Below are 71,786 nucleotides of genomic sequence, written 5' to 3'. Positions count from 1 at the left end.
TAGATATGCAGAGACATTTAGTATGCAATGTTGAATAATAATTTTAGTGATTTGTTACAGTAGAAAATGATAAGGTTTTTGCATTGGTTTATACTAACTTATCTCACGAGTTCTTGTTGAGTTTGGTGTGGATGAAGCTTTCGAGATTTAGGAAACCGTGATATAAAAGGAATTAAGGAGATGCAAAAGTTCAAGCTTGGGGATGCCCAAGGCACCCCAAGATAATATTTCAAGAAGTCTCAAGCATCTAAGCTTGGGGATGCCCCGGTAGGCATCCCACCTTTCTTCTTCAACAATTATCGGTTAGTATCGATTGAGCCTAAAGTTTTTGCTTCTTCACATGATGAGTGCTATCCTTGAAATGTCGTTTTCTTTTGTTTTGCTTGTTTTATGAATAAAATACCAAGATCTGAAATTCCTAAATGAGAGAGAGTCTTCACAAAGCTACATAATTATTTAACTACTCATTGATCCTCACTTATATCTTTTTGGAGTAGTTTGTCATTTACTTGTGTGCTTCACTTATATCCTATGAGTAAATGGTTGAATGATTTGAATGTCATAAATCTGAAATTATATATGTTTCATATGCCTTTCCCATGGGGAGTAATGCCTTCACATATAAGAAGTAGAGGTGGTGAATTTTTTGAAGGTTAGCAAACATTGTATTGGTCACTTGAACAATTCATGATTGTGAGCCCCATTAATTATTTTCAAACCTGAGCAAATTAGTTGAAGTTATACAAGGAAGACAACATAATGAGTTATGCTTGGGTATATTTGTATAAGTTATATTGTTATGGATCCTCTAACATGTGGTGCTTGCTATTTAGAATCCTTTGCTAGCCAAAATATTTGTACTAAGCGGGAATACTGCTTGTGCATCCAAATTCCTTGAACCAAGTTTCTTCCATGAGTGTCCACCATATCTACCTATATGCGGTATTTACCTGCGTTCCAAGTAAATTTGCATGTGCCAAACTCTAAACCTCTTATATATACAGAAACCCCCAGAACATAACCTAGATCGGGAGTTCCGCCACCGCAAGCCTCTCTAGCCGCCGAAAACCAATCTAGACCCGTTCCAGCACCCTGCTGGAGGGGGGAACCCTCACCGGTGGCCATCTTCATCATCCCGACGCTCTCCATGACGAGGAGGGAGTAGTTCACCCTCGGGGCTGAGGGTATGTACCAGTAGCTATGTGTTTGATCTCTCTCTCTCTCTCTCTCTCGTGTTCTTGATTTGGCATGATCTTGATGTATCGTGAGCTTTGCTATTATAGATGGATCTTATGATGTTTCTCCCCCTCTACTCTCTTGTAATGGATTGAGTTTTCCCTTTGAAGTTATCTTATCGGATCGAGTCTTTAAGGATCTGAGAACACTTGATGTATGTCTTGCATGTGCTTATCTGTGGTGACAATGGGATATCACGTGATTTACTTGATGTACGTTTTGGTGATCAACTTGCGGGTTCCGTGACCTCGTGAACTAATGCATAGGGGTTGGCACACGTTTTCGTCTTGGCTCTCCGATAGAAACTTTGGGGCACTCTTTGAAGTTCTTTGTGTTGGTTGAATAGATGAATATGAGATTGTGTGATGCATATCGTATAATCATACCCGCGGATACTTGTGGTGACATTGGAGTATCTAGGTGACATTAGGGTTTTGATTGATTTTTGTCTTAAGGTGTTATTCTAGTACGAACTCTATGATAGATTGAATGGAAAGAACAGCTTCGTGTTATTTTACTACGGACTCTTGAATAGATCGATCGGAAAGGATAACTTTGAGGTGGTTTCGTGCCCTACAATAATCTCTTCGTTTGTTCTCCGCTATTAGTGACTTTGGAGTGACTCTTTGTTGCATGTTTAGGGATATTTATATGATCCAATTATGTTATCCTTGTTGAGAGAACTTGCACTAGTGAAAGTATGAACCCTAGGCCTTGTTTCCTAGCATTGCAATACCGTTTTCGCTCACTTTTATCATTAGTTACCTTGCTGTTTTTATATTTCCAGATTACAAAAATCTATATCTACCATCCATATTGCACTTGTATCACCATCTCTTCGCCGAACTAGTGCACCTATACAATTTACCATCGTATTCGGTGTGTTGGGGACACAAGAGACTCTTTGTTATTTGGTTGCAGGGTTGTTTGAGAGAGACCATCTTCATCCTACGCCTCCCACGGATTGATAAACCTTAGGTCATCCACTTGAGGGAAATTTGCTACTGTCCTACAAACCTCTGCACTTGGAGGCCCAACAACATCTACAACAAGAAGGTTGTGTAGTAGACATCACTGCCCATGTCGAGGGCTGCAGCTGCTTTGGGTGGCCTTGTAGGGCGACGCTCACCACGCATGGCCCTTGCCTCTTGAAGCTCTTCGATTGCCTTGGTGATGAAATCTCGCGCACCTGGCGCCTCGCACAGTGCGCCTTGCTCGCGGGGACGCGCACTGAAGCACGCCTCCAAGTGGTGCCCGAGCACCTCCCTCGTCTCACCAGTCAGGTCTGAGGCTTTCCAAGTGGAAGCCCCCGAGCCCGGCCTGAGGGAAGTGCTGGGCGCGCCTTCCTATGCGGGGGGAAGGAACGCCCCAGCAGCGAGCGTGGAGCCTGAGGTGCTGCCAGCAGGCCCTCTAGCCTCCGGATGACTCTTGGGGAGGAGCTGCTTCTTCTTCTTGGGGGTGGCCTCGTGGGGCAGAATGGCGCCCTCATCGTCAGAGTTTTCGGCCGCCGTGGCCTGGTAGGTGCGCTCGAGGGAGCACATCACATCTTTCTCATCGCAGGCGACCATGATGACCCTGCCAGGCATCTTGAGGACATTGTAGCCATGGTGGGTTGCTTCCATGAACTTGGCGAGGGCAGGGTACCCGAGGATAGCGTTGTACGGGAGGCTGATGTTTGCAACGTCAAAGTCAATGAGCCCAGTGTGGCAGTTGTCGCGCGCGCCGAAGGTGACGGGGAGGCGTATCTGCCCTAGGGGTATGGCGGAGACATCAGTCACTCCTGAGAAGGGTTTGGTGGGCAGGCGCTGATCATAAGGCACTTGGAGCGTCTCGAATGTCTCGACAGAGAGGACAATTAGCCCTACGCCACCGTCAATGAGGGTCTTGGTGACAAGGACATTGCTGATGGTGGTCGTGCATTGCATGGGGAGCGCGCCTGAGGTGGCCGAGCACTTAAGGTGGTCCTTGGAGTCGAAGGTGATGGTGCACCGCGACCACTTGAGGGGGCGCACGCCCTCAAGCCTCGGGAGGGCCGCGTTTACTTCATGAGCGAACTGCTTGAAGATGCGATGTGAGGCTGGGTCCTGAGCACCACCCTGGATGCAGGCGATCGCACGAGGTTCTTGGAAGCCCCCATCCCCATCATCATGCCGGTTGTCGTCATTTCTCCTTGGTGGCGGCGGCATTGGAGGGAGGCTGACATTGCCATGAGGACGGGCCTCACAAGGCTGATCGCGCCAGGGCCCATCGCGAGGCTCATCACGCCAGCGGTCCTCGCGAGGCTGATGGTGCTAGTCCTGATGAGGGTCATGGTTGTCCCAGCGGCCTCCGCCGCGGCCTCCCCCATGGCCATAGCCACGGTCGCCACGCTCGGGGCGGTGGCCGAGGCGGCCATCACGGAGGGCCCTGACTTCCTGGCAGTCAGTGTTGTGGTTGTGCATGTTGTGGAAGATGCAGAACGGGCGGTTGCCTCTGGGAGGCTCATCGTGGTCACGGCCACGCTTCATCTTGGGCATAGCAGCGAGCACGGCAGGGCCCTTACGCTTTGCCTCCTTAGCCTTGGCCTTCTTGTCTTCAGGGTCGGCCTCCAGGAGCTTGACGAGGGAGAGGCAGCCCTCTTCGGCCCTCGCACACTTGTTCGCCAGGTTGAACATCTCAAGGGTCGAGTATAAGTCCTCGTGGATGGCGAGCTCCTCTTTCATCTTGACTGCCGGCGTCCTGGGAACGGGGGTACCCAGACTTGCCTGCCTGCGGCCCATGGTGTGGCTCCACCAGCGGCCTGGTATGGCCCACCTTCAGCAACAACCACTCAAGACCCTCGCGAGGGGCCCAGCCTCGCGAGGCAGACGACGCAAGACCCCCTCGGGGGCAGCCTTGCTAGGCGGGCTCCCGAGGAGCGGAGATATCAAGGCAAGGGGCACCTCGCGAGGTGCGCGTGATGTGAGCCATGACGACCAAGGCCAGGCGGGCGCCAGCGGGCATAGTGTACCAGTTTCCTCTTTGGTTCTAAAGAGGCAGGCACAGGCGAGGAGTCCCGAGGCATCAGACAAAGGTTTCCATATCGATGCAACGAGACCAAGACCAGTAGGGCGGAGGTCACCACGAAGCCCATAGCAGCGTCACCACCAGAGCCTTTTGCAGGCGAAGACCACCTTTTGTCAGGACAACTTGTACTAGTTGTCTCCCTTCAAAATAGGCTGTTGTGGGATCCCTTCCCGCCTAACATGTGGGAAGAGGACCAGGGCCTCTATAAATAGGACTAGCCACCACCATAGAGGGGGACGGATCATTCAGACCATCCTCACACTCACCAGCTCATCGAGCTTAAGAACACCTCTCCCCAGGAGGTAGTTCATACCTTGTACTAGTTCATCCTCAGCCTACAAGGCAATCCACCACACTACACTGGAGTAGGGTATTACACCGCAACGGTGGCCCGAACCAGTATAAACCCTCGTGTCTCTTGTTCCTTGGGTTCATCGAGGTAGGCCTTGAGATCGTTGCGAGAGCGAGCTAGGAAGAGAGAGTTCTTCGTGCGCACCCCAGTGTTCGAACCTCAAGGGTTTGCCGGAACCCAGAATCCGACATTTGGCACGCCAGGTAGGGGTGCGCTGAAGCTTCGCTCCTCCACTGGCTTCGCCTCTCTGCTCAGCCCCCATGGCCGGCGCTGCTCCTTCGACTGGACCGACGGACGCCCGCGATGGAGCCATGGGGCTCAGGGCCCTCACTCCCGCCTTGCGGCGGGTGCAGTGGCCGCACAAGTTCAGGCCGGAGATGCCGCCCCGCTATGACAGCGCGACATATCCATCAGCCTTCCTGCTGCGTACGAGGAGGCCATTCTAGAGGCTGGAGGCGACGATAAGGTCATGGCCAACTGGTCCCCCATGGCCCTCACCGGAGCGCGTTGCGCCTGGCTGCTCAACCTGCCAGGATCCTCTGTGGCTTCTTGGGAGGAGCTGCGCGGCCTTTTCGTTGCACGCTTCGCGGCGCCGGCACCTATCGCCGTCGCGGCCCTCCTCGGCGGCTCGCAAGCACCGCCCTCGGACCGCCATGTCAAGCAGTTCTTCCGCCAGATTGGCGTCGTCTCTGTGCAGCAGGGAGCCCCTCTAGGATGGGCGGCGCCCAAGGCCGACCACACCTTCGACTCAGGGGACCACCCCGCGACCACTGCTGGCTCATGCGCGCTCCCAATGCTCTGCACACCCACCATCTGCAATGTAGCCGTGACCAAGACCCTCATCGACGGTGGAGCTAGGCTCAACATGCTCTCCGTGGAAGCTTTCAGCTTGCTTCATGTGCCGTACGGCCGGCTCCACCCCACCAAGCCTTTCTCCGGAGTCGGCAGCGGTTCCACCAGCCCCCTGGGGCAAATACGCCTCCCGGCCACCTTCGGTACCCGTGACAACTACCGCACCAAGCTGATCGACTTCGACATCGCCCGCATCGACCTCTCGTAGAACGCCATCCTCGGGTACCTTGCCTTGGCGCAGTTCATGGCAGCGACCCATTCGGCCTACAACCTCATGAAGATGCCGGGGAGCAGCAGCGTCCTCACCGTGGCTGGACATACCAAGGAGGCTCTGACGGCTCTCAAGCTCGCCTTCAGGGCCGCCGCGGTAGCACGCCCGGCCGATGAAGCCACCCCAGGGGCTAAGGGGGCCGCGCCGGCGAAAAAGAAGCAGCTGTTCACTCAGGATCGTGCCGAAACGAAGCAAGTGCCGGTCAAGGAGGACGGAGCCTCGGGAGCCACCTTCACCATAGGCGCCAACCACGACCCGGACTAAGAGGAGGCATTGGTGAAGTTCTTGCGCGCGAACAAGGAGGTATTCGCCTGGGAGCCCAAGCAGCTGGTAGGGGTCCCGAGGGGGGTAATCGAACATCACTTGAGGGTGTTCCCCAATGTGCGCCCTGTGAAGCAGAAGGCGCGGCGATAGTCCACGGAGAAGCAGTTCTTCATCATCAAGGAAACTCGCAAGCTACAAGCGGCAGGCGTCATTCGCGAGGTCTGGTACCCAGAGTGGCTGGCGAACCCTGTCGTCGTGCCCAAGATAGGTGGGAAGGAACGCATGTGTGTCGACTTCACCAACCTCAACAAAGCCTGCCCTCAAGACCCGTTCCCACTTCCGCGCATCGACCAGATCGTCGACTCCACCGCCGAGTGCGACCTGCTGTGTTTCTTGGACGCTTTCTCGGGTTACCACCAGATCAAGATGGCGGTGGAGGACATAGAGAAGACGGCCTTCTTGACCCCGTGTGGGGTATACTACTACACCTGCATGCCATTCGGACTGCGCAATGCTGGGGCAACCTTCCAGCGGCTGATGCATATCGCCCTGGGCCAACAGCTAGGGAGAAACGCTGAAACCTACGTCGACGACGTCGTGGTAAAATCTCGGGAGGCTAGGACCCTCATTCAGGACCTAGAAGAGACTTTCGCCAGCCTGCGCCAGGTGGACCTGCGGCTCAACCCGGAGAAGTGCATGTTCGGTGTCCCCTCCGGCAAGCTACCGGGCTTCCTCGTGTCGCACAGGGGGGTCGAGGCTAACCCGGAGAAGGTCAAGGCGATAGAAGACATGAGCCCGCCGCAAACTCTCAAGGAAATGCAGAAGCTCGCGGGCTGCATGACCTCGTTGGGGCGTTTCATCTCCAAGCTGGGGGAGCGCGCCCTGCCGTTCTTTAAGCTGATGAAGAAGAAGGGCCCGTTCGAGTGGACCCCAGAGGCCGACCTGGCATTTCAAGACCTCAATTGATATTTGACCAGCCCTCCGGTGATGGTAGCGCCTCGTCCCCTCGAGCCCCTGGTGCTCTACCTGGCCGCCACGCCTCACTCCGCCAGCGCGGCGTTGGTGGCTGTCCGGGAGGAGCGCCAGGCCAAGAGCCCGCCGCGTAATGCCACACATTTGGCAGGAACGACGCGGCATCAAGACGGCGCCGCTAAAGCCATGGCGACGCCCGCAGATGATCAAGCCCTACAAGACGGTGTTTCTGGGCCTGCGGAGGCCCCGATGGGTGACCAAGCTCCTGAGGTCCCCCCACCTCAGGAGGCGCCACAACCTCCGGAGGCCGCAGGCTCGACGCTCCCGCTCTCGTTGAGCACCCGGTGTACTTCGTCAGCACGGTGTTACGGGACGCGAGAGCACGATATTCCATGCCATAGAGGCTTTTGCTTGCACTCCTAGTGGCCTCACGCAAGCTGCGTCACTACTTCCAAGGCCACCCAATTAAGGTCGTCTCAGCCTACCCACTGGAGAGGGTGCTCCGGAGCCCCAACGCTGCGGGAAGAGTCGTTGAGTGGAACATCGAACTGCAAGCGTTTCAGCTGGAGTTCAACACAACCAGGGTCATCAAGGGAGCCGCCCTTGCCGACTTCATGGCAGAATGGACCAACGCTCCAGAGCCCGAAGCAGGCGAGAGCTGATCCCTCTTGCCAGGAAGTGAAGTGCCAGATGGCTGGGTCATGTACTTCGACGGTGCTTTCACACGCCAAGGCGCGGGGTCTGGTGCCGTGCTCATCTCGCCCACCCAAGACAAGCTATACTACGCCGTGCAGCTCTGCTTCCAGCAGGGCGAGAAGGTCTCCAACAACATCATGGAATACGAGGGTTGATTGCCGGCCTCAAGGCTGCAGCAGCCTTGGGGATGAAGCGTCTCAACATCAAGGGCGACTCTCAGCTCCTCGTCAACTTCTGCAACAAGGTGTACGAGCCAAGGGACGAGCACATGGAGGCGTACCTCGCGGAGGTGCGCAAGATGGAGAAGCAATTCTTGGGCCTGGAACTGCAACATGTGCCACGCGGCACAAACAAGGAAGCTGATGAGATCGCCAAGAGGGAGTCAAGGCGTCAGCCCCAACAGCCTGGTGTCTTCGAAGAGCGACTCTTCAAGCCCTCGGCGGTCCCCTCGGCCGCGGAGCCTGCACCGCCTCAGGAGGAACTCCCCGTCACCAGCCTCGGGAGCCCCCGCCTGCGGCCCGACCTCAGGAGCGCGTATGCTCCTGGCGCTCGAGCCTTAGGAGGGGTGCTGGACCAAGGAATTCATAACATACCTGGTGCAAGGAACGCTACCGGAGAAAGAGGAGGACGCGGAGCGCGTGGCCCGGCAGGCTACGGCATATTGCATCCAGGATGGTGAGCTATACAAAAAACGACCAAATAATGTTTCCTTGCGATGCATCTCCAGGAAGCAGGGGAGCGAGCTGCTAGTTGACATACACAGCGGAGATTGCGGGCATCACTCGTCGTCGCGCACCCTGGTTGGCAAGGCGTTCCGCAACGGGTTCTACTGGCCCACGATGCTCAACGACGCAACTGAGCTGGTAAGATCCTGCGAGACCTGCCAGTTCCATGCCAAGCAAATCCACCAGCCGGTCCAGAGCCTCCAGACTATCCCACTCTCGTGGTCGTTCGGCGGTCTGGGGGCTGGATATCCTGGGTCCGTTCCCTCGAGCGCCTGGGGGCTACTGCTACCTCTATGTCGACATCGACAAGTTCACCAAATGGGCAGAGGTGGAAGCCGTCCGCACTATACCAGCCGGGTTGGCAGTTAAGTTCATCAAGGGCCTCGTGAGCTGGTTTGGGGTCCCTAACTGCAGCATCACCGACAACGGTTCGCAGTTCACTAGCAATCTTTTCAAGACATATTGTGCTAACCTTGGAACGCAGATATGCTACGCCTCAGTGGCACACCCCAGGAGCAATGGCCAAGCCGAGTGCGCCAACGCAGAGGTCTTGAGAGGCCTCAAGACCAGGACCTTCAAGAAGAAGCTCGAGGCCTGCGGCAGGGGCTAGCATGATGAGCTCCAGTCCGTACTGTGGTCCATCTGCACCACCTTCACCAAGCCAACGGGCGAGACCCCATTCTTCCTCGTCTATGGAGCCGAAGCAGTTCTCCCTCACGAGGTCAAGCATCACTCCGCGCGGGTCCTGGCGTTTGACGAGGCACGTCAGGACGCCATGCGAGGGATGTACCTCATGCTAGGGGAGGAGCATCGCCGTCAAGCCTCATTCCGGGCGGCAAGATAGCAGCAGGCGCTGCGACGGTATCACTACCGCAGCGTCCGCTCCAGGACGCTCGAGGTGGGCGATCTCATCTTGAGGTGGGTGCTCTCCAGCGAAGGGCTGCACAAGCTCTCACCAATGTGGGAGGGCCCGTTTAGGATTGCCCGCGTCTCCAGGCCTGGCGCCGTGCACCTGGAGACGCAGGACGGGATCCCCATCCAGAACGCCTAGAACATCCAGCACCTCCGGAAGTTCTACCCATGAAGCAAGGCCCAGTGCCTGTGAAGGTCTCCACTCATGACACTCTCACGTAATAATGAGTGGGGCTGTACACGCCCCGGAGTCTTCGGAGAGCCGCCCTCGGGCCTTGGGGGCTCCCTCCCACATCCTAGTGGCAGCACTTAGCTCCGCGCTGGTGAGAAGACTAGACTAGGTGCCGGACACGGCTGTTCATTTGCTTTCTGTAGTTGGCTTGCAACCGTTTTAATGGAATTTGAAGTTCTGGCATTTCTCGATGGCTTGATTGATTCCCTTCTTCTCTCTGTTTCTCCCCTCAGTTCTTTGCTTTGCGCCAGGGAGGGCGACAGTTGCAAGACGCTCTCCCTCGCACGCCTCGCGCGGGGGCTGGATAGTGTGTGCGTGCGTGCTCCCCTGGTCTCCGCGAGGCGCCCTCGATTGAGCTCGTGATCAGCGCACTCCCCTTTTTAAGTCCATGCCCCACGGGTACCGCGACGTGGTGCGCTAGGCCATGATCAGCCCATGCCCGAGGCCTCACGCAAGGAGGGATGGGGATTTCCTAACGAATTTTCGCAGCTTTGCGATGTCTCCCGAGTCAGCAGCAGGGAAGCCTCACCCGATGCCAGGAGGCGCGCGCCCTCACAATGTGGGAGCTACCTCGGATGTATCAAGCTAAGTTATCCCTCTACGCCTACATGAAGCACAGATGCCACAACACAACCCGGAAACAATTAACATAGCATAAAGCAGCATAAGCATTACGGTTCATTACACGCCCTCGTAGGGCCCCATACTTGTTTCTTGCAATACAGGAAGAAAGGAAAGGACAGGCAAAAGCGGCTCCTACGCCCGCGGCTGCTCACGAGGGTCGGCCCCCAGCGCCCCCCGGACTCAGCCGGAGCCCTCCTCGCGCTTCACTGGGGCGTGGCGACCGGACGACCCGCCACCGTCCTCGAAGCAGGATCGACGACGTGGTGGCTGGTCATAGCCGCCGCTACTGGAGCTTTCGCTGGAGGAGGAGCTGCCGCTGCCAGACGAGCCGCGGCCATCGCCGAGGGCGAGTTCGCCCTCATCCACGTCACGACCGTCACCAAGGCTGAGCACTTCGTCACCGTCATTGTCTTCAGGGCAGCACCCAGCGCGGCAACCGTCTTCCCTGAGCACCCTCACAAAGAGGGTCGCGGCACCGTCGTACTTGAAGTGGAGGGTGCACCGCCTGCTCAGACTGCGCGCGCGGGCGAACGTCTGCCAGCCGCGGGCCAGGGCTACATTGCCCGCGATGGAAACCTCCACCGCGACCCACGAGGCCTTGTTGCAGCAGCCGTCGGCCTACAGCCAGAGGCCGCCAGGACCCATGGTCGGAAGCTCGCCGGCAAAGGAGCGCGGAAGTTGAAGCCAGGTGCCGGCCGGGTTCTCCGACCACACGACAAACTCCATCAGCACCTCCGCCGAGTGGAAGCGCGGCCCGGGAGGCCGGGCGACCATGGCGCGCCTCCCTTCATTGGCGGGACTGCCACGCCTCGGGCGGTTTCCGCCGCGCGAAGCGACGCCGCCGCAGCCGCTAGGGGCGGCGCCGGACCCTGAAGAAGTTTGTCTGCGCCCAGAGGGGACCACAGCGGGGGTTGGGATGTGCTTGCGGGGGCGACCACGCCCCCTCTTAGGCGGTGGTGAGCCGGGCCCCTCCTGGCAAACCTTCCCCTTCTCTGCGGCCAAGAACCTCTTCATCGGCGCCATGAGTGTTGCTACAAGGCGGTGGAGCAAAGAGGAAGAAGAAGCGGGCGGAATGGAGGGAGAGATGAGCGACGGGGGCTCCGCCCCTCTCCTTATTTATAGCCAGGAGGAGGCCAACCGCCGACCTCCACGATCGCAGGTAATGATGGTTTTCTTGTGCAGCAGGGTCTCGTCAAGTCGAACGGTTGCCGAGGCAGCGTGGGGAAGCGGAGACGCCCACGTCCCATCAGTCGCCACGCGTCAATCAAGGCCGCATGTGATTAGGGCCCGCAGCACTCCGCACTTGCCCTTTGGCTTCGCCTCGAAGCCAAGTCTGAGCGCGCCTTGGGCCCGGGGGCTACTGTCGGCGTCCTGGGAACGGGGGTACCCAGACTTACCTGCCTGCGGCCCACGGCGTGGCTCCACTAGTCGCCTGGTACGGCCCACCTTCAGCAACAACCACTCAAGAACCTCGCGAGGGGCCAAGCCTCGCGAGGCAGATGACGCAAGACCCCCTCGGGGGAAGCCTCGCTAGGCGGGCTCCCGAGGAGCAGAGATATCAAGGCAAGGGGGACCTCGCGAGGTGCGCGTGACATGAGCCATGATGACCAAGGCCAGGCGGGCGCCAGCGGGCGCAGTGTACCAGTTTCCTCTTTGGTGTTAAAGAGGCAGGCGCAGGCGAGGAGTCCCGAGGCATCAGGCAAAGGTTTCCATATCGGTGCAATAAGACCAAGACCAGAAGGACGACAGGACGGAGGTCACCACGGAGCCCACAACAGCGTCACCACCAGAGCCTTTGGCAGACGAAGACCACCTTTTGTCAGGATAACTTGTACTAGTTGTCTCCCTTCAAAATTGGTCGTTGTGGGATCCCTTCCCGCCTAACATGTGGGAAGAGGACCAGGGCCTCTATAAATAGGACTAGCCACCACCATAGAGGGGGACGGATCATTCAGACCATCCTCACACTCACCAGCTCATCGAGCTCAAGAACACCTCTCCTCAGGAGGTAGTTCATACCGTGTACTAGTTCATCCTCAGCCTACAAGGCAATCCACCACACCACACTGGAGTAGGGTATTACACCGCAACGGTGGCCCGAACCAGTATAAACCCTTGTGTCTCTTGTTCCTTGGGTTCATCGAGCTAGGAATTGAGTTCGTTGTGAGAGCGAGCTAGGAAGAGAGAGTTCTTTGTGCGCACCGCAGTGTTCGAACCTCAAGGGTTTGCCGGAACCCAGAATCCGACATTGACGTCCCGGGCGCCATCAATGAACGCCGAGATGATAGCCTCGTCCGACGCCTTCGGGATCTTGAGGCGAACATTCGTGAAGCGTTGTATGTACTTGTGCAAGGTTTCACCCGGCTGCTACTTCATGCGCCGCAGGTTGGCCACCGCAGGGGCGCAGTCACGGGTGCCCTGGAAGTTGGCGATGAAGCGCTTGCGAAGCTCATCTCAGGAGGAGATCGACCCCTCCAGGAGGTGCAGGAGCCAGGAGCGCGCGCCATCCTTGAGAGCCATGGGAAACCAGTTCGCCATGACCTTTTTGTCGCCGTTTTCCTCCTCGATGCTCAACGAGTAGAGCTAGAGGAACTCCATAGGGTCGGGGGTGCCATCATAGCGTGGAGGCAGGTCTGGTTTAAACTTGCCAGGCCAGACGACGCAGCGCAACTTCGGGGTGAAGGCGCGGCAGCCCGCCGCACTCAGGGGTGCAGGCCGCATGGGTGGAGCTCGGTCTTGACGCCCATGCGCCACAGCCTCCAGCGGAGGCACAGTAAGCACGCGCGCATCACCTTGCGGCCGCTGCACCACCTGGCAGCTTGCCTCATCACACGCCAATGCCACACGCGGCGGGTCACGCGGTGGCACATCACGCCTGGCCTCACGGTCGGCGCCGCGCAGAGGAGGAGGAGGAGCGTTGTGGGCCACATTGCCCGCCTGGGATGGTGGGGGATGGAGCGTGTGGGACGGTGCAGGGGCTTCGCCAGCGGCATTGACGAGCTCGGTGTTGCGGCCAAGCCAGTCGTCGGCGGGACGGTAGCACAGCAGCTCGCGCGCCATGAGAAGCGCAACCTGCGTCTTTGCCGGCCCGCAGCGAGCGTGGGAGGACGACGCCATGGCTGGAGTGGGCGACGGAGTGGCGGTGCGGCCGAGGGTGGCAATGATGAGTCCTGCTGCTCGTGAGCAGCAAGATCAGTTGCGACGTTAGCCGCGGGAGAGGCAGAGCGGCGGGGAGCGCCATTGCCTATGGGCGCTGTCTAGGCAACACGAGCGGCCGGACGCTCGGCGCGGACACGGAGTGCGTCGGCCATGGGAGCAACGAAGTGAGGATGAAGCATGGATGAAAGAAGGATTTCGACACGTCCCTACCCGGCGCGCCAAATTTTGGATTCAGGGCCCCGCAGACCCAAGAAGGTTCGAACTCTGGGGCCTGTGCGAAGATGTCAACGTCTCAAGTCTCAAGCTCATGGCCCTACAACCTAGCCTCGTCGGGTGCACGCAGGAGCGGGGAAGAAGATGAACACGGCAGTTTTACCCAGGTTCGGGCCACCTTGCGGTGTAAAACCCTACTCCTGTTTGTGGTGGATTGGCCTCACGAGGGGATGAGGATGAAAAAGTACAAAGGATGAACAACATCTCGAGGGCTATAGTGGCGAGGGTGGAAAGGATCTGATCCGGGTCGAACCCTCTCTACGGTGGTGGCTAACCTATATTTATAGTGGCCTCGGTCCTCGTCCCTCAAACTTAGGCGGGAAGGGATCCCACAGTGGCCAATTTGAAAGAGGACAAGAAGTATATCTAATCCTAACGAAAGGTGGTCTTCACCTGCAAAGCTTCTGGTCGTGACGCAGTGGTGGGCTCTGCGATCACATCCGTCCTGCCGAGCTCGTGGTCTTGGTCTTGTAGCACTGGAATGGAAACCTTTGGGGGATTCCTCGGGAACCCGTGCTTGTCCTTGCTCTCTTAGCACCGAAAGGGAAACTATCTCCGCTGCGCCCGCTGGCGCTCGCGTGGCCATGGTCGACTGGCCTCACGTCATCGCAGCCTCGTGAGGCTGGGTACCTGCATAGAAATCTTCGCTCCCCGGGAGGCCACCTGGGGAGGCCGCCCCCTTAGGAGATCTTCGCGTCATCCGCCTCGTGAGGCCAGGGCCCTCGCGAGGGTCTTGTCATGGCGGTCTTGTAGCTGGGTCGTACCATGCCGTCGAGGGAGCCACGCCGTGGGCTGTAGGCACGCAGATCTAGGTACCCTGGTTCCCAGAACACCGACAGATTATACTTGCTTCCTGAAGCTTTAGTATTTCAGTTCTAACCACTTCTTTCATCTTAGGATTCAGACACCGTTGGTGATCAACAATGGGTTTAGCATCAGGTTCCATATTAATCTTATGCTGACATAGAGTAGGGCCAATGCCCTTAAGATCATCAAGAGTATATCCAATAGCAGCTCGGTGCTTCTTCAGAATTTTCAATAATATTTCTTCTTCATGTTCTGAAAGGTTAGCACTAATAATAACATGATATATCTTTTTCTCATCAAGATAAACATACTTCAAAGTGTCTGGCAATTGCTTTAATTCAAACGCAGGATCACCTTTAGGTGGAGGAGGACCTCCTAGAGTTTCAATAGGCAAATGGTGTTTAAGGAGCGGTTGTTGCTCAAAGAAAATTTTAACTATTTCATTTCTTTCTCGCAACTGCATGTCATTTTCATGGTCTAGCAAATATTGTTCTAGTGGATCAGTAGGAGACACAACAATAGAAGCAAGACCAATTATTTCATCCTTACTAGGTAATTCTTTCTTATGAGGTTGTCTACGAAACTAAAACTGACAGTTTCTTTCTCACAATCTACTTTAGCATTAACAGTGTTCAAGAAAGGTCTGCCAAAAATAATGGGACAAAAGTCATCCTGTGGGGAACCAAGAATTAGAAAATCAGTAGGGTATTTTATTTTCCCACACAAGACTTCAACATCTCTAAAAATCCCTAGCAGTGTGATGGTATCTCCATTAGCAAGTTTAATAGTAACATCTACGTCTTCTATTTCAGCGCGTGCTATGTCATTCATAATTTCTTGGTATAAGGTAAAAGGAATAACCACTCACACTAGCACCCACATCACGTAAACCATGATAACCAATGATCTCCTATTTTAACTGAGACAACAGGCATTCCAACAACAGGTCTATGTTTATCTTTTTCATCGGGTTTAGCAATTCTAGCAGCTTCATCACAGAAATAAATAACATGCCCATCAATATTTTCTACCAGGAGATCTTTAACCATAGCAACAGTAGGTTCTACTTTGATTTGCTCAGAGGGTTTAGGTGCTTTGATATTACGTTTGTGAACCGCAGTTGATACCTTAGCATGTTCCTTTATCCTAACAGGCAAAGGTGGTTTTTCAAAATGTAGACATAACTGGATCAACATTTTAACTGATAGTTTCATCTTTAGCTTTAACCAGTTCTTTAATTTCTTCTTTAATAGGGGGATGATATTTAAACCACTTCTCCTTAGGGAGATCAACATGAGTAGCAAATGATTCACAAAAAGAGGCTACTATCTCGGAGTCAAGTCCATATTTAGTGCTAAACTTGTGAAAAGCATCGGTATTCATAAATGATTTAACACAATCATACTTCAGCTTAATACCTGACTCCTTACCTTCATCGAGTTCCCAATCTTCAGAGTTGCGGTTAATTCTTTCTAAAAGATCCCACTTGAATTCAATAGTCTTCTTCATATAAGAACCAGTACAAGAAGTATCGAGCATGGATTGATCATCACAAGAAAGCCGAGCATAAAATTTCTAAATAACAATTTCTCTCGGGAGCTCATTATTGGGGAATGAATATAACATTGACTTAAGTCTCCCCAGAGCTAGAGCAATATTTTCTCCTTCACGAGGCCAAAAATTATATATATAATTCTGATCACGATGAACTAGATGCATAAGATATTTTTTTGGTGAAATTCCAATTTCAATCGATTCCAGTTCCAAGAACAAATATCATTGCATAGCCTATACCATGTCAATGCTTTTCCCTTCAAAGATAAAGGGAAAACCTTCTTATTAACTTCATCTTTGGGTAAACCTGCAAGCTTAAATAATCCACACATTTCATCCACATTTATTAGATGCATATCAGGATGTTCTGTTCCATTTCCTGCATAAGGATTAGCTAGCAGTTGTTCTATCATACCCGAAGGAATTTCATAGCCAATATTTTCAGTAGGTGCAGTAGGTTGAGGGGCAACTCTTTGAGTTTCCGGTCGAGGTTAAGATACCCCGAACAAACCCCTCAAAGGATGGTTTTCCATAGTAACAAGTGACAATAAATTTCAGCATGTAGTAATATTTTTTCCTTACCAATTTCCACTTACCAAGAGCGCTTGATACGCCTCCAACGTATCTATAATTTTTTATTGTTCCATGCTATTACCTTATCTGTTTTGGATGTTTTATATGCATTAATATGCTATTTTATATTATTTTTTGGACTAACATATTAACCTAGAGCCCAGTGCCAGTTTCTGTTTTTTCCTTGCTTTTGAGTTTTATAGAAAAGGAATATCAAACGGAGTCCAAACCGAATAAAACTTTTGCGATGATTTTTCTTGGACTAGAAGACACCCAGAAGAGTTGGGGAGGGGGTCATAAGACTCATGAGGAGTCCACAAGCCCTCAAGGCGCGCCCTAGGGGGGCGCTCCGCAGGCTTGTGGGCCCCTCGGGAGTCCCCCAACCCTAATCTTTGCACTATAAATTCCAAAATATTCCCCCAACATCAGAAGCATCCACGAAAATACTTTTCCACCGCCGCACGCCTCTGTTCCTGTGAGATCCTATCTTGGGGCCTTTTCCGGCACCCTATCGGAGGGGGATTCGATCATGGAGGGCCTCTACATCAACCTTGTTGCCCTTCCGTGAAGCGTGAGTAGTTTACCACAGAACTACGGGTCCATAGCTAGTAGCTAGATGGCTTCTTCTCTCTCTTTGATCTTCAATACAATGTTCTCCTCGATGTTCATGGAGTTCTATCCGATGAAATATTCTTTTGCGGTGTGTTTGTCGAGATCCGATGAATTGTGGATTTATGATCAGATTATCTATGAATATTGTTTGAGTCTTCTCTGAAATCTTTTAAGCATGATTAAGATATCATTGTATTTCTCTTTGAACTATCGCTTTGGTTAGGCCAACTAGATTGGTTTTTCGTGCAATGGGAGAGGTTCTTAGTTTTGGGTTCAATCTTGCGGTGTCCTCACCCAGTAACAGAAGGGGTAGCGAGGCACGTATTGTATTGTTGCCATCAAGGATAAAAAGATGGGGTTTATATCATATCACTACAAAAAAGACATCCGACATTTTGGGCTGAACGAAAAAAATTATGTCATGCTTATGACACTTCTATGACGATAATTGTGACAAAACCCGGTATCATCATAGATATGGTGGGCTCCTACTTCTATGACAAAAAATCATGACAGAAAATGGGATTTTCGTCCTGGGAGGGCTGGAGACGCAGCTGCATGACAAACTTTGGGTTGTCCATGACAGAAAAAATCATGGTAGAAGCGAGGGCGAGGAAAATATCGGGGAGTTCCCGGTTACGGTGGGTGGTCGGGGCCGAGCGATGCACGGAGGTTTGCGCGTTTTCTCTCGCATACGTACACGTGTGTGTGCGAGGCGTTGGGATCTAACTGAACTGGAGCGAAGCGTTCGCTTACTGAACCCGAGCGATTGCGCTAGCTACGTTACTGAACCCGAGCGATCAATCCCTTGGCTAATAACTGAACCCGAGCGATTCAATCGCTACTGACTGAACCCAAGCGATTCCTTTGCAGCAGCTGCTAACCGAACCCAAGCGATCGATCCTAGCTGCTGCTTACTGAAGCTGATTGAGCCCCCGTGCGAGATGTATCTAGCCGGTGTTGGGTTGCCTCTCGATGAACAATGACCGTTGCTTCCGTGTGCGCGGTACGTAGAACGAGTCGAGACGTGGTGAGTCGAGCCGGTTGGTTGGCTGTGGATGAACAGCACCCGTTTGGGGTTGGATGAACATGACCCCGTGGTAGTAGGCCGTTGCCGCGGGATGAACAGGACCCCGAGGAGGCCGCCGCACCCCAGCCGGTTGGGGTGGATGAACAGGACCCCGTGGAGGCTCTATGAACAGTAGCCGGTGGAGGCTGGATCAACAGTAGCCCTTGGAGGCTGCAGGAGGTCACCGGTGGATGAATAGTAGCCCGTGGAGACTGGAATGAGGCAGTAGACGGTGGATGAACGGGACCCCGTTTCGACCGTAGGCGCTCCAACAAAAGTATGTTTCCTCCATTTTGCGGTACGCCACACCCCTCCTGATCAACAGGACCCTGTTTCGACTGTAGGCACTGGAACAGAAGTCTGTTTCCTCCGTTTTGCGGTACGCTAGACCCTCCCCGATGAACAGGACCCTGTTTCGACCGTACGCGGTCGAACAGAAGGCCTGTTTCCTCCGTTCTACGGTACACCAGACCTCGTTTTGGCTGTTCCGTCCAAGCCCGTTGGCTCCCGATGAACACGACGTATTCCGACCCAGTCGGTTGCCTCCCGATGAACACACCGATGTTTCCTCCGTTGCGACCCAGCCGGTTGGCTTCGGATGAACAGGACGACGTCGCTGTACGCGTTCGAGACCCTGCCCGTATGTACGTATGTAGCTGTATTTACTTTCTTGCAGTGTGGCTGTACGTACGTGTACACGATATAGACGGGACTCCATGACATGGTACGTCCGCGCCTCTACTACGACACGTGCCGGTCCTTATTCGGCCACAGTTCATCGCTGCAAAGAGACCGATCGACCAGTATGTACATATACGTTCGCGACAAGACAGACAATGTACGTACGCTTCGACCGGGTGAGTCCCAGCGGTTCCTTGCGTGTGAAGATATAGCTGGTGGGTCCCAGCTGCCAGGGGAAAGAATCTTTTTTTTGCCCGTAGTATGGACGCACTTCCTTGCTTGTGCAGCTGCTGGGTCCTAGCTGTTAGGGGTGAAACGTTTTTTCCAAAATACAGAGTCCCTTCCGGTGGGTCCCTGCTGCCTGGTGGAGGAATAATTATTTTACGCGTAATAGGAGGCACTTCCTTGCTGCAGCCGTGGACCCAACTGTCAGCCTCTCCACGTACAGTCCTCTTCCGATTGAAGTCGTTCCTTGACCACGTTGACCGTGCCGCACCGAGAGCACCAAGGCGGTGGACGACGGCGAGGCCTAGGAAGGGCACGACGCGGAGCCAGGGAAGACGCGGCAGTGGATGCCCAGGCGGAGAGGAGTACGAGGGTTGACTTGTTCGGCTGTGGTGTGAGGCTGCCGTCACCGCAGAATAACAGGGCTTGTGGGTGAGAGGGATAGCCTGGCCAGAGGTTGAAATAGGATGGGGCGGTGAGGCCTCCGTGGCAGCACAACCAGCCACGGGAGGCAGGAGCAGGCAACACGACCTGCGATGGTTTGGACGGCTGGAGTAAGAAGACCAGAGGTTGAAGAAGCACGACAGTCCTTGGATGGACATCGTACGGTCACCGTAGCTACAATCATTTATATCGACTAAGTTGACAAAGCCCTGCATACGCATCAACTTAGTAGGCCCACAAGTCAGACTTCAAATATGGTGGGTCCCACCTAGCAGCTGGGGTATTCATTTTTTGTGCGTAATAAGGAGGCACTTCCTTGCGTGCGAAGATATAGCTGGTGGGTTTGAGCTATCGGCGGGGGAATGTTTTTTTCGTGAAATACAGAGGCCCTTCCGGTGGGTCCCCGCTGTCAGGTGGAGGAATCATTATTTTGCGCGTAATAAGGAGGCACTTCCTTGCTACGGCCATGGACCCAGCTGTCAGCCTCTGTACGTACAGTCCTCTTCCAATGGAAGTCGTTCCTTGACCATGTTGACCACGCCACATCGAGAGCACCAAGGCGGGGACGACGGCGAGGCCTAGGAAGGGAATGACCAGGAGCCGGGGAAGACTCGACAGTTGTTTCCCATGCGAAGGGGAGTATGAGGGTTTACTACTTCGGCTGCAGTGTGAGGCTGTCGTCGCCGGAGAATCACAGGAGGTCTGGGTGAGTACAGGGATGGCTAGGCTAGCGATGGGAGTACGGCGGGGAGGTGAGGCCTGCGCGGCAGCACAGCCGACCGCGGGAGGAGGGAGCAGGCAGTCCCACCAGCGCTTGTTTGAGTGGCTGGAGCAAGAAGAGCAGAGATTGAAGAAACATGACAGTCGTTGGATGGACATCCAATAGTCACTGCTCTCGTGTGTTGACTAAGTTGAGACGGCATTGCGTGTGCGTCAATCTTTTTTTAGGAAAGCGTACGCATCAACCTATAGTAGGCGCCCAAGTCAGCCTCAAATCTGTGGAAAACAGCATACACCCCATCTTCCATTATTTCTAATAATTTACAGCCCATTTTCTAATTCTTAAGGATTTTTTTAGAGCCCATATTCTTTTTGTTAGCATTATAGCCCATATTGTGGCCACGGTTAAAAAATTATACGAAATTTTGCATATTTCGATGCGGTCCCAACTATTTTTAATCCCGAAATTTCGAGTCACATTCAAACTAATGTGAAAAATAAATGTATATCAATATAAAATCAATGGAATTTAAAATCTTGAAATGAAAAAAATAAGAAATTTGAAACTAATTGCCGGTTTGATGTGTTTTAAAAATGTACATCCCATTTGTCATTACTGATAGCCCATTTTCTGGGCAAGCCGAATGAAACTCTCCTCATTTTGAAAGATTTGCAGCCCAGCAGGGCTGACAAAGCAAGTAGGCCCCGGTTGGGTATTCTGCAAAAGAACAAAAAAAACTGGGCTAGTGATGCGGCTTGAACTACGTCGGTATTTCCCCAAAGAGGAAGGGATGATGCAGCACAGCTACGGTAGGTATTTCCCTCAGTGATGAGATCAAGGTTATCGAACCAGTAGGAGAACCACGCAACACCACGCAAACAACTCCTGCACACGAAGAACAAATACTTGCAACCCGACGTAAGAGAGGGGTTTTCAATCCCTCATGGGTAAAAAGATAGATAAAATTATAGTAGATTGGATAAATAGATCTCGCGGGAACGCGAGATAAAATAAATAATAATAAGTTGCCGCAAGGTATTTTTGTATTTTTGGATTAATAGATCTGAAAATAAAAGCAAATACAAATAGATCACGAAGGCAAATATAATAAAGAAGAGACCGGGGGCCGTAGATTTCACAAGTGGCTTCTCTCAAGAAAAATAGCATACGGTGAGTAAACAAATTACTGTTGGGCAATTGATAGAAATTCAAATAATCATGACGATATCCAGGCAATGATCATTATATAAGCATCACGTCCAAGATTAGTAGACCGACTCCTGCCTGAATCTACTACTATTACTCCACACATCGACCACTATCCAGCATGCATCTAGTGTATTAAGTTCATGGAGAAATAGAGTGATGCAATAAGAATGATGACACGATGTAGACAAGATCTATTTATGTTGAAATAGACCCCATCTTGTTACCCTTAATAGCAATGATACATATGTGTCGGTTCCCCTTCTATCACTGGGATCAAGCACCGTAAGATCGAACCCATCACAAAGCACCTCTTCCCATGGCAAGAAAAATCGATCTAGTTGGCCTAACTAAACCAAAGATTCGAAGAAGAAATACGAGGCTATAAGTAATCATGCATATAAGAGATCAAAAGACTCAAATAAGTTTCATGGATAAAAACATAGATCTAATCATAAACTCAAAGTTCATCGGATCCCAAGAGTTACATCAAATAGATCTCCAAGAGACCATTGTATTGAGAATAAAAAGAGAGAGGGAGAGCCATCTAGCTACTAACTACGGACCCGTAGGTCTACAATGAACTACTCACGCATCATCGGAGAGGCACCAATGAGGATGATGAACCCCTCCGTGATGGTGTCTAGATTGAATCTATGGTTTCTGGAACTTGTGGCGGCTGGAATTGATTTTCGTCGACTCCCATAGGGTTTCTGAAATATTGGGGTATTTATAGAGCAAAGAGGCGGTACGGGAGGCCACCGAGGTGGACACAACCCACATGGGCGCGCTTGGGCCCCCAGGCGCGCCCTGGTGGGTTGTGCTCCCCTCGGAGCCCCCCGTAGGTACTTTCTTGGCCCATAGTGTATCTTCTGGTCCAGAAAAAATCACCAAAAAGTTTCGCTGCGTTTGGACTCCATTTGGTATTGATTTTCTATGAAGTAAAAAACAAGCAAAAAACAACAATTAGCCCTGGGCGGTATGTCAATAGGTTAGTCCCAAAAAATGATATAAAGTTGCTATAAAATGATTGTAAACATCCAAGATTGATAATATAACAGCATGGAACAATCAAAAATTATAGATACGTTGGAGACGTATCAGCATCCCCAAGCTTAATTCCTGCTCGACCTCGAGTAGATAAATGATAAAAACAGAATTTTTTATGTGGAATGCTGCCTAACATGTTCATCACATATTCTTTTCTTCGTAGCATGGACATTTGGACCTCTATATGATTCAAAGCAATAGTCTAGTTTTGACATGAAGATTTCAATACTCAAACATATCAAGAAGCAACCATGTCTTTCGAAATATCAATACTAAAGCAAGTTATCCCTAGCCCATTATGCTCAATCACTGATCCATTCATGAAACACACTCGCATATTAGCTATACCCAATGCTCAAGTACGATCATAGTGCCCCTTAGTTGGTGCTTTATTAGAGAAAATGGAGACTCAAATAAAAATAAAAATTGCATAAAGTAATAGAAAGGCAGTTCGCAGAGGGTAGTAGGGATTTGTAGAGGTGCCAAAGCTCAAAGCGAAAAAGATAAAGATAAAACATTTTGGATGGCACACTTTTCCTGTCAATGAAAACGATCGAGTAGTTCCCAATACTTTCCATGCTAGATGTATCATAGGCGGTTTCCAAACAGAAAATAAAGTGTATTCCTTTTTCGACCATACTTTCACTTTCCATGGCTAACCGTATCCACGGGTGCCGGCCATACCAACACTTTTCAAGGAATTTATTATTTGACAACATAAAGTAAATTCATTTTTCATTTCGGGACTGGGCCTCCCTAATACCTTTGTCGTACTCTCGTGCAATGACAAGTGAATAAACACTCATCTTGAGAATAACACATCTAGCATGGAAATATATCAGCCACCCCCTACCGTTTCATGAGCGGTACGAGCACACAAAAGAAAAGTTTATTTTTAAAATTAAAGATGGCATACAAAAATTTGCTTAGAACGGCAAAAGAATACCACATATAGGTAGGTATAGTGGACTCATATGGCAAAACTGGGTTTAAGGATTTTGGATGCACAAGTAGTGATCATACTTAGTGCAAAATGAAGGCTAGCAAAAAATTGAGAAGCATCCAACCAAGAAACGAAAAATCTCATAAGCGAGCATTAAGCATAACTAACACCGAATAATGCACCACAAGTAGGATGTAGTTTCATTGCATGACTATTGATTTTCGTGCTTGCATAGGGAATCACAAACCTTAACACCAATATTCTTACAAAAGCACAATTACTCACCAACATGACTCACATATTATACGGACATATCGCAAAACCACAAGGAATCAAGTTTATTTTGTCCAATAATCTTCATGAAAGTTTTTCAATTATATCCCTCTTGAATATCTATCACTTTGGGACTAATTTCATATGTTGTTTTTGATAGCTCAAACAAATCTAAGTGAAGAACATGAGCATAAAAATTTTCTTCTCTCAAAATAATCTATTATATAATTAAAACAAGAAACAAACAAGGCATCACATTTATCCACATATGTTAATATTGTTCGAGCCGTTTGATTTGAATAAAAACGGCTGAGTAAAAGATTTTCCGTAACATGCTAATATGTATTATCAGCTTACTGGACCTACCCGTTGTCACGTCTATGCGTATGCACCAGACCACGTAAAAGTAAAGAACAGTCCAGACCATGTACGCTCGATCTTGCATATGACACGTTTAGCCATAATCACGTAATAAAAGATACAGAACCTGACGTGCACTTATTCCAAATCGGGCACGTACATGCCAAAAAAGGAGAGACAGGGATAATTCTAATCGGACTCATAGAACTCCATAAGTCTTGATAAAAAGAAACCCAGACATTGAGTCGACCAAGACAACATAATATAGGGCACCCCGCTGGCCACATCCAACACACGCCCAAGATTCTAAATTCCAGTTCTGGATAAAACCAAAGTCTGCAAAACTGCTACCCAACCTGAGCACCACCAACGAAATTGAAGTCGTCTTCAGAAATCTGCTACCCGGCCAGAGCACCACCAACAAAACCAAAGACTGCAGAACAAATCTGCTACCTGAATAGAGCACAAAATCGAAGTCTGCAAATCTGCTACCCAACCTGAGCACCACCAACAAAATCGAAGTCTTCAGAAATCTGCTACCCGGCCAGAGCACCACCAGCAAAATTGAAGACTGCCGGTTCTAGGATGCGAGACAAACATCAAAAATAGCCAAAACTGTGACTGCAACTTGACGCCCGATGAAGTCAGGACAGATCTTCTGAGCTGCCTCTCACCTTAATCATCAGGGTTCATCAATATTATTAATTAATTCACTTATCAGGATAAAAGCTGCGTAGGTAGCTGACTAATAATTTCCGAATCTTTTTGCAGCCAAAAAACCTATGGTGCGCAAGAAGCTTAGTGGTCACCAACAACATGACAAGCTAGAACATTCAAGTGAAAGTACTGAGAATGTGGGATCCCCTCAATCGTACAACCGATCAGCTCATTAGCCTCGAAATGATTTTGATGGATGAAAATGATTATTCATTAAAAATAGTCAATTGCAGATTGTTCTACTATTTTAAACAAACAATTGCTAGTTATATTTTGTTTTCTTTGACATGGAAAAACAATTCATGTTACTATCAACATTGAGAACATCATGCTACGGTCCAAGGAATTTGATACAATTATACTGATGGAAGAAAATGAGAAATCTATTTATGCATATAGTACTTTCAAGGTTATGGAATCCATAAAGTATCACCCAATGTGAAATGAAATTAATTTGTTTCTGCATACAATACAAAGGTAAATGGGGTGAAAGGACTATCAGAATGTTTTCCAGATTACAAACTCCAAGTTTGCCACCGAGGACACGATACAAAAACAGGGAGATGAAGTTAAACAACGCTCAGGTATGTCTATACTCTCAAAGTTTAAAATAATCTAATTAATATTTCTAATGATCTCCAAATTTGCATGTCATTGGCTTATTCACACAAATGAGGCATGTGGAATCAAGAATACCAAAAAGGAATTTACAAACTTCATATTACCACAAGACTGCTTCTAATAGTAGAGCAAGTGCATAATGAATACCCATTACTGAAACCTTAATTGGACATACACCATTGCAGCTAAGACACTTTTTCATCTTGACCTCTTTAGGGGTGATTTAACCAGAGCTAGACTATGGGGAATGTTTGCTTATTTTTCAAATGAGGATGTAGTGATTGTAGCCTACACAACTCTATAGAACTTCAAACAGTAAGTCCAATAATGTTACAAGTCCTTCTGTAATTTGCAAAAAAAAAATATAATAGATTTGTTCATTAATTTAATAGGGTTGTGCATAATGTCAACCAATGCTATAAGAATACATACATACAGATCTACACATAGCCAAGACTCAAGAACTTCCTTCCAGGTATGGAACACTATCTTTTATTATTTCTCAACAAATGAATCGTGCCTCATGTTTATTCACCAATGTAACATAATAATTTACTTCACTAACTCTATACTCAGCAGAAGAAACTTTACCAAAAATGGTCGAGATTGATAACAGTACACAAGGAGACTAGATATATTTTACAAAATGAGAACATTACAAGAACTTACTGGAATGAGGTACTTCTTCTAAGATATGATATCACCACTTCTTGACGAAAACGATACTCTTAGACCTGTAGTGACAATTGAGTCATATCAGTTATAATGGAACCTTATCTGAATTATTTATGTATCTCAACTTCTTGGGGTGGCAAACTTATAGTTTTTGGGTGTTTTTTTAGGATTTTGCTATTCACGGCAATAGCTATAATAATCTATTACACGATAATATTCTAATGATCGTGTTGTGATTGGCACAAACTAACTACAAAGCAAACATACAAGTATTGCCGCAACAATTGTTGTACATATCTAGAATAATAACACATGGTAAGCATATTCTACTAATTTGAACAAGATCTTCCATATTACATTTACTCTTCACTAATAACGGTGGTAATGAAAAATTGCTGAACTCATTGGATAGAAAATCTGAGAAGCACCAAGCTAACCATTTATATTTACTGAGAATCTGAGATAGAGAGAGAATACTTGACATTGACCAATATATGTAGGACACTTATTACATAAAGGTCAAATGTTGGCATAGTATTCAGAAGTGCCTAGCAAACAATTTATGTTTACTGATTTTTATGTTCTCGATAATGGCGCTTCTATACTACAGCCTTTTCAGATGAAGAGAACAACGAGAAAAACTCCAGTAAGACATTGCCCACAACAAATGCGAAAATCTATTGCATATCAATTAACACATAATAACCGAATTCAGTTAATACATGCAAACCTTCTTCCTTTGTGTTAAATACATGTATCATTAATATAACTTGCTAATATATGGCAACAACAAATAGAAAGAATACACTTTTATCCAACTACTAAAGGGGGGAAGCATACCTGTGAACATCAGTCGGTGTGCGGGAAGTAGGAATCATGCAGAGTTGAAGCACATTACATAGGTGGAAGCTGGCAGCAGTAGCAACTAGGAAGCCCACAACTTGCCTCCACCTATGGACTCTCTACAAATGTAAAGAGACCAATCAAATGGTAAGGTAGATTACAATTTCCTAACACTGCTTTCACATATATACATGTTAGCAAGATAATGAAATATTGGAAAAATATAGGTGTTATAAGTAGTATACAAGACAATGAAATATTGAACACTTTTTGCTATAGGATGTGCTGAATAGTCAATCAAAGTTGGGCAGAATGTCAACTGGAAAAATTGTGTAAGTTCAATTCCCTAAAGAAACGCAAGGCACATCAATGGCAAGTAAAATAATTCTATAATTTATATCCTAGAAATGGTCCTTAAATGAACAACAGCAGAATGTACTGAGCTTATCGACTGAATTATATAGTTTACCAGAACAAGAACATAATGTACGAGCTTTATCGTCAGGACACCATCAGCCTCACTAATAAAAAAATATCTCCACGAGCTGCAGCAAGGGGATAACAGGAGACCACGAGACAATTTCTCATAAAGAATCCAAAATCGACGCAATTGCTGGAACCTAGCAGACCAAGCATCTGGGAAGGGAGAAGGAGGGGAAGAGGAGAGATTACCTGGAGGAGAGCCACCACAGAGGTTCAAGGAGGTCGAACTCCACGGCCATGAGGCCATCCAATTGACGGCGGCAGCGAGGAGTAGGCACGTGCGGTCGAGCTGGAGGACATGCCGCCGCCGAGAGCCTTCAACCACCACACTCCGCCTTAAATACCTCTTCTCACCCCGTCCTCCTTCCTTGGCAGGATCTAGCAACGAATTGTGGATGAATCCCTAGATCAGGGAAGGAACAGAGAAAAAGGAATGGGAGGAGAGCAAGAATGGGAAAAGGGATGAATGGTACAACCGTAGCGATGCAAAATGGATAAAAAAAGTGTGAGACTTAACACCGCTTCCCCCAATCCCATCTGTCACGGACTGCTCTCTAGACGTCCTACGAGCGGCCGCCTGGAAGACACGAAAGGCACTTTCTAGCATTTTTTCCGGGTGGGATGGTCAGCTGTAGCTTACATGAAGTGAAAAGAATACCATTAAACATATTCCATTTCATTTATTCACTCCTATATATTAGATGTCCATTTCATTTGTTACACAATTGGGTAAATTAGCTATTCAATATACGGTGGGAAATTAGTTTCAGAATTTTTTTAAAAGCAAAGAAGCTACGGAATTCAGTATTCCATGATGGATTGTTGGGCAATCGCACAAAATAAATGCCGCCAAACTAAAATAATAGGTGGAGATAACTGAAACACAAAGAATCATATGAAGAGGAAGACTGCATATGAAGATCTTCCATACAATGTCATAAAAAATGCAAGTCCATGCGGTTATGCAAAATAGAAAAATAACATTTATTAAAAATATAAAATATATCCATTCTAGCAGCGCAATTGTGCGGGCGGACAAAACAATGTTATTTACATGTTCGATCAAAACAATAATGTCTAACACTTAAAAGTTTCCATGTATAACATATTTTTTTAGGGTCGTATAACATATTAACGTGTATAGGTTAAAAAAAATCATATTAACGTGCATGCACATGTAACACCCCAGATGTAAAACTTCCATATTTGGCAATATATCCATGTTGATCTCCATCCAATTCTTTTCGGGGTTCCATCTTTTGGTCTCATTTTGCTTTGTTATGTTGGTCTACTCATTTCATTGTCATGCTTACCTTGTCATATTGCATTTGTGCTTCTTGTCATATTCCTTTTAGCCATCAAATGTTTGCATCACGTGCATATCAATGTTGTGTTGTGTTTATGTCTACTTGCATTTCCATGATATGCATGCATGATATGTTGTTGCATGACCTATGTGTGATCCATGCATCACCACCTTCATGCATCACCACCTCTCCTTCTCTTTCTTTCTTTTGCAAGTTCCATTTTACCCTCCTCCATTAATGTTCATCTTTTCCCCAATATTTCAAGCATCTCGCCCTAAACCTCTCTGCAAATGTCAGATCTTTTGTAGTTGTTTTGGTTAGGTTCAAAAATACCTCAAGTTTGAATTATATTCAAACTTGTTTTATTTTTCCACCTCCAAAATTGTCCAAGGCAATTATTTCAAATATAACATTATATCAGGAGCATGGGAATATTTTCATATTTCCCAAATCCCTCTTCCTTGTACCTGGCCTTTTTCATTTGGTTTTTCTGTTTGAGGAGATGCAAATAAAAGGAAAAGGCTCACCTGGGCCTCTCTTTCCCCAGCCTAGCGCAGCAGCAGCTCTAGCAGCCGGCCCAGCCAGCCCGCGCGCACGTTGCTTTCCCCCTTTCTCACCCGAGCGCCGCACACCCCTCTCTCTCACTCGATCCACGTGGACAAGCGGGTCCTCCGCGTCAGCGAGAGCGGCAGCCACACCCGCCTCCTTTTCTCCTTCCTCTTCCTCTGTTTTTCGCCGTGCCATGGCCATGGTGGCGAGCCAGCTAGCCGCGCCGCGCCTACTTAAGCCCCTCTCGGCGTCCGCACCTAGCCCCTAGGGTTTCCCTCTCCATCCTCCGCCGCCGCCAGGGGAGAAAAACTCCCCCAGATCCTTCGCTTTCGCCGCTTCCCGAGCGCGCCTGAGAGCGCGTCCACGTCGCTGGCGTGCACTCCGGCCACCTCCGCCTCGCCAAGCACGTCCGTCTTCCTCCACGACGTCGACTACGTCCCCGTCGTCCTCTTCCTCGCCTGGGATCGCCAAGTTCGACTACCTCAGCTACGTCTGCTTCTCGGGACAGAGCTCGTCACCTCGTTCGTCAGCTCGCCGTCGTTCCTCCGTCGACACCCCGGCCACATCTACACGTCCTGTGGACGCTAGGTGAGCCGAGCATCTTCCCCGCCATCCTCCTCTCGCGATAGCCTCGCGTAGTCGCCGCTCCGGCCATGTTCGTGTCGTGCTCCCCGCGCTCCAGAGTGTTCTGTAGTGCAGCTGTCGCTCGTAGTTGCAGCGCACGCCCGAGCTCCCGTTGCCGCGCCCCGTTGCTCGCCCGCGCACCCGCAGTGCACAGCCTGCCCGCGCCGTGCCCTGCTGCTTCCCCTGCCTGCCGTGCTCGTCGCATCCCGAGCCGAGCAGATGCTCGAGCTCGAGCACCCCGCGCGCCAACTCCCGCAGTTGCTTCACATGCACGCGCGTTCCCTTCCAGCACCGCGTGCGCATACCGCTCTGGCCTGTCCCGTACCCCCGCCGGTGCCCTTGGTTCCGGTGGTCGTCGTCATTACCCGCACGCACCGTCGGCGTCTTCTCTGCTGCAGATGAGAAGGGGCCGGTATAAGCCTCACGTTGCTTCAACTAGAGCCGAGCCCTTACCAAACCAGCAGCCCCGTCCTAGCCCAACTGGTAGCCTGCCCACGTTTGCAACCTGGAGACCTGGGTTCGAATCCCAGGCTCTCCACAGTTTTTTGTGGTTTGTGTTTTTTGTTGTGTCACTGACGCCTGGGTCCCACCGGTCATACACACACCCAGCCATGTGGCCCACGGCCCTACCAGTCAGTCTAATGGTTGGGTATAGCCTGGGTGCATTTAGTTTTCCTTCACGTCTTCTGTTTTATTCCAAATTTGGCACATGCCAGATTTGTCATATGCCGAGGTTTCCATTTTAGGCAGTATTTGTTTTTTTGCATAAATGTGGGGATTTTTCTACTGCTACCTAGACATATTATATATGTTTTTGGGGTAGAAAAATCCCACCATCCAGTGGTGACATTAGTTTCTGCATTTGAGCAAGTTCACGATCATGTCATTTTACATTGTGTTGCTGTTTTGTCTTGTATGTGTATATTCGTGCAAATATGCTATGTGTTTGTTTTGCACATGGATAGCTTCATTTTCATGTATGCTTCATGCTAGAATTTGTTCCATGCCATGACATGCCTGGTAGTGGGTTAAACAAGCTTGTAAAGATGCCATGTTGAATCCGTTTCTGCTATGTCTAGCAATTTCACCGTCATTGCCCTGCTGATATTTTTATGCCATGTATCCATGTTGCCACAGTGAGATCTATGCTTCCTTTGGGTATGTTCAGTAAGGATGTTTTGGACATATAGATGTGCTCTATCCATCCATGTCCCTGTTTGCATTTATGGAGTGCCCTAGCATGTCTTAATCTTGCTCTACTTTTGCTATAAAATGTTCCTGGCAGAATGTTAGCATGGTATTCAATTTTGCCAAGGTTGTTGTAGTTGATACATACATGCTATGAACTTGCTCTTGCCATGGTTAGCTTCATGAACATGCCATCTTGCTGTAGGTATGCTTGTTTTGTCATGCATTGCTTTGTGATGAGTGAATCGAGCTCACAAAGATGCCTTCATATTTCTGTTAATGCCATGTTCTGTTTTCTGCCAAGTCTGAAACCTGTTAGCGAAACTTGCTATGTTTACATGGGTGCCATCATATCTTCTGATCCTTTTTGGCTCATGGTCACTAAGGGACTTTTGTTCTATGCTTTTAGTAAATTCATGCCATGCCTTGTTTTTCTATGATAAGTTCCTGTAGCATGTGCTTTGCTTGCTCTGAACATTGCTACCTGATGCTGTTTCAGCCATGTTCAGTATTTTCACTAAGTCTGGAAAACTGATATCTTTTGCACTTTTGCCATGCTTGTTTGTACCTGTTATTTTGCGATCTAGCCGTAGCTCAGTGTTCATCTTTTGTCAAGCATCTCCTGTAGATCACTGCCATATGATTTATTGCTATGTTGGGGTGCTGTAGCATAGTTACTTGATGTATTCTAAGTGCTATCATGCTGTTAATCGCAGAATTGTGTCATTGTTTTGCGTGCCATTTGCAAACCGTGCATCCGTTTCCGGTGATCTTTATATCGATTTCGACCGAAATCATCTCATCTTTCCAGTGGCATACTTGGTTTGCCAAGTTGATGCCTTGTTCATCTTTTCCCTTCCGGAGCACGCATATGCATTGCATATCACATCTCGCATATCATGCCATGTATTGCATCATGTTGCTTGTGCTTTTCCCGTGATTGATTGTTGGTCCTTTGCTTGTGTTCTTGCTTTGGGTAGAGCCGGGAGATGAGAACGCTTACGAGGAACCTGTTGAGAACGCTTACGAGGATCAAGCTTTCGACAACTCTGAGAACCTTGCAGGCAAGATGACCATACCCTCGAAATCACTTCTATCTTTGCTTTGCTAGTTGTTCGTTCTATTGCTATGCTGCGCTACCTACCACTTGCTATATCATGCCTCCCATGTTGCCATGTCAAGCCTCTAACCATCCTTTCCTAGCAAATCGTTGTTTGGCTAAGTTATCGCTTTTGCTCAGCCCTTCTTATAGCGTTGCTAGTTGCAGGTGAAGTTGAAGTTGGTTCCATGTTGGAACATGGATATTCTGGCATATCACAATATCTCTTATTTAATTAATGCATCTATATATTTGGTAAAGGATGGAAGGCTCGGCCTTATGCCTGGTGTTTTGTTCCACTCTTGCCGCCCTAGTTTTCCGTCATACCGGGATTATGTTCCTTGAGTTTGCGTTCCTTACGCGGTTGGGTGATTTATGGGACCCCCTTGATAGTTCGCCTTGAATAAAACTCCTCCAGCAAGACCCAACCTTGGTTTTACCATTTGCCACCGAAGCCTTTTTCCCTTGGGTTTTCGCGAGCCCGAGGGTCATCTTTATTTTAACCCCCCGGGGCTAGTGCTCCTCTGAGTGTTGGTCCAAACTAGAGCACCGTGCGGGACCGTCCCTTGGCAACTTGGGTTACGTTGGTACCTGTACGCTTCGCTTATCCGGTGTGCCCTGAGAACGAGATATGTGCAGCTCCTATCGGGATTTGTCGGCACAGTCGGGTGGTTTTGCTGGTCTTGTTTTACCATTGTCGAAATGTCTTGTAAACCGGGATTCCGAGACTGATCGGGTCTTCCCGGGAGAAGGTTTATCCTTCGTTGACCGTGAGAGCTTATAATGGGCTAAGTTGGGACACCCCTGCAGGGTATTATCTTTTGAAAGCCGTGCCCGCGGTTATGAGGCAAATGGGAATTTATTAATGTCCGGTTGTAGAGAACTTGACATTTGACTTAATTAAAATACATCAACCGTGTGTGTGGCCGTGATGGTCTCTTTTCGGCGGAGTCCGGGAAGTGAACACGGTTCGGGTTATGAATGAACGTAAGTAGTTTCAGGATCACTTCTTGATCATTTCTAGCTTCGCGACTGTTGCATTGCTTCTCTGCTCGCTCTCATTTGCGTTTGTTAGCCACCATATATGCTTAGTGCTTGCTGCAGCTACACCTCATTACCCCATCCTTTCCTACAAGCTTAAATAGTCTTGATCTCGCGGGTGTGAGATTGTTGAGTCCTCGTGACTCACAGATTCTACCAAAACAGTTGCAGGTGCCGAGGATACGAGTGCAGATGACGCAACCGAGCTCAAGTGGGAGTTCGACGAGGAGCGTGGTCGTTACTATGTTTCGTTTCCTGATGATCAGTAGTGGAGCCCAGTTGGGACGATCGGGGATCTAGCATTTGAGTTATCTTATTTTCATTTGGATTTGACCGTAGTCGGTCTATGTGTGGATTTTGGATGATGTATGAATTAATTTATGTATTGTGTGAATTGGCGATTGTAAGCCAACTCTCGTTATCCCATTCTTGTTCATTACATGGGATTGTGTGAAGATGACCCTTCTTGCGACAATACCTACAATGCGGTTATGCCTCTAAGTCGTGCCTCGACACGTGGGAGATATAGCCGCATCGTGGGCGTTACAGCACACATGGTATCTTTTTTTTTTGCCGGGCACACATATGGTAAATTGAACTGATATGTTTGATAAATATAAACAAAAAAGTTCAGATTCTAGCCTAAACTCAGCCTATGTTGCAAAACACGGAAATACATGCAATCATGTACAAAAATTAAATCCGGAGGGACTTCTACACGCCACGTACAAGTAGATAATCAGGCGCAATCCGGTTCCAATAGGCATCCATGACATCACAGTTGATGTCATCAATCAATAATAAGTTATTTGCAAAATCCATAATATTTTCCCAGTAAGGCAATCACGTCCAATACAAATGTTCATAAGAGATCCAACAAAAAGGAAAGCAAAAGAAGAATTTGCACCAACCTAACCGTGCAGGTGCAGGTATACATGCATCTATAACTATATCTATACCTATACCAGTATAAAAAGACTCAAATGGGCAGATCCAATTAATCTCGGCCATCAAATCATGTCAATCTAACGACCTAGACTGCTTCAATGTCGAGCGCTCAACACGTTTAGCGTGCAGTTAATTTCATGCCAAAAATAGTGATAATCACATAATAACACGCAAATAATATCCTACTTAATATCCGCGTGCACTTAATATACTTCCAAATTAATGTGCATTGCACGTATACCTTGACTAGTAATGTAAAGGGGGCTAAACACTACCACGAGGCATGCTAAAAAATGAACCAAGTGGGAGTGCAACTGTGTAAGGAGAATAAAAATCAGATAAAAAGGTACAAATATGTATTTTTGAAAATACCATGTATAGATAATACAGACATATACACACCCATATACATACTCATAAGTCGTCTACATATGTCGCAAGAGCCTGCTTCATGAAATCAGAACTAATGCCTTAGTGTCGACGGCTACATTGCTTTGCACCAATAAATATTTAATATGATAAAACCAATATCAAATATGCCAAAAAAAACTAGTTACGATCTTGACGTAATGTTGAAAGTTAGATAACACCAAACAAAGCTGGTTGGTTATATTCTATGAATAACATATTTCAGCATTTACTAAATAAGGCTCACTTCAACTAATTTATAGATCCTCTATCACATTTCCCATCATAGCAGACCCTCCTCAGGACCACCATGGTATGGTCATTTGCGATCCCATCCAAAGAATAATAATAAAATTCAGGAGATTGAATTACGATTAGCATATATATGAGTTAAGCAGTACAAAAAATGGGAGGTGGAACTGCATATAACTACAACGCATGTGAATTATTGTTCGTTGACATAATTCACAATAGGAGAAGCATGGCGCACCAGAAAAAAAAGTATACACATGCGTGAGGGCCTTCTAGGTACGTGCAACATCAGGCACGGATAATCGTGTGACTGGCACCAATATACGATGTGCTGGAGCGAGCATATCATAATAGCAAGCAAAGTAGTGTTGCACAATAGTAACAATATGAAGAAACAAATTATCTCAAGTATGTAATAAGCTACTTTCAATGAATTGGAATGATAAGAAATAACACAATCAGAAGAGTGAGTGGGACTAAATGTTTGAGCGGTTTCCAGTGAATATGAGCTGATAACTACATTGCCTTAGTTGAATAAGTCCACCTATACAACAAGCATAATATAAGAACACAAGGAAGCCTATGAAAGTAGGGCAGTACATCGACCCAAAAATGCAACTACATTGTACTCAATGATGAAACAAGTGAAGGAGCACACATGGTTTATGCATTAAGTCATCAAGGTTCAGTACCAAAGATAGATACCACGGGGATGGAAGAGCAAGAGACATAGATGGAGATTTGGATACAAGTCTATGATTTTGTACGTCATTAACCATGGTCCTTGCGCATAAGTTCCAATCATATTTTAAAGATATGTTGATCTCAACTTTATTATAGTTTGAGTTATGTGTTTTACTAATCAAGAAATGTCTTAAACTGAATAACACATTACGTGATGGCAAATACTTGGCAGAAAAAAATATCAAATGATTATTGACAAAATTATCCTATATATATATATATATATATATATATATATATATATTGTAATGAAACACCAACATCCCAGAGTGAAAACATACAAGACTGTAATGACACACCAACATCCCGAAGTGAAAACATACAAGACTTATCGCACCTAGCCGCGCAAATGCGCGGGTCACACCGCTAGTTTAAGTGAAGCAAGAGAGAATTTCTTAAAAAAATTACTAACTCTCAAATAAACCTAAGTGAAGCATGAGAGCATTTCTTTAAAAAATAATAAAGCACACCGTGCTCAAAAAGACATAAGTGAAGCACTAGAGCAATTCCATAGCTCATAAAGATTTAAGTGAAGCATAGAGAGCAATTCTAACAAGTCATGACATAATTTTGGCTCTCTCAAATAGGTGTGTCCAGCAAGGATTCATGACTAAAACTACAAAGAAAAACAAGCAAAGACTCAAATCATACAAGACGCTCCAAGCAAAACTCATGATATGTGACGAATAAAAATATAGCACCAAGTAAAATACCGATGGTCGTTAGAAGAAAGATTTTTTCCAGGAAAACTTCTCTCTAAGTGGGAAGGGCCTTACATTGTCGAGGAATTTTATCGTTTCGGTGCAATCAAGATCAACAACGCCGAAGGCAATAGCCCTAAGGTGGTAAACGGGCAAAGAATCAAACATTATATCTCAGGTACTCCCATAAATGTTTAAACCAATATTATTAATACCATAACACCGGAGGAGTACATAAGGGAAACTTACCAGAGCATTCCAGACTCCCGAAAAGGAATAGGTATGTCATACGGTAAGTAAACCAACTCCAAAAGCTTTCCAATAGCAATTTTACTCCGTTTTGAAATATTTTAAAAAAATAGGAAAACAATACGTAGTCCGAAAAGTGCACGAGGAGGCGACAAGCCTTGGGGGCGCGCCCTACCCCCTGGGTGCGCCTCCCAGGCTTATGGCCACCTCGTGTGCCCTCCGGATCATGTTTTCTTGCAGAATACTTATTGTGGTCGGTAAAAATTCATTATATAATCTCCCGAAGGTTTTGACCACCCTACCACGGCAAAATCCTCTGTTCTTGTTTTGAGTTGTTTTTCTGACAGATCTAGATCGCTATGATGTCCCCAAACGCTCCAAAGGACAAGTTCTTCGAGAAGGTCATCAACCCCTAACATGCGGAGGTGCTGCAACACCCTCAAACCATTGAGATGCGTGAGGGGGTGCTGCACATCCATGATGTTCAAGGGCCAAAGAGGACCGGAAGCGTGCAGACAAGTCTTCAAGTGCCAAGGGATGGTGGAATGCGGACTCAACGCCAATCACTCCATGATCACGGAATTTACCCGTGACCACAAGCTGGACGCCAAGAAAATCGGGGAGGCCAACTTCAAGCTTCATGAGAAAATCGAGCATATCCAAGCCCGGACCTATGACCTGCAAAACCAAAACTGTGAGTATGAATACATATTTAAGAGGATGAGTTTGGATGCAGATTTGAGGATCCCGGAGACTCGTTCATCTTTTTACGATGGTGAACCTATGCCTTGGAAGACGGAGGACAAGCCCACAACATCATCAACCTCATCACCACCATCACCTCCGAAGAAGGAGACATGAGAACATGGGTATGGGCATTCCCCTTGGCTTGTGCCAAGCTTGTGGGAGGTGTCCCGGTATTGTATCATCATCACATATTTACCTTTATCGTTTTTCTTAGTTCGATCCTTTTGGTTAAATCTTGATCTAGTAGAATAAATTTTTTTAGTATGATTTAGTCTTTGAGTTTCGCTTTGTGATCTATCTATGTATCGGGTCCGTGAGTTATATAATAAAGAGTAGTTTTGAGTTGAGGGCTTTTCTTTCTTGCTATGATCCCGAGAAAAGAAAAGAATAAAAAAGTAAAAATATTATATAATGATCTTATGGAGGGTGATGACTTCACATATAAAGAGTATGATTGACTAAAATTTATTGGGAGTTGACAAACATAGTTTTGGTCATTGTTGCAATAATAGGGAGTAATAAAGAAAGAGAGGTTTCACATATAAATATACTATCTTGGACATCTTTTGTGATTCTGAGCACTCATTAAAATATTACATGCTAAAAGGTCGATGTTGGACAAGGAAGACAACATAATGGATTATGTTTTCTTATATCCGAATAGAAGTTATATTGTCATGGATCCTCCAACATGTTGAGCTTGCTTCCCCTACTATTCTAGCCAAATCTTTTGCACCAAGTAGAAATACTACTTGTGCATCCAAACATCCCTTAAAACAATTTTACCACGAGAGTCCACTATACCTACCTATGGATTGAGTAAGATCATTCAAGTAAGTTGTCATCGGTGCAAGCAATAAAAATTGCTCTCTAAATATGTATGATCTTTTAGTGTGAAGAAAATAAGATTTATACGAACTTGTGATATGGAAGAAATAAAAGCGACGGACTGCATAATAAAGTTCTTTATCACAAGCGGCAATATAAAGTGACGTTCTTTTGCATTAAGATTTTGTGCATCCAACCATAAAAGCGCATGACAACCTCTGCTTCCCTCTGCGAAGGGTCTATCTTTCACTTTTACTTTCTACCTTTATACAAGAGTCATGGTGATCTTCACCTTTCCTTTTTACACTTTTCCTTTTTGGCAAGCACTATATGTTGGGGAAACATATATATCCACTCGGATGTAGATTATCATAAAGTATTATTGTTGACATTACCCTCAAAGTAAAAGGTTGGGAGGCGAAATTAAAAGCCCCTAACTTTCTGTGTGTCCGATTGAGGCTTTGATCTCATAAGTATCGCATGCGTGTTAGCAATTGTGAAAGACTAAAAGATGGTTGAGTATGTGGGCTTGCTATACAAAAGCTCTTACATTGACTCTTTTCGATATTATGATAAATTGCAATTGCTTCAATGACTGAGATCAAAGCTTGTTAGTTTTCAATGAAGTTTTTTGATTCATACTTTACCTTGTGAATGAATTCTTACTTTAGCATAAGAAATTATATGACAATATATGTTGTTGTTCTAAAGATGATCATGATGCCCTCATGTCCGTATTTTATTTTATCTACACCTCTATCACTAAACATGTGGACATGATTATCGATTTCTGCTTTCGCTTGAGGACAAGTGAGGTCTAAGCGCCGGGGAGTTGATACGTCCATTTTGCATCATGCTTTTATGTTGATATTTATTGCATTATGGGCTGTTATTACACATTATGGTACAATACTTATGCCTTTTCTCTCTTATTTTACAAGATTTATATGAAGAGGGAGAATACCGGCAGCTGGAATTCTGGAACGAAAAGGAGAAAATCTGAGAGACCTATTCTGTACAACTCCAAAAGTCCTAAAAATTTACGAAGAATTATTTTGGAATATATAAAAAATAATGGGCGAAGAAATACCAGAGGGGGACCCACCAGGTGGCCACAAGCCTGGGGGCGCGCTCCTAGGGCTTCTGGGTCCCCTGGCAGGCCCCGGTGTCCATCTTATACTATAAGAAGGGTTTTTACCTGGAAAAAATCATAAGGAAGCTTTCAAGATGAAGTGATGCCGTCTCGAGGCGGAACCTGGGCAAAAGCAATCTAGGGCTCCGGTGGAGCTGTTCTGCCGGGGAAACTTCCCTCCGGGAGGGGGAAATCGAAGCCATCGTCATCAGCAACAATCCTCTCAACGAGAGGGGGTCAATCTCCATCAACATCTTCACCAGCACCATCTCCTCTCAAACCCTAGTTCATCTCTTGTACTCGATCTCTATCTCAAAACCTCAGATTGGTACCTGTGAGTTGCTAGTAGTGTTGATTACTCCTTGTAGTTGATGCTAGTTGGTTTATTTGGTGGAAGATCATATGTTCAGATCCTTAATGATATTCAATACCCCTCTGATCTTGAACTTGAATATGCTTTGTGAGTAGTCACGTTTGTTCCTGAGGACATGGGAGAAGTCTTGTTATAAGTAATCATGTGAATTTGGTATTTGTTCGATATTTTGATGAGATGTATGTTTTCTTTCCTCTAGTGGTGTTATGTGAACGTCGACTAAATGACACTTCACCATGATTTGGGCATAGAGGAAGGCATTGGGAAGTAATAAGTAGATGATGGGTTGCTAGAGTGACACAAACTTAAACCCTAGTTTATGCGTTGCTTCGTAAGGGGCTGATTTGGATCCACATGTTTCATGCTATGGTTAGATTTATCTTAATTCTTCTTTCGTAGTTGCATATGCTTGCGAGAGGGGTTAATCATAAGTGGGAGGCTTGTCCAAGTAAGGACAACACCCAAGCACCGGTCCACCCACATATCAAATTATCAAAGTAACGAACGCGGATCATATGAGCATGATGAAAACTAACTTGACAACAATTCCCATGTGTCCTCGGGAGTGATTTGCTTGATATAAGAGTTCGTCCAGGCTTATACTTTGCTACAAAAAGGATTGGGCCACCTTGATGCACCTTTGTTACACTTGTTACTTGTTACCCGTAAAAATTATCTTATCACAAAACTATCTGTTACCGATAATTTCAGTGCTTGCAGAAAATACCTTGCTGAAAACCGCTTGTCATTTGCTTCTGCTCCTCGTTGGGTTCGACACTCTTACTTATCGAAAGGACTACAATAGAACCCCTATACTTGTGGGTCATCAGTCACCAGGTGGCCCCCCTCCGGTAGTTATTTTCTCTAGTATTTTTCATATATTCAAAAATAATTCTCCGTAAATTTCCAGCTTATTTGGAGATGTGCAGAATAGGTGTCTTGACGTAGCTTTTTCAGGTCCAGAATTCTAGTTGCCGGTATTCTCCCTCTTTGTGTAGACCTTGCATTTATGAGAGAAAAGGCATTAGAATTACTCCATAAGGCATTATTATGCATAAAAACATTATAAATAACAGTAGGAAAACATGATGCAAAATGGACGTATCAGGGGCTGATTTGGCATATTGGGCATGGCTCTTCTGTCAACATCCATCACGAGTATCCCTGCAAAAAAAAACATCCATCACGATAACTGGATCCCGAGGCAAGGGTGCTTAAGGCCACTGGGTCAATCCTTCCTGCAGGGCGTTACCAAGGTGGCTGACCTGCTGACGGGGCAGGTTTTAGGCTGGGATGCGGATAAGATTGCTGCTATGTTCACTCCTTCTGACGCAAGAGATATACTGCAGATTGTTGTTGGTGGTTTGGGTGCTGAAGATTATCTGGCATGGAATTACACTAGGAATGGTGTCTTCAATGTAAAATCAGCATATCACCTGGCGATGTCGATGAAACGTGTGAGGTCTGGACAGCCAGACTCGTCAAGCTCGGTCCAAAAGCATAAGAGATATCTAAATCTTTGGGGCACGAATGCGCCGGGGAAAGCGAAAATTCACATGTGGAGACTAATTCGCAATGGGTTGGCTGTGGGTTCTGAGCTTCACCGCCGTCGGATCAACCCGTGAGTTTTTTGTGTTGCATGTGGAAGTGAAGAGACAATTCTTCACACGTTTTGGGCATGCCAACATTCATCATAGTTCTAGCAACCGCTGCATTCAGAGAAGGGCGTCACGGTGGCAATCCTACTGTTTCCTATGGACTCCCAGAATGAACTCGTTAGCTGGCTACTTGGGTGGTTCGCCGGTGCGACTGATGAGGAAAAAGAGGTGATGGTGCAGGCTACCTGCGGCCTTTGGCTGGCGTGAAATGATGCGAGGGACGGTAGGAAGATTGCCCCCCTCTCCACGTGAAATCATGGAATCAGTCTACTCACATCTGATTGAATGGAGGCACATGAAGCACCGGGAAAGGTTCCTAAGCCAAGGGTTGTACAGAAATGGGAGCCTCCGGCTCAAGGGTGGGTGAAGGTGAACTCAGATGGTGCTGTGGCGAGGAATGGTGAGAAGGCAGGTGGAGGCACAGTACTTAGGGATTGCGGTGGGGCTTTTTTGGCGGGAGCAAGTCAGTATCTTAAATACATGGTTGACCTGAAGGCTGTGGAGATTCTTGTCTGTAGAAGGGGCTTACAGCTTGCGATTGAGCTTCGCTTTCAGAGAATCCATCTTGAGCTCGACAACTCATCAGTTGTGCAAATGTTGAATGATCCTCAGAGGAATTTGGCTGCTGTGGGGCCATGGATCCAAGAGATCAAGGACATGTTGGGTACGCGCACCGAGTATCGCGTGGCCTGGGTTCAGTCATTCTGCTAACGTTGTTGCGCACAAGTTTGCTAAAGTAGGAGTAGGAGATGATTTAACTAGGGTGTGGTTGGGGTCTCCCCCAGACTTTGTTCTTCCTGTAATTTCTGATGACATTCCCAGCTATGTTGGTTAAATAAGAAGCAGCAACGTTGATCTAAAATTAGATGCCTTGTTTTGAGAAGGCGAGGGGTGCAGTTGGGGGTAATTCGGTCCGCGACGTTAAAGGGGGGCGTGGACGGCGGAACGGACCGGACGGGGTGCGGGCGCGCATAAAGCCCGGCAAAATTCCCCGACGCGAGGCCACAAATCGCTCCCGGCCCCCTCCTTCCTCCTCTCCCCCGCCCGTACGGTCAAACAAGAGACCCCCCGCCCCCCTCTCTCCTCCACCTCCACCTTCAGCGCTCGCCGCGAGAAGCCGAGAGGAGCCTGAGAAGGTAGCATCATGGCGGACCAACTCACCGACGACCAGATCGCCGAGTTCAAGGAAGCCTTCAGCCTATTCGACAAGGACGGCGACGGTAAGTGATTTCTGTCCTTCCCTGTTTTTCTTCTTCTTCTTACGCTGTGATTGTTGTGATCCGTCTCACTCTGGATAGAAGAAGAAACACGAACATCAATTCACCATCGATGTCTACTCTCTGTCTTTGATCTAGCATAGAATTGGGCGCAGGCAGAATGATGGTAGACATCTGATACACTAGATAGATTACTAGAGGCTGAACATTTACGCCCAGGCGTACAGTAGCCGGAATGCAAGATTAAGGATCGCACATATTGCGTCACTCACTCCATGGATCGAAAGCAAAAGCAAATCGCGGCGCGGGCATGCCACCGCCCTACTGTAGTCTCTACTGCCGTATAGTGCACGGCTGCGGGTCACTATCTCGCGTAGTAACTGCTGTGGAAATTATGCCATCAAATCGATGTGATTGGGTCTATCAGATTTGACTTCGTCTCGGATCCAGACGTGGAGAAGCGCTAGATCCTAGTACCCGGATGTGGGTAGTCAGGGCCGTCCAATGTCAGATGCTTAGGTTTGACTTATGTGCAACGGCTGAATCGTACTAGATCGATAGCTTATAGGTTGAACTTGGCCATGGCAGGGGCACCGGGTCTGCTACCATCTCCTTTGTATGCTGCTTTCATTATGCATGGATCCTATCTGCAGATCTGCTGGAAATTCTTAGGGGTTTGAAACCCAGATCCAGCTATATGATAATACAAATTTCAGCACCAGGGAGAATCGTTTGGTGTCGGATGGGGTTGCCCAGACTTTTAATTTGGCCTTCGGTGCATATGGAGTAGTACTTGAATCAATCAATTGTTGTAACAGCGTGGTTTCATCTCTGAATGTACTACAGCAATTGATGAGTAACTTTTGTTTTGGGACCATAGTGGTGAATAGTGTAAGTACTAGTACAGGGACGTTGCAGGTTTGATCCATTGTACATGGTGGTTGCTTCATGCGTGCATGTCTGATTAGCTTTTTTGTGTGTTTAGTATATGCTCACTCTGAATATGCAAATGTGATTACCGACTCAGTCAGAAACATACCTGAAATTGCCCTTGTGTGCTGGACATGGACAGGTTGCATCACAACCAAGGAGCTGGGAACAGTTATGCGTTCGCTGGGGCAGAACCCAACCGAGGCAGAGCTCCAGGACATGATCAACGAGGTCGATGCCGATGGCAACGGCACCATCGACTTCCCAGAGTTCCTCAACCTGATGGCCCGCAAGATGAAGGACACCGACTCGGAGGAAGAGCTCAAGGAGGCCTTCCGGGTGTTCGACAAGGACCAGAACGGCTTCATCTCGGCTGCAGAGCTCCGCCACGTCATGACCAACCTCGGGGAGAAGCTAACGGACGATGAGGTCGACGAGATGATCCGCGAGGCCGACGTCGACGGGGACGGCCAGATCAACTACGAGGAGTTCGTCAAGGTGATGATGGCCAAGTGATCCAGCCGATGTTCATGTCCGGTGGTATTATTATTTTTACCGGGGAGGAGGAAATTGTGCATTGCATATTAGTAGTAAGGAATGCGGCTCTCGTTTCCTTGTCTTTGCCCCGAACCAGAAGAAGCGTACTAGTAGACGTAGTTGCTGAAGAGCACTCATGGAATCCTCCTCCCCTGCTGCTACCCTGTCTCTCTCCCGTGTGTCATTGAAACATCTTTCTTTCTGTGTGAATCTGCAAGACTTGGCCCCTTCGTGATGAACCCTGATTGCAGTTGTATCCGTTTGATCCAAGTTCCCTTCTACTTCTATTTTGTACTGTACGTACCAATCCTCGGCCAGCGGCTCCTTCAGTTGGCAGATGCTGCTGTTGTATTGCTTTGCGATGGATGGAAGTAATATGTTCTTCAGGAAACATTTGACCGGCAACGAAAAATGCTGGTTGAATGGCCTGGTCGCATGTGAATGTGATGTGGACCTCCGTTGAACTGAAACCAGTGCGCCGTTTGGTGGAGTTTGGCAGGACTAACGGTTGACTGCGGAAGATGCCGTGGCCTGATGTTAGTCCAAGGCGTGTTATCTCCGACAGCTCTATGTGATCGGAAGATATGGCATCAGTGCATCGGAAGCACCGGAAGTGTGGATGCACCAGATACATTCCCGTATCACAAGTGTGAGTGCATCAGATACATTCCTCTAGGTGACTTGATCTTATCGGGCGTTGCCGTCTGCTACTGCATAACCGTGTTGTGCTTGTGCATTGGTGCTGCCCTGGCGAGTTTTGCATCCAGCGGTGTCGCTGTTGTGAAGACATAGTTATGAATTTCTGAAATACTAACCGGCGAACGTTCCCGGGGAGGGGGTGACAAACGAACTTTTTTTGGCGGCATTTTTAGATGATATAGGAGATGACAATTTGTGTCAGTTTCTACCAAAATAAAAAATCTTCCTTCCAGAAAATGTCATGCGTCTCTGAAAAAAACTGCCAGCAAAAACGTTCGCGAATGCCACCCATCTTAGCGAACGTTCGATGTCTACTGGCGTCCATGAATTTTTGGATGCGGACTACAATTTCCAACTATGTGAAACGAGTATATTACACAAAACCATCACAATTCAAGCTAGGTTATCATATAACCATCACCTTTGACTAAAATCACGTAAAATCAACACGTTTGAGGCCGGGTTGTAACATATAGCACCGATCGAATAGTTTGCCGCTCAAACAGCAAATATGACTAGCGGGATCTGCATGTCGCGCTGAAGCGGCATGCTTATTATATGGATAATTTACTAATTTAGCCGCCGAGGGGGGGGGGGGGGGCACTTGTCTGGCTGGCAATGGCGATTACTCGGGCGGTTATTGGACTCCCATCCCTGTCCCCGCGACAGTCACCCCGTGCCCGTCCCCATACCCACCCGCGGGGATAAAATGTTTCGCATCCCCATCCCCGTAAGGTTTTTTCATCCCCATGAGGAAAACCATACAAGCAATTAACAACAACCTTTTGTAGTATTTAAGTAGAAAAAACAAATTTTAACACAATAAATAATATTTTGTCGCTAGGTTAGCGATTTCATTGGGCTTTTCGAGCCAAAGGGCGGGATTGGTGGAAATTCGGGTGGGTATCGTAGAGAATTACCTGGGGTCTACCAATTTTACGGTCCACATGTAAGCCATTCATGCATTTGGCGAGTAACGGGTATGGGTGATGCTATCCCATCCCTATCCCCATCTTGTGTGCTGGGTAAGATATTTGACCACCAACCTGTGGGCACTAAAACTGGCGCATCCCCATCCCCTAATAGAGTAATTAATTACCCATAGGGATGTGGGTAACGGTTAACCATTGCCAGCTTGAGGCACTTATCAAGCTCCCATCTTCCTTTCCCAAACCCGTTCTTCATCCTCTCTCTTCTTGAATCTTCCCCGCCGACACTTCAATGCTTTCGGCAACCACATTGTTGCATCGCTACTCTTTCTTCTAGGACCCAACCATCGCTTCCCCACTCTGGCACGACAAAAAAGTTGTCGCTGCCATGCCTACAACCAACTTAAGCGAACCTCCTAGTGGCGTTGGCCGCCTGGTCCGACGGGGTCGGCGAGAGCAGGTACTAGTGTGGTGCGCGGATCGGTGGACCTCCCCAAGGCCAATCGCGGCCGCCTGCTAAGGACAGATGGAGCCATCACCTTGCCTCCATCTCTCCGCCCTTCTTGGAGCTCGTCCATTCATTGGGTGATTCCTTACTCTCACAATCGAGTGTTTGCTCGTCGCTTAGGTCGGTGAGTTACATTTTTGCTCATTGCAGTCGGACCGCCGGAGCAGCGCCGAGTGACAAAAGGCTATCTGGCGTGACATATTCATACCCTCTTAGCCTTTATGAGTTTGGATGGTTGAGTTGATGAAAATATGCCCAAGATGTAATAATAAAATTGGCATCTTTCCATTTTCCCGTTCATAAATAATTTTATATTTCTATGCTAGAATTGCAATGGTTCTTGAATGTGATATTTGGAAGAAAACCTAGTAGCATGTGTAGCAAGATAAACACAGATCCCTAATAAGGCCTCTGGACTAGCTCATATATTGTTGATGGTTTTGTTTTCCTAACCATGGGCATTGTTATAACAAGGATGCAGCAAATAATAAGAACATGTTGTTAGGGTAACAATGATGTTGGATAGACCCAACTTATGAGATAGTGTGATCACGTCATCAATTAGTTGTCAGTATTTTCTCACAATGGGTATAGGATGGTACAAACTGGCCCAAGTCCACGCAGCATGTTGCCTCAGCAAGAGTCGAGCAGTACGGTACAAACTGGCCCAAGTCCAATGAGATGAACTTTTCGCGTTAGCCTTGCCAGCCCGAGTTAATCCCACCCAGATAGGGGCGCTGGCGAGTCAAATCTGTCTGGCGCGTCCGGTCAACGGACATCCTAATTCGTGACCTACGCGTCTGGAAACGTGGAAACACACAGGGTTGGGGAGTCTCGTGTTGTTAGTTGGTCTGGCTCAAGTCCCGCTGGTTCCCTGTTTTTTTCCCGCTCGTCTGCTCGTGACTCTGGTTCATACGGTTTTTTTTTGAGCGGGGGTTCATACGTTTCAATCATGTATGTTTCATTTCCCCCCAAGAACTATTTTTCTTTTGCTGATTTCTTTTTTGGTTGATGATGAGTTTGAAAGAATAAACAAATTTGATATTCTGTCTTATAACAGGGAAAATGCTCTTGAAAACAAAACTAAAAATAGTTTTGAAGACATTTTCATATTTTGATGAGAAACAATTATGAGCATTTTATAAAAATGATGAACATTTTTTTTATTTGATGAATCTTTTTGAATTTGATGAATATTTTTTGAACTTGATGAATAAAATTTGTATCAAGAACATTTCTTTTGAAAAATTAATGAAATTTTTTTGAATTCAATGAACAAGAATTTGATGAATTATTTTTGAAATCGATGAAAAAATTTGAATTTGATGAACAAATTTTAAATTTTGATGAACATTTTTTGGATCGGTAAGAAAAAAATTGTGACATTAAAAAGAAAATTCGCAAACAAAAGTGGAAAATTAAAGAAGAAAAAAGAGAAAATAAAAAAGAAAAACATAAAAATAAAAAGACAAAAAAGAATGGAAAAAGGGGAAACGGGCCGGCTCATAGTAATGCCCAGCGCGTGAGGGGGCTGCGCGCCAGGTCGCTCGCGGGCGATCTGCACGCCCTATAGAATCCCCTCCGGTCAAGGCCGGGTTTGGAAGTGCCAAAGCGGCACTAACCGGGTCCGGAGAAGATCGGCGCCACGGCGCGAGAGAGCGAATCAAAGCTGAGAAAAATCCGGTCAACCGGCGGGGGCATGGGCGCTGCCGTGGGCGGAAGCAGAGGGAGACATGGCAGCATCGGCGCCCCGGCTCACAACTTGCTAGGCTTTCATCTTTGCCGGCAAATGCGAGAGTTGGTCCGTGGTCCGACTACATTTTTCAGTTCGCAATTTGGAGATTCACACTTACATCGGTTTCATTCTCAGTTTTTACCGAAAAAGACTTTCGCCCCGCTTTATCATTCTCAGTTTTTCACTGGTCAGTTACGATTCCATGAGCTTCCTTCCTCGACACACGCAGCATCGCCGACAAGGATCAGCGGTTTATTTATTTATTATTCCGGCTATAGCTACAGTACAATGCTAAGTAGAGTAGAGAACAAAGTTCAACACATTGCGCTGTTCAATATAACCTCCTACCAATACAATCTTACAACAATCGGCCTTTCGCCTCTAGCTTTAATCTCCCTCTGGACCATGAATATGTAATAATAAGCAAACTAACGAAGCCATAGATAGGCTCTTCCACAGTGGGCTGCGCGCCCGCTGTTTCATCGGAGCCTATTCATCATCATCATCATCATTAACAAACCAACGAAAGAACTCGATCTGCACAACCCATTCCGCAGCCCACCCGCCATCCATCCCACATATGAACTACAGTAGGGACTATGTACATGGAAAACGTGCTTCATGCCGCGGTGCCGTTATCTTCTACCTCGCCGCCGCACTTCCAAACTACGTCCTTGAGCTGGGTCGACAGAGATCTGTAGAACTGTTTTCACAGTAAAATAAACTCTTGTTACTTGCTTGTCAAAACAATGCTTTGACAGTAGTTAAATTCGCAGAGAATTCGAATAGCAAAGGGGGGATGCTATGGCAGTACCATTTGAAATTCCAGAGTATCCCCCTTCGCCTTTTTCAGCTCAACCACATGTAGGGATGGAGCTACTTGAAACACCTGAAGGTTGCCACATAAAAATATATATACATGAATGGGTAATCCTTCTTTAGTGTTCAAAATAGTTTGTTTGTTTGCGTGGTGTTTTCACTTACCTCGGTTGCAACATTGAGATTGCCTTTTCTACCTGCTTTCGGGTTCTCCATCCGCATCTTGAAATAACAAAATCAAAACTAGTTCAATTTCCTGCCAACTTCGATTATGTGCAACATGTATACAAATATTTAGTTGTAACAGAAGATGTGTGCACATATATAGACAATAATAATATGAATACCTTGTAGTTTTTCTTCTGAATGTCAAAACCAAGTGGCCTTGCAGCTTCTGCAATCTTGCTGATGATTTCTTTTGGAGGGCATTGCGAGGTGAATCGTGTCTCTCTTTTATGCTCCTGCGACATAATTCATACAGATAAGTACATTGCAATGATATGCAGTTTCTAAAGAAAATCATAGGCAACAAACAGGCAATAGACTATGGGAAACCACACATAATAAGACATATAATCGATGTCTGCAGCAGAAATATTTCAGAATTTTCAGTTCTGACCTCCTTTGCCTCGAACAAGTTGTCCAGATTCAGTCCCTGATTCAGTGAAATCAGTTCAAATGCATTCATTGAGGTTGGCTTATGTTCAGTCTCCTCTTTCACATGCTGGTCCTGGTAAATTATTAAGACATGCATATAGTTAATCAACTTATTCCAACCACAAATGTAAGTATTTTAACTATATAGGTCAACTGCCTCACCTCTGAGTCTCCAAATGCAGCATAGACATCATCAAAGCTAGTTTCATACTTATCGTCAAAAACAGGTGGCTTGAATCCCTTTTTGAACCAAGGATCCTCCAGTATCTGAGGAATGGTGATACGCTGTTCAACATTCAACAACAAAAACAGGACAGATGAGTTGGGATTCTATAACTTCTTTTCAGGACTGAGAATGAAATTAAGGACTACTGGTGTTTCTTTTATAGTACTGCTCACAAGTCTGACTCTCTTTTGAAAGGATTATTCTTAGTGATTTCAACAACCATATTCAAAAGTTGTATGCCACTTACAGTTGCAGGATTAGGGTCCAGAATTCTGGTGATCAGCTTCTTAGCTCCAGTAGAAAACCAAGAGGGACATGTGAATTGAGCTTCTGAGATCTGTTATTCCAGAAGGGAGTAAAAATAAATAATAAGCAATAATATCATCTAAGATACTCCCTGAGAAAAGAAGCCTCTGAGATGTTTTTCGCATTTTTGCATCTTTTGAACAGTATTAGTATTACCTTCTTATAAAGGGCGATGATGTTTTCATCCTCGAAAGGTAAAAACCCGGCAAGCAGAATAAAAAGGATTACCCCGCAAGACCAGATATCTGCAGCTGCACCATCATAACCTCTATCCTCAATCACCTGCAGAGAGATCTAAGTTAGACAATAGTTCTAGTGGATTGGACACATGATCTTACTATGATAAGCAAAACAAAATTACCTCAGGAGCAACATAGTTCGGAGTCCCGCATGTTGTGTGCAGCAACCCGTCAGCCTGTAGAGTCGAAGAATTTCAATAACAGTGAGAATCAACAGAAGACAATGATGTGACCAGTTAGAAATTTTTACCCAAAGTAGGAGTATATCTTAAAAATACCTTCACTTGCTCAGTTAAAGCACTTAAACCGAAGTCGGACACTTTGAGGTTTCCAGCAGCATCAAGCAACAAATTTTCTAACTGCAAATGCAGGTTCAACATCATTTTGTCACTTTCCTGTACTTGTATGTGTATAGTTAATCATAGAAGAACACATGACCCAGAAGATAAAGTTTTTACCTTCAAATCTCTGTGATACACACCCCTGCTGTGGCAATAGTCAACGGCATTTATCAGTTGCTGAAAGTATTTGCGTGCCTCCTCTTCTTTCAACCTTCCATTGGTATACTGTGCATAACAGCAAATAAAACAGATTAAAAAGATGATCATGTAACATGAATGAAAATCTGACCGATAATACAACCTCAGCAATTACAGATAGATGGGTGATATATTGGCACTTACAATGGTATCAAAGAGTTCCCCTCCAGTAATGTATTCCAGAACAATGAAAATTCTTGCTTTACTTCCCATCACCTGAGGTACAAAGCAAATATTAGCAAAAAAAGGTAGTAAGACCGCAGCCATGAATAAACACAAATCTACTAAAGTATGGCGATAGATCTTGAATCGCCGATTGATTTTTGGTCTTTACCTCGTGCAGTCGAACAACATTAGGATGCTTTATTAACTTCATAGTACAAATTTCGCGCCTAATCTGCATTGAGTTGAGGATAGTATTAGGACACAGATATCAAATATCACTATATGAGCATGTATGAAACAATATGTTTCAGTTTTGTCAATGTTTTTGTGGCTAACAGAAGTCCTTGTTTGAGGACTGTATGGTTAGAACTTAGAACTTGGAAGATCACCAAAGTATGGTGAAGGCAATTAGATAGAATTGAGGACATGGACACCCGATAGTGCAACAAGGGACACATATGCTGAAGTGCAGGAAATAATTTTGTGTTCAATTTGCACAAAGTTCAGACATCAATTGGAAACTGTACAAGATACTAGGAAAACATAATGAGTTGGTGAGATGACTTCAATTGTAAGAGCACTATGTGGGTAAGATCGCGGGGCTATGTAATGCAAGTATGTAGATACAGAATCATTCTTAACTGAAGTCACACCTTCCTATGCCCCCATGCTGACACGGCAACATCCAGGGAAGCTAGAAATGGTTTCTCCAGTTAGCTTCTTGATATAAAGATGTAAGTTATAATAATGAACTTTATTAACTAGATTTTATAAAAGCTTTATTAACTAGATAAAACCAAAGATCACATCTGTGCATCTCAGAAAAAAAGGTAAGAAACATAATCCTTTTGCTGGCTTGGTTATTGGTTACTAACATTCATGAAAATGGCTGTGTGCATCATGAGGATGTAGAGGCCGGGGTCTTCCCCCCTTTTTGGAAAAAAAAACTAGTATTCATAAAAGATGATATGCATGGTTGACTGAACTTTAAAATTTTACCACGTTCATATCATGATCTGATCTGTGACATGATATGTTCAGATAATAAAAGGAACAAGAAGAAACTACCACAACGTCATATGAGGGAATTGTGTGATAATGACCTGTTCAACCAATCTGAGCTTCTGAACCTTCTCCTTGTCGAGGATTTTGATAGCAACAGGCTCCATAGTTTCAGTGTTCTTTGCGAACCTGACCTTTGCAAAGGTCCCTTCCCCGATGGTGCGGCCGAGCTCATACTTGCCGACACGGCGCTTCACCTTTGGTGACAATGCGGCTCTCTTGGCCCGATACATCTTCCAACAGCCGAAGGTTACTTTCAACCTTCAAAATGCTCCTGAACGACCTGCAGTCGCGCAATGAAATCAGGCTTTGGACACTATGAACTTGGTATTGATTTGGTATCATGAGGCAGCCTTTACCATCTTTCCCAAAAAGGATAAAGGAAGAACAGCAGAAGTAGCGTAGATCCTAAAGATCCCAGGAAGACTAAACAACACCTGATCATCATCATCAATATAAAATGACCAGCCTAGTCCAAAACACTCAACCCACTTTGACTTTTACTAATATAAAAGGTGGCATAGACATATCTACAAACAAAAAAAAAGGTGGCGAAGACCATGAGATGCATCATCCCAAACTAAACGCATGTTCCTGCGGCCGAAAGGCAAAAAATTCATGAAAAGTAGTACATGGCAGGTACTACATAGATGGAGGCCACATAGACATAGCATAGGAAGAATCTCCAGTTGGTAACCTATGATCCTACCCGACAGTCACCTAAGATGACAAAACATTTTCAGAAAGCAGGTTACAGATATGTACTGGTTACTGCTGCTTTTTGGAGTAAGGTACATAATCCTCGCTCAAAGAAGTATGTGTACTACTCAAATGAACAGAGCAAAGAGAAATGAGTCGTCGTAAAATCATTCACAGGGCATGAAACCAATGAGCTAGCAAATGCGCATGAAGCTCAGCGCATAATCTGCACACTTACTGCTACCTCCTCGACTAGCACAAGAAATGCAAAATTCGCACACGCACAGTAGGGAACAGATAGATTCAGGGGTAGGCGCTTGCGGCTTACCTTCAACGCGACGAGCTAGCAGACAGCGCGCGGGTGGAGGCGGAGCTTAGCAGCAGATGCAGCTAGGAGGTAGCGAGGGTGGGTCTGAGGAGGAAGAGGAAGCTGTTGCTGTGGATGCAGAGGAGGAAGAGGGAGGTGTCGTGCTAAATAAGGAGGGAGGGAGGAGGTGGGGGCTGACACGTACGTGCTCGCACAGCTAGAGTAGCACCACCACGAGAAAAGGACATGGGGATCGATCGGGATGGATGCGAGCAGAGCAGCCGCTGCTGGCGTACGTAAGTTTGATTGCCGACGCTGCCTTGCCACCCTTTCAGTTCCCAAGGGCTGCATGGCCTATCCTTTTCGTCCCCTTCGTTCTACTGCTGCTTTTCGATTCTACTAGGGGGATACTAGTGGTATTTTCTACTTACTCCAGGAAGAAGAACATCGTGTGCACCAGAGACCAGGCCAGAGTATGTAGATAAGTTTGTGCTCTTATCAGAGCCAACCATGCATGCTAAGGCTCGCGAACTCGCCCTTGGTCACTCGCTCATTTTTCGTATGGTAACCTTTAACTATGCATACAAAACTTTGCACGTATGTATAAGGTATTAAAATTTACAGCCGGTGCAGCAAACCTAAAGCGTACACCACATGTACACGTTTTAGAAGCCGGCAACATCATCGAACCGCAGACCCATCTTCAGTAAAGAGATCCACGTCATCCTGTCAGTCCGGCCATCGTCCGTCGACGCCACCGCGGCGCCCAACAACACCACCTCCCTGCGTGCAAACTTCTGAACACCTCGCGGTCGCCGCCGGTACACCGCAACACCATACCACCAAGTACCACCAGCCGACACAGCTTGAAGTCTCTAGAAAATCTGTCGTGCGTAGCACCTGCCGAACAGGCATGACACAACATAGCACCTGTCGGTCAGGCATGACTTGACATCTCCACCGAAGCTCCGTGCAAGATGAAGCCGCTCCACCTCTTGCCTCTATTTTCCAGCGCTGCTCCACAAACGATGCTCCCAAGAGAGAAACGACACCGCAGTGCCACCATCGTCCGATCTGGAAGACCAGATCCTAGGGTTTCACCCGGAGCAGCACGAGTGGGTAGACAATAGTTACAGGACGATGCCTTCATCAAGGTAATGTCGCAGAACACCGGCATCGCCCGCCATCAGGTCGGTTTTCATTGACAACTATGTCTCCCCGACTCGCACCTGGGACTAGATGACGGATCTCGAGATCCGACCACCTAGTCTCAGGCCGACCACCTCCGACTTAGGAGATGACCACCACCATGGAGTCTTCGTCTGGAGCTCGCTTCATATCCAGCCGTCTACGCGAGAGGTAAGTTTCCACTTCCTCCTCGCGGCAATTGGTTTTGAAGTTGTGTGGCCTTCAAGGCACCACTAGCGAGTAATCACCCGGTCATTAACGCCACCCACGCTCCCTCAGATTCCAGTCATAGTCCTTCAGATGACTGTCACATATCATCATCTTCCGGCTTGCATGTAAGCACCCCGAGAGGTGTTGTGTGAGCAGACGAGAGGCATGTGAGCGCGCCCACACTTCTCACCAGAAGCACGCAGCTTGATGGCCTCCAGCCATCTGCGACCTCCTCAACTGGCCTCTTAATGGCGATCGTGACAACCTATAAAAGGACATCACGGCCTCCCCTCTCTCCCATTGCCCTCTCCGACGCCTCTCAAATCTCTCTAGCTTAACATCGTTTCACCATTTCCTCTCCAAAACATGTCGCGGAAAACATTGACAGATGCCCTAGTCCCGTTCTAGTAGCATCTGAAAGTGGGCATTGCCGACCTCGTTAGGGATGAGGCGGATTTGGGACCTCCCGCCCTGCCAGCCCCGCCCCCGTTGTGGACGTATGACCGGCCTGGGACAAGCGCTGTCGGTGTCAAAACCGGCCGATCTCAGGTAGGGGGTCCCGAGTTGTGCGTCTGAGGATCGAAGGTAACAGGAGGCAGGGGACACGATGTTTACCCAGGTTCGGGCCCTCTTAATGGAGGTAATACCCTACTTCCTGCTTGATTGACTTTGATGAGTATAGGGGTTACAAGAGTCGATCTACCTCGAGATCGTAATGGCTAAACCCTAGATGTCTAGCCTATATGATTTATCTTAGCCCCCAGCCGGCCCCCAGCCGAATACAACTCTGGAGACCCATACGGCTCCGGAATCGAGCGAGCAGCCCCCTTTAAGGGAGGGGGAGTACCGACTCCACCGGCAACCTCCATCAATCTGGAGGTGCCGGACACTTTCAAGGAAGCACTTCGACGTGCTTCCGTCGTGGAGGAGCACCGTACCCTGATGAGTACGGTGGTTGAGAAGGTTCAGTCCGCCAAAAGCGGACTGAACGAAGCTTTCACTAGCCTGTTAACGGGTTTTGAGGTATACGACATAATATTCTTAGCCGCTTTTATATGTGCAAAAAGTATGACTGTGTATAGATAGTAGCCCCTGAGATCTGTTCGGTTTTTTGGAAAAAGGGGTCGGACAGAGGATCAAATATTCGCCGGAGATGACACACTTATCTATTTTGATAAACATGCTTCACTATTAGCGGCTTCAGCCAAGGACGCTGAAGTTTTCGAACTCCAGCAGAAACTGAAGCTGGCTGAAGATGAGATCGACCGTGTGAACAAGCAGTTCGATGAGGCCCAAGGTATGCTTTTAAAAGACCCCTTACAAGCCTGAATTGTAATGCAAACTCAGAGTTTAAGATCATGTGCTGCTATGTGTATGATTTTAGGCAGTGCTACCGAGGTCGAGACCCTCAAGAGTGCCCTTGCCGAAGCCAAGGAGGAGGCGAGGGCGAGCAAGGCGGCCGCAGACAAAGCAGCTGCGGAATTAAAGGCCGAACAGGTCGCCCGCCGCCAGTATGAGGAGAGGGTGATCGAAGTGGAGCAAGCGCTCCAGGATGCCGCCAACAAGTGTGAGGCCTTGGAGGAGAGTAATAAGGCCCAAGCGGCCGAACTTACCAAGGCTCTTCAAGAGGCAAAAGAGGCGCGGACCGAGTCTAGGGCGGCTCGCGAGGAGATCAGGCAAGCCGAACAGATAGCGGCTGGTAAGCCTTTTCTTTTACAGAGTATATTTGGCGGTCGAAGTATGCTTTGCTAAATCGACTATGGAGTGCTCTAGACTCCTTTGCGGATCTCCCGAGGAGTGCTGCCGACGCCGCTCAGTATTTCCGGGCCCAAGAAGGGAACACGACGGAGAAGCTCTTCCGGTCACAGTACTTGGCGCCGGAGCGGCCAGCGTTGCTAAACAACCAGATGATGCAGCTGGCAGAGCTGCATCGGATGTCTGGTTTGGCCATGAAGGACCTCGTAGTCCGGCTATGGCCAGCCGGACCCATTCCGAGCAGCTACTTCGGCCTAGTCAAGCGGCTCGGCGACGCCTTGCCCCGAGTTGAGGCTGTGAAGCGCTCGGCGTGCATAGAAGGTGCGTGGATGGCCTTTTCCCGTGTCAAGATGCACTGGGCGAAGATAAAAGCCGCCGTCGTGGCAGTTGAAGGTCCGCCCGGCGGCAAGGACCACCGCAAGCTGGAGCGCTATTTTGAAGATGTCCTCGAGGGTGCCTGTTTGATAGAGGGTCAATGCTCGAAGGATATTATGTTCGAGTGAATGTATCCGAACTGCCCCGACCTTGTGTTATAAACGAAGACTTTGTAATGTCTTTATGCTTTTATCCGAACTACATACCTCCTGTGTGGTCGTATTTTATTATTCTTGAAAGTTTGCCAGTCATCGGCTTCAGCCCCCACGTAGATGCTGCGGGGGTGTTCATAATAACGTGTAATCACTCTTGACACAATGTCTTGGTCCGTAAAGGAGGTGACTTACGTAACGAACCAGGCAATCAGACTATGCGGCTTTAGCACTTTCACTTAGCCATAGGAGTTTGACCATGGGGCTAAGAACTAGCCCCTGGTGTGCATGCGGCTTTCCGAACTGGGATGCCTTTAGGCGCGTGACCGAACCGAAGTCAGTCCTTCATATAATATGGAAAAAATCGCGAGAGATTTGTATTAAGTCGCCGAATAGCCAACCAACTCCCGCTGTATCATGACAGTCAGTTTTTGGCTTTCTCTACTGAGGTGTTTGACCAGACAAATCAGAAACACAATCGCAGTAGTTCTCCCTTTACTACCTTAGCCGAACAAGCGGAACGTAAGATGGTAACCACAGGAGCCGGGCAACCCAACTATTGACCAAAGACATGATTCGGAACCGATGCATATAATGCGATATTCGGGACGCCGAAGTGTACTATGAAACTGTTTGGACTTTTTTGTTTTTGGACATTTGTGGCCGAATACAGCCCCTGGAAATTAATGTCAATGTGTATATGTCAATCAGTCGTTAAGACGGGATACAGATGACAGATTAGGCCAATACCGAATAAGGTAGGGCAAGAAAATGTTTCTGCTATATTCTGATTCGTACGTCAAACGTACTCTTATAGAGAATGCCATATTTATCGAGGCTATTTTACATGCCAAGAATTTGAGAACAAGAGAAAGCTCTTACGGGTCCTAAAAAAGGGAAGGTGATCTAGAAGATCCTTTGGACACTCTGCCGCACGTCTGCGCTGCTTTCCGCCTTGGTGTAGGATCCTTTGAGAGGATCAACGATCGAGTATGCATAAGGGGCCTGAAAAAGGGCCATTGGTACCATCGAAAGGTGATGTGGGTTGTAAAGAACCTGAAAAAAATAAAAATAAGAAGAAAAAAGGAAGGATATGACGGTCCGAATAGGGTCGAGCCGTATTGTGGACTTTGTTTTTAGTGTGCCTCCGTCCTTGCCCATGGTATTTTTAGTGCGTAATTATGGACGCACGGTACATATGCCGCAACCAGGTTAGGTCTTTGACGGAGGCCGAATTGCTAATCTAGCTCTGGACGAGCCGGACTGTTATTCTCCATGGTAGACCGGACTCGTTTGACAGTGTCCGGTGGCTTGACTGCCGATATAGTATTCGACTTGATAAGGCCACCCTGTACTTCGGCTGCGAGGGCCGCGGTATGCTCCTCAGTACGGAGGGAGCGCTCCATGTTTCCATTGACTGTTATAACGCCACGTGATCCTGGCATCTTGAGCTTTAGATAAGCGTAGTGCAGGACTGCATTGAAACAGGTGAAAGCGGTTCGTCTGAGCAGTGCATGATAGCCACTGCGGAAGGGGACGATGTCGAAGATCAAGTCTTCACTACGGAAATTATCCGGTGAACCGAAGACTACTTCCAGCGTTATGGACCCTGTGCAATAGGCCTCGACGCCGGGTATCACTCCTTTGAAGGTGGTTTTAGTGGGTTTGATTCTTGACGGATCAATACCCATTTTGCGGACAGTGTCCTGATAAAGCAGGTTAACGCTGCTGCCGCCGTCCATAAGGACTCGCATAAGATGGAATCCGTCGATGATTGGATCGAGGACCAATGCTGCCGAACCTCCGTGGTGGATACTGGTCGGATGGTCTCTGCGATCAAAAGAGATCGGGCAAGCCGACCATGGGTTGAATTTTGGAGCGACTGGCTCTATGGCGTGAACGTCCCTGAGTGCGCGCTTGTGCTCCCGCTTGGGGATATTAATGTCTACTACACAACCTTGTTCTTGTAGAAGTTGTTGGGCCTCCAAGTGCAGAGGTTTGTAGGACAGTAGCAAATTTCCCTCAAGTGGATGACCTAAGGTTTATCAATCCATGGGAGGCGTAGGATGAAGATGGTCTCTTTCAAACAACCCTGCAACCAAATAGCAAAGAGTCTCTTGTGTCCCCAACACACCCAATACAATGGTAAATTGTATAGGTGCACTAGTTCGGCGAAGAGATGGTGATACAAGTGCAATATGGATGGTAGATATAGGTTTTTGTAATCTGAAAATATAAAAACAACAAGGTAACTAGTAATAAAAGTGAGCGAAAACGGTATTGCAATGCGTTGAAACAAGGGCTAAGGTTCATACTTTCACTAGTCAAGTTCTCTCAACAATAATAACATAATTGGATCATATTACTATCCCTCAACATGCAACAAAGAGTCACTCCAAAGTCACAAATAGCGGAGAACAAATGAAGAGATTATGGTAGGGTATGAAACCACCTCAAAGTTATCCTTTCTGACCGATCTATTCAAGAGTCCGTAGTAAAATAACATGAAGCTATTCTTTCCGTTCGATCTATCCCAGAGTTCGTACTAGAATAACACCTTAAGACACAAATCAACCAAAACCCAAATGTCACCTAGATACTCCAATGTCACCTCAAGTATCCGCGGGTATGATTATACGATATGCATCACACAATCTCAGATTCATCTATTCAACCAACACAAAGAACTTTAAAGAGTGCCCCAAAGTTTCTACCGGAGAGTCAAGACGAAAACGTGTGCCAACCCCTATGCATAAGTTCACAAGGTCACTGAACCCGCAAGTTGATCACCAAAACATACATCAAGTAGATCATGTGAATATCCCATTGTCACCAGAGATAAGCACATGCAAGACATATATCAAGTGTTCTCAAATCCTTCAAGACTCAATCCGATAAGATAACTTCAAAGGAAAAACTCAATCCATTACAAGAGATAGAGGGGGAGAAACATCATAAGATCCAACTATAATAGCAAAGCTCGCGATACATCAAGATCGTGCCAAATCAAGAACACGAGAGAGAGAGAGAGAGAGATCAAACACATAGCTACTGGTACATACCCTCAGCCCGGGTGAACTACTCCCTCCTCGTCATGGAGAGTGCCGGGATGATGAAGATGGCCACCGGTGAGGGATCCCCCCTCCGGCAGGGTGTCGGAACAGGATCCCGATTGGTTTTTGGTGGCTACAAAGGCTTGCGGCGGCGGAACTCCCGATCTAGGTTTCTCTTCGGGGGTTTCTATATTTATAGGGATTTTTGGCGTCGGGAACAAGTCAGGGGGGTCTCCGAGCGGCCACGAGGTAGGGGGGCGCGCCCAGAGGGGTCAACCCGCCCCCACCCTCGTGGGTGCCTCGTGACTCTTCTGCCCATCTCCGATACTCCGTGGGCTTCTTCTGGTCCAAAAATAATCTCCGTGAATTTTTAGGTCAATTGGACTCCGTTAGGTTTAACTTTTCTGCGATACTCAAAAACAAAAAAACAGAAACTGGCACTGGGCTCTAGGTTAATAGGTTAGTCCCAAAAATCATATAAAATAGCATATAAATGCATATAAAACATCCTAGATGGATAATATAATAGCATGGAACAATCAAAATTTATAGATACGTTGGAGACATATCAAGCATCCCCAAGCTTAATTCCTGCTCGTCCTTGAGTAGGTAAATGATAAAAACAGAATTTTTGATGTGGAATGCTACCTAGCATATTTATCAATGCAATTTTCTTTATTGTGGCATGAATGTTCAGATCCGAAAGATTCAAGACAAAAGTTTAATATTGACATAAAAATAATAATACTTCAGGCATACTAACGAAGCAATTATGTCTTCTCAAAATAACATATCCAAAGAAAGCTCATCCCTACAAAATCATATAGTTTGGCCATGCTCCATCTTCGTCGCACAAAATGCTCAAATCATGCACAACCCCGATGACAAGCCAAGCAATTGTTTCATACTTTAGTATTCTCAAACTTTTTCAACTTTCACGCAATACATGAGCGCGAGCCATGGACATAGCACTATAGGTGGAATAGAATATGATGATGGAGGTTATGTGGAGAAGACAAAAAAGGAGAAAGTCTCACATCGACGCGGCTAATTAACGGGCTATGGAGATGCCCATTAATCGATGTCAATGTGAGGAGTAGGGATTGCCATGAAACGGATGCACTAGAGCTATAAATGTATGAAAGCTCAACAAAAGAAACTAAGTGGGTGTGCATCCAACTTGCTTGCTCACGAAGACCTAGGGCATTTGAGGAAGCCCATTGTTGGAATATACAAGCCAAGTTCTATAATGAAAAATTCCCACTAGTAAATGAAAGTGACAAAATAAGAGACTCTCTATCATGAAGATCATGGTGCTACTTTGAAGCACAAGTGTGGAAAAAGGATAGTAGCATTGTCTCTTCTCTCTTTTTCTCTCATTTTTTTTCCTTTTTCCCTTTTTTGGGCCTTCCTTTTTTTATTTGGCCTTTCTCTTTTTGTCCTTTCTCCCTTTTTTTATTTGGCATTTCTCTTTTTTTCCTCACACGGGACAATGCTCTAATAATGATGATCAACACACTTGCATTTATTTACAACTCAAGGATTACAACTCGATACTAGAACAAAATATGACTCTATATGAGTGCCTCCGGCGGTGTACCGGGATAGGCAATGAATCAAGAGTGACATGTATCCTCTGTCCGGTTTTTGCTTTCCGAACACCGGACAGTGTCTTAGGGCTACTGTCTAAATGGGGATTTTCTCCTTTGCGTCGTGTACCTCAAAACCTGTCAGCAGGCCGCTGTAGGCTTCGGTCAGTCCGCTCTTGACGGACTGAACCCTCTCAATCACCGTACCCATAAGGATACGATGTTCTTCCACAATGGAAGCGCCTCGCAGCGCTTCCAGAAGATTGTTCGGTGCCTCTGGTTGAACAGAGGTCACCGGTGGGATAGGCACACCTCCGTCTTTCAAAGGAGGCTGCACACCGGACTCCGGAGCCGTGTAGGTCTCCGGAATCGTATCCGGACGGAGGCCAAACTGAATACGGCCCCCATCGCCAATCTCCATGGGGGAATGCTCCCCCATGTGTCCGGCGGCCGAGGTTCCACCCCGACTACCTCCCGAGACTCTCCTTGGCCTGGGAAAGTCCTTCGCAACAGCACCTCGGTGTCGCCCTTGGCCGTGGGAGAGTAAGCGGCCGGCGTTGACACGCTGGCCGTCGCCCTTGAATCCAACGAACCTCTTGATGAGGATCGCTGGGAGTTGTCGTGGGCCGGACTGCAATTACACAATTAACCATGTTAATACAATAAGGAGAAAAAGGCCGGATACACGAGAAAGTACGAGTCTGTCAGTACTTACGACGCGGCCAGGGGCTTGCTCCGGGGAGGTCGCTCCGGACTGCCGTCGACGTCCCACGCGGTTTTATCCGCGAGTGAGCCTTTCGCCTTCTTGGGAGCCTCCGCCTCCAGATTTGTGGAGGCCGCCCTCTTCTTCCTCCCCTCTTCAGGGGGAGGGTTGCTTTCCTCCTCTTCCCCTTCGTCATCTTCAGCGGCAGAGGAGTGAGTCTTGTCTTCGGACATCACGACCGAAGTGCCCTTACGGCGGGGGCCACCCCGGCCCCCCTTGGCCTTCTTCTTGGCCTTGTTCTCCGGCGGCTGTTAGGGCGCCAGGACCAGCATCTTCGCCAGGAGCGGGAGGACTGGCTCTTCGGGCAGCGGAACCGAACTGTGAATTCGCTCCGCTTTCTCCGTCCATTCCTGAAAGGATAAATTAGCAAAGTTTAGTTACCCTCCTTGGACAAGCAGGTAGAGAATACGCCTTGGGATGTGAAGGACTTACGGCGCTGGCAGGGTGGGGCAAGATCGTGCCCACGATCCGAATCTATGGCCGGCAGCTTCTCGTCGCCCTTGAAGAGCAGCTTCCAGGCGTCTTCGTGGGTGGTGCCGAAGAGCCTCACCAAGGTCTGGTGCTTCTACGAATCGAACTCCCATAGAGGGGAAGTTCGGCTTTGGCAGGGGAGGATTTGGCGAACTAGCATAACCTGGATCACGTCGACAAGCTTGATGTTTTTGTCCACCATGCTTTGGATGCGCGTTTGCAGCGCCATCAGCTCGTCCGACGAAGACCAGTTCGGGCCCTTCTCCATCCAGGAGGTCAGCCGCATTGGAGCCCCGGACTTGAATTCGGGAGCCGCGGCCCAGGTGGCGTCGCGGGGCTCTGTGATATAAAACCACAACTTCTGCCATTCCTTGACAGTCTCCACAAACGTGCCCTTGGGCCATGTGACGTTGGGCATCTTGCTCACCATGGCTCCTCCGCACTCCGCGTGTTGGCCGTCCACCACCTTCGGCTTCACGTTGAAGATCTTAAGCCACAGGACGAAGTGGGGCCAGACGCGGAGGAAAGCCTCACACACGACAATGAATGCCGAGATGTTGAGGAAAGAGTTCGGGGCTAGATCATGGAAATCTAGCCCGTAATACAACATGAGTCCGCGGACGAAAGGGTGGATTGGAAACCCTAGTCCGCGGACGAAATGAGGGAGGAATACCACCCTCTCGTTGGGTTTCGGTGTGGGGACGACTTGTCCCTTGGCCGGAAGCCGGTGGGCGATCTCCTTCACCAGATACCCGGCCTCCCGAAGCTCAGCGATGTCCTTCGCCGTGACAGAAGAAGCCATCCACTTGCCTTGACCTCCGGATCCGGACATGGTTGAGAGCTTGCTCGGAGTGGAAGAAAACGAGAACTTGGGTGCTGGATCTCGAGAATGGAAGGGCAGAGGATAAAGGAAGGCGTGGGTGAAGAAGGGGAATCCTTATCCCCTTATAAAGGCAGTAAAAATCGAACGCCTACCCACTCGCCTATTCCCAAGGGCTGTGTAAACAGGGCGGTTGGATTACCCACGCCCGTATTGATGAGAATCCCACAATAAGGGGACACGATCTCTGCTTTGATAAGACGTGCCAATGAAAACCACATCTCGAAACGCTGAAGGGCAAAAGAAAACGGTTCGAAATAATGACCGGGCAGGCATGATGTCATCTTGCCAAAAGTTGTCAGCGGAGGGGACTCGTGAAATATTATACTCTCTATGGCAGTGTGTGTGGTACTTGTGTTCCAGATCCAGAAACGTTCGTTGCGTCCGAAGACTATCTTGAAGTATTCGGAAAGGAGAACCCGCCTTGCAATGCCGAAGACAATCTGCGCGCTAGACATCTCGTCATTGAATACTGGTTTAGGGGCTACTGAGGGAGTCCTGGACTAAGGGGTCCTCGGGCGTCTGGCCTGTTGGACATGGGCCGGACTAATGGGCTGAGAAGATACGAGACCGAAGACTTTCTCCCGTGTCCGAATAGGACTCTCCTTGGCATGGAAGGCAAGCTTGGCGACCAAATATGAAGATTCCTTTCTCTGTAACCGACTTTGTACACCCTAGTTCCCTCCCATGTCTATATAAACCGGAGGGCTTAGTTCGTAAACGGATATAGTCATACAGGCTAGACTTCTAGGGTTTAGCAATTACGATCTCGTGGTAGATCAACTCTTGTAATACTCATATTCATTAAGATCAATCAAGCGGGAAGTAGGGTATTACCTCCATAGAGAGGGTCCGAACCTGGGTAAACATTGTGTCCCCCGTCTCCTGTTACCATCGACCTCAGACGCACAGTTCAGGACCCAGTACCCGAGATCCGCCGGTTTTGACACCGACACATGGACAAACTCTTATATAGAGAAAAGCGCTCCCGAGGACACATGGGAATTATTGTCAAGCTAGTTTTTATCACGCTCATATGATTCGCGTTCGTTACTTTGATAATTTGATATGTGGGTGGACCGGTGCTTGGGTACTGCCCTTCCTTGGAGAAGCATCCCACTTATGATTAACCCCTATTGCAAGCATCCGCAACTACAAAAGAAGTATTAAGGTAGACCTAACCATAGCATGAAACATATGGATCCAAATCAGCCCCTTACGAAGCAACGCATAAACTAGGGCTTAAGCTTCTGTCACTCTAGCAACCCATCATCTACTTAGTACTTCCCAATGCCTTCCTCTAGGCCCAAACAATGGTGAAGTGTCATGTAGTCGACGTTCACATAACAACACTAGAGGAAAGACAACATACATCTCATAAAAATATCGAACGAATACCAAATTCACATGAGTACTTATAGCAAGACTTCTCCCATGTCCTCAGGAACAAACGTAACTACTCACAAATCATATTCATGTTCATAATCAGAGGGGTATTAATATGCATAAAGGATCTGAACATATGATGTTCCACCAAATAAACAAACTAGCATCAACTACAAGGAGTAATCAACACTACTAGCAACCCACAAGTACCAATATGAGGTTTTGGGACAAAGATTGGATACAAGAGATGAACTAGGGTTTTAGAAGATATGGTGCTGATGAAGATGTTGATGGAGATTGACCCCCTCCCGATGAGAGGATCGTTGGTGATGATTTCCCCCTCCCGGAGGGATGTTTCCCCGGCAGAGGAGCTACGCTGGAGCCCTAGATTGGTTCCGCCTCGTGGCGGCGGTGTTTCATCCCGAAAGCTTCCTTATTATTTTTTCCAGGGTAAAAGACTTCATATAGCAGAAGATGGACACCGGAGGCCTGCCAGGGGGCCCACGAGGCAGGGGGCGCGTCCAGGGGGTAGGGCACGCCCCCACCCTCATGGATGGTGGGTGTCCCCCCTCTGGTTGATTCTTTCGCCAGTATTTTTATTAATTCCAAAAACTGCCTCGGTGAAGTTTCAGGACTTTTGGAGTTGTGCAGAATGGGTCTCTAATATTTGCTCCTTTTCCAGCCCAGAATTCCAGCTGTCTGCATTCTCCCTCTTCATGTAAACCTTATAAAATAAGAGAGAATAGGCATAAGTATCGTGACATAATGTGTAATAACAGCCCATAATGCAATAAATATCGATATAAAAGCATGATGCAAAATGGACGTATCAGCGAGGGGGCGGTTTCTCAACCCGCTGATCGGCTTCTTCGGCGCGGCAGCCGCGTCAATGAGCTGCTAGACGCGCTCTATCATGTAGCGACGCACATCGCCCTCGAGGTGGTCTAGCTCGTCTGCTGCCGCCTGGGCAGCTCGTATGTTTTCCTTGGGTGTGGCATCGACAGGGCGGTCTGCCCCAAACATGCTGGCGATGGCGGCGCCGCGCTGCTGGACCGTGCCAATTCGGCTGGGCCTGCCGGCAGCCAGCGTGCCGCCAACGGCGCGGTCGATCTCGCACTGGTAGGCCTCTGAGAGGCGTCTCATGGTGGCCAGCTTCTTGGCGCTTTCGACGAGCGAGACGCGGTGGGCTTCCAGCGTCTCGGCGTCGGCGTCTTTTGGGATGGGCGCTGACAGGTCCAGTAGGGCCGCCTGCAGCTTGTCTTGAGTGCAACCAGAGGCTCCGTCGTGGCTGATGACGAGCACCTCCGTGATAGTGCTGCCGCTGCTGTCGGCGCGAGGGAGAGGGTCGTCGATGACCACCACGTTGGTGGGGAAGGCGTCAAGCGATGCCATGTCGGAGTCGACAAGCATCGGGTCGGTGGAGCCGATCGGCTCCAGGTTGGAGGCCGGCTCGTTGGTGATGTCGAGCTTGCCAAGGAGGTCGAGGAGGCAGCTCTTTGATCTGGCTGCTCCCGCGTTGGGCGCGGGGTCGTCGGAGAGGCGGACCTCGTCGATGAGGTAGGCGAGGCGGCTCGCCGCGCAGGCGAGCTCAGCGCCTTGCAGCTCATCGGTGCAAGCGCCGTTGGACGTGCCAGGCTGGCAATGCTCGCTAGGTAGGAAGAGGGTTCCCATCCAGAATAGATCTCTAGATGACGGTACACCTAGCCCCACGGTGGGCGCCAAATGTCGGGGGTGTCGTGCGACATATGCCAAAGGATGGCTTATCATGGAGGGGGCTAATAGTACGTCGCCAGTGCCAGGAAACGGGATAAGGCGCAAACATGCACGCCGGCGAACCTTACCCAGGTTCGGGGCTCTCCTAGGATATAACACCCCTAGTCCTGCTCTGCGGGGTCTCCGCATGATCACTCAAGCAACAATGGTGGCTACAAGCTTGCTCCTTGAGCTGTTTCTCTAGAGGGGGAAGAAGAACAAGGCTAGCCCTAGCTTCCTCTCTCTCTATATGTGTGTGTGTGAATGAACTAAGGTCTGAACCCTTTGCATGGGTGCCCTGGGGGGTTTATATAGGCCTACCCCCCAGGGGTACAAAGGTAAACTGGCTGGGTGTAGAACCCGGCTGTCAGTGTCTCTGGCCACCGGCTTCTCCGCTGGCTGATGGGGCCCGCCGCCTGGTGGGCCCTGCCGGCTGTCTCGTACTTGGACGATAGGCCGCGCCCGCCGCTCGCGGGTCTTGTTGGCTGTTCAGCACTGTAGTGATGCTCGTAATGATGTGTGCTTTGTCGGGGAAGGCGTGGCTACAGTACCGCCGCCTAGCGGGCAATCACTGTAGCCGTTCCCCATCTCTCCTGATTAATGGCGCATGGACTTTGAGGGAGGGGGAGGGCTGCCTGCTAGGAGTCGGCTCCCCTCATACCGACTGGTCCTTGCTCGCCGCCTTCTGGCTTCTCACTGACAGGTAAGGCCCACCGCATGTGGGCCGTACCGACAGCCCGTAGTAGAGGCATGGCCGTCTCTGCCATGGGTGATGTCATGGGCGGAGTGGCAACAGTGTCGCGCTGGACGGGAGATCTTCGTCTGGTACGGTGCACTGTGGCCACGCTTGGCCCTGGATTTGGGGGTGGCAGGGCGCGCTGTAGCCATGCCCCGTCTCATCGTATTTATGTGGGTGCAGACTCTAAGGATGCTTGGGGCCGCCTGCTAGGAGCCGGCCTCTCTAGAGGCCGCCTGCTAGGAGTCGGTCCACTTTGAGGCCGCCCTCTCGGCCTTGCCGTCTTCTGGCAGCCGGCCGCTTGGACCAGCCAACTGCGAGAAGGCGGCGCTTTGGTCTTTAATTCTTGAGGGGCGCAGCCGGCCCCGATGTCTTGAAACGCCATGGGGAGCTGATGAGGCTACCCGTGGCTAATTACTCCGACACAAACAAATAAAGTTTACCTCTTGCCCATTCGTGTTTGTAACCTATGACTTGTGCACTAGAAAACCTCGCCACTCTTCTTTAAAAACTTGGGTGCTCCCATTTTCGGCCCGAGTGCTGCTTCGATCGGAGTGGTCGTAGTAGCCCTTGCTGAAAGGAGGTGGACGGGGGGATGGACCCTTTGACTGTAACCCGGCAGAAATGATTCTCCGACACACGCAAAGGGCGCCGGCAGGGCAGCTTCCCGGGAGGACTCGTTTATTTACATTAAGGAGGCATTTCGCCTCTGCACAAGCATACGCGTGCACGGGTTCCCGGCAAGGCTAGACTTTTTCATTAGCAAAGGGACAAGGTGGGCTCTCCCCGGCAAGAGCCTCGCCGAGGCAGCTCACGTAGCCCCGGCAAGAGCCTTGCCGGGGCAACTTGCCCAACACCAGCAAGGCCGCCACCCTTGAGCCTAAGAGTTCCGACACCATCGACAACATTGGAACCAAGGCTCGGGAGGCGCCTGCATGGTGGCATGCAGATCTTCGTGAAGACCAAGAACATACAAGACTAGATGAGAACCATAAGACGGAAACCCCCGGCAAGATCCTTGCCGGGGATGCTCACAAGTCCCCTGGCAAGACCCTTAGCGGGGACACCTGCGAGACCCCGGCAAGGCCCGGCAAGACCCTTGCCGGGGACATCTGCGGGGCCACAGCCAGGCCCCCACCTGCCAAGGCTCCACCGCCATTCCAACACAGCAGTCAACCCGCCAACAAGGCAGGCACCTGCGTGGCGACGTGCAGGTCCGAGGCCAACTCAGCAAGCACCTGTGTGGTGGCATGCAGATCTTCGTGAAGACTCTGCCACCGCACCAACTCAGCAGCCAGCCAGCCAGCGTGGCGCTGCACGCCTAGTTAGCTTGGAGACGCGCATCAGAGCGAGACGAGGCGGCGACGGATGAGACGAGCTTCCTTGCCATCCCCGATTAAGTGAGAGGGCACGTCAGCAGCGCATTAAATACATTTGTCCTACGGTGCCAGGGGATAGACTTGTGTACAGTACAAACTTTCCACCTCCTGTGTGCCACTTTGGCGACCCCTTTGGCTATAAAAGGAGGCCCGAGGCATACTGGGGAAGGATTCAGACTTTTTGGACCCTGCACGCTTTGTAGCTAGTCCAAGAATACCAGATAAACACAAACCAACAGGAGTAGAGTATTACACATCACTTGCGGCCCGAACCTGGATAAATTCCCCTGTGTTGATCTTCCAAACCCGCTTTTTCCACACCCCCGCGCCCGCCAACCGTAGAAGGGATTCCCTGTGATCCCATAGGTGTCGTTTCCACTGACACCTTACTTGGCACAAACACTAATTAAAACACAAAACCACATCTAACCAGAGGCTAGATGAAATATTTATTCAAAATCAGAAAGGAAATATATTGGGTTGTCTCCCAACAAGCGCTTTTCTTTAAAGCCATTAAGCTAGGCATTGATAATTTCAATGATGCTCACATATAAGATAGCAATTGAAACACGGAGAGAGCATCATGTAGCATATGAAAATCAAATCTAAGTCTAACGTACTTCCTATGCATAGGCATTTTATAGGAAAAAAAATTAGCAAGACAAGCAAGATCTAGCATATGCAAGGAAGAAGAAATAAATAATAGCAATCTCAACATAACGAGAGGTAATTTAGTAACATGAAAATTTCTACAACCATATTTCCCTCTCTCATAATAATAACGTGTGAGATCATAATCAAATTCAACAATATAACTATCACATAAAATTTTCTCTTCATGATCCACATGCATGCAAAGTTGACACTCTTCCGAAATAGTGGGATTATCATAAAATAAAGTCATGACTTCTCCGAATCCACTTTTATCAAAAATTTCATAAGATTGAGTATTCTCCAAATATGTGGGATCTAATGTCGACACTCTTCCAAACCCACTTTCAATATTATTGCAAACATTATTATCAATCTCATATTCATCATGGGGCTTAAATAAATTTTGAAGATCATAAGAAGAATCACCCCAATCATGATCATTGCAACAAGTAGTAGTCATAGAAAATTAGCATCCCCAAGCTTAGGGTTTTGTATATTATTAGCACAATTGACATTAATAGCATTTATAATAACCTTATTGCAATCATGCTTTTCATTCAAGGAGCTATCGTGAATCACTTTATAATTTTCTTCTTTCAACACTTCATCAACAGACACATGAATTTCAAGCAAAACCTCATAAAGATAATCTAGTGCACTCAACTCACTAGCAATTGGTTCATTATAATTGGATCTCTTAAAAAGATTAGCAAGTGGATGAGGATCCATAAATTCTTTGGTTTCCGATTTGCAATAAATACACAATTATTCCAACCAAACAAGCAAACGAGCCAAGTAATACATAGAGGCAAACGAAAAGACGAACGGAAGAGGGACAAAGAAAGGGAAAATCTTTTCAAAAATCATTTTAGAAGTGGGGGAGAGGAAAATGAGAGGCGAATGGCAAATAATGTAATGCGAGAGATGAGAGTTTATGATGGGTACTTGGTATGTCTTGGCTTGGCGTAGATATCCCCGGCAACGGCGCCGGAAATTGGCAAGTTGACGGGAGATCAAATCTTGACTTGACTTGGCGTAAACCTCCCGGCAACGGCGCTAGAAATTCTTCCTGCTACTTCTTGAGCTTGCGTTGGTTTTTCCCTTGAAGAGGAAAGGGTGATGCAGCAAAGTAGAGTAAGTATTTCCCTCGGTTTTGAGAATCAAGGTATCAATCCAGTAGGAGACAATGCACAAGTCACCGAATACCTGCAAAAACAAAGACCAACTTGCACCCAACACGATACAGGGGTTGTCAATCCCTTCACGGTTATTTGCAAAGTGAGATCTGATAGAGATGGATAAACGGTAAAGTAATATTTTTGGTATTTTTGGTTTATAGAACGGAAAGTAAAAGATTGCAAAGGAAGTAAATAGGAAACTAAAATTGTAGATCGGAAACTTATTTGATGGAAAGTAGACCCGGGGGCCATAGGTTTCACTAGAGGCTTCTCTCAAGATAGAAATTATTACAGTGGGTGATCAAATTACTGCCGAGCAATTGATAGAAAAGCGCAAAGTTATGACGATATCTAAGGCAATGATCATGAATATAGGCATCACGTTCGTATCAAGTAGACCGACTCCTGCATGCATCTACTACTATTACTCCACACATCGACTGACTCCTGCCTGCATCTAGAGTATTAAGTTCATAAGAACAGAGTAACACATTAAGTAAGATGACATGATGTAGCGGGATAAACTCAAGCAATATGATGAAAACCCTATCTTGTTATCCTCGATGGCAACAATACAATATGTGTCGGTTCCCCTTCTGTCACTGGGATCGAGCACCGCAAGATTGAACCCAAAGCTAAGCACTTCTCCCATTGCAAGAAAAACCAATCTAGTTGGCCAAACCAAATCGATAGTTCGAAGAGACTTGCAAAGATATCAAATCATGCATATAAGAATTCAGAGGAGATTCAAATAATATTAATAGATAAGCTGATCATAAATCCACAATTCATCGGATCTCAGAAAACACACCGCAAAAAGAGTATTACATCGAATAGATCTCCGAGAACATGGTATTGAGAATCAAAGAGATAGAAGAACCATCTGGCTACTAGCTATGGACCCGTAGGTCTGTGGTAAACTACTCACGCTTCATCGGAGAGGCCGTGGTGTTGATGTAGAAGCCCTCCGTGATCGAATCCGCCTCCGACAGGATGCCGGAAAAGGCCCCTAGACGGGATCTAACGGGTACAGAAGGTTGCGGCGGTGGAAAAGTGTTTTCGTGGCTCTCCTGATTGGTTTTGGAATATTTGAGAATATATAGGCGGAAGAAATAGGTCGGTGGAGTCACGAGGGGCCCACAAGGGTGGGGGGCGCCCTACCCCCCTCGGCGCGCCCTCCGTCCTTGTGGGTGCCTCGTAGCTTCCCTGACGTGTACTCCAAGTCTTCTGGTCCAAGAAAAATCATCGCAAAACTTTCATTCCGTTTGGACTCCGTTTGATATTCCTTTCCCGTGAAACTCTAAAACAGGGGAAAAGCAGGAACTGGCACTGGGCTCTAGGTTAATAGGTTAGTCCAAAAAATAATATAAAAC

The 71,786-nt window shown here is 47.7% G+C and overlaps 2 protein-coding genes and 1 long non-coding RNA gene across 5 annotated transcripts; 1 reads left to right on the top strand and 2 right to left on the bottom strand.

Moving 5' to 3' along the window:
• Window positions 1-24,259: 24,259 nt before the first annotated feature.
• LOC123097631 (uncharacterized) lies at window positions 24,260-28,050 on the bottom strand. 2 transcript variants are annotated; one of them, XR_006447390.1, is made up of 5 exons: window positions 27,947-28,050; window positions 27,660-27,848; window positions 26,985-27,106; window positions 26,139-26,203; window positions 24,260-24,805 (listed from the first exon to the last, which is right to left on the bottom strand). It is a non-coding gene; the product is annotated as an uncharacterized lncRNA (long non-coding RNA). The 2 variants fall into 2 exon arrangements; XR_006447389.1 differs by having other exon boundaries at window positions 27,660-28,050.
• Window positions 28,051-42,238: 14,188 nt separating this feature from the next.
• On the top strand, window positions 42,239-44,241 carry LOC123097630 (calmodulin-1). The gene is made up of 2 exons (XM_044519422.1): window positions 42,239-42,538; window positions 43,608-44,241. The coding sequence occupies exons 1-2, from the start codon at window positions 42,463-42,465 to the stop codon at window positions 43,979-43,981; spliced, it is 450 nt and encodes a 149-aa protein (XP_044375357.1). The 5' UTR covers window positions 42,239-42,462; the 3' UTR covers window positions 43,982-44,241.
• A 3,865-nt stretch (window positions 44,242-48,106) lies between these two features.
• Window positions 48,107-53,199, bottom strand: LOC101290673 (CBL-interacting protein kinase 31). 2 transcript variants are annotated; one of them, XM_044519421.1, is made up of 16 exons: window positions 52,914-53,199; window positions 51,928-52,169; window positions 50,994-51,056; window positions 50,804-50,875; window positions 50,579-50,686; window positions 50,399-50,479; window positions 50,243-50,296; window positions 50,038-50,163; window positions 49,823-49,912; window positions 49,512-49,634; window positions 49,312-49,422; window positions 49,040-49,153; window positions 48,858-48,914; window positions 48,688-48,762; window positions 48,520-48,576; window positions 48,218-48,271 (listed from the first exon to the last, which is right to left on the bottom strand). In XM_044519421.1, exons 2-16 carry the CDS (start codon window positions 52,117-52,119, stop codon window positions 48,218-48,220), a joined length of 1,377 nt encoding a protein of 458 aa, XP_044375356.1. In that variant the 5' UTR covers window positions 52,120-52,169; window positions 52,914-53,199. The 2 variants fall into 2 exon arrangements, with proteins under 2 accessions (XP_044375354.1, XP_044375356.1); XM_044519419.1 differs by having other exon boundaries at window positions 48,107-48,576.
• Between the last annotated feature and the right edge of the window lie 18,587 nt (window positions 53,200-71,786).

This window comes from Triticum aestivum, chromosome 4D (assembly GCF_018294505.1).
Source record: "Triticum aestivum cultivar Chinese Spring chromosome 4D, IWGSC CS RefSeq v2.1, whole genome shotgun sequence".
Taxonomy (NCBI): Eukaryota; Viridiplantae; Streptophyta; class Magnoliopsida; order Poales; family Poaceae; genus Triticum; species Triticum aestivum.
The sequence above is the reverse complement of the archived record's forward strand: the minus strand, read 5'-3'. Positions and strand labels throughout refer to the sequence as shown.

What these genes read in the sequence shown, in the direction of transcription:
- LOC123097630 (XM_044519422.1), top strand. Translation starts at nt 42,463, where the DNA reads ATGGCGGACCAACTCACCGACGACCAGATCGCCGAGTTCAAGGAAGCC. An exon ending in ATTCGACAAGGACGGCGACG is followed by an intron (nt 42,539 to 43,607) that starts GTAAGTGATTTC and finishes GGACATGGACAG; the next exon opens with GTTGCATCACAACCAAGGAG.
- LOC101290673 (XM_044519421.1), bottom strand. Translation starts at nt 52,119, where the DNA reads ATGTATCGGGCCAAGAGAGCCGCATTGTCACCAAAGGTGAAGCGCCGT. An exon ending in ATCTCAATGTTGCAACCGAG is followed by an intron (nt 48,763 to 48,857) that starts GTAAGTGAAAAC and finishes GGCAACCTTCAG; the next exon opens with GTGTTTCAAGTAGCTCCATC. An exon ending in ATACTCTGGAATTTCAAATG is followed by an intron (nt 48,577 to 48,687) that starts GTACTGCCATAG and finishes CTGTGAAAACAG; the next exon opens with TTCTACAGATCTCTGTCGAC.